Here is a 72089-nt window from a genome sequence, read left to right as displayed (position 1 = left end):
TATGGGAGTAACAGGACTGTTGTCTTGAACTGGAAGAAAACTGCGAGACAGGGCATCTGCCTTGGTATTCTTGGAACCTGGCCTGAAGGTGATAATGAATTTGAAACGAGTAAAAAATAAAGCCCAACGAGCCTGCCGGGCATTCAGTCGTTTAGCTGATTCAATGTATTGAAGATTTTTGTGATCAGTCAAAACTGAAATGATATGAGTCGCTCCCTCAAGCCAATGCCTCCACTCCTCGAAAGCCCATTTAATAGCCAGCAATTCCCGGTTACCAACATCGTAGTTGGATTCAGCAGAAGAGAATTTCCTGGACATAAAGGCACAAGGGTGTAATTCAAGGGAATCCGGATCCTTCTGAGATAGGATAGCCCCTACTCCAACCTCTGAGGCATCAACCTCAACAATGAAAGGCAATTCTGGGTTGGGGTGTCTGAGGACAGGGGCTGAGACAAAGGCTTGTTTTAAGGCCTGTGTTAGGGTCTCCTGCCCTGTGCTGCCACGTCGTCATGGCAACCGGGAGACAAGTGCTAGTGGAGTAACCTGAGCGCAGCTGATACTCCGGTTCGGGTCTTTTGCTGTGCAGTGCTTATAGGCTCTGTGCACGGCAGGGGATCCGGTGCTGGTTTTTGTGCTCACAGTCTGTGAGGTCTGAGTGGGGCGTGGACAGCACCTGCTTTATAAGGCCTCTTTTCAGAGTAAGCAGATGCTGCTGAATCTTTGTTGGTTAGTCAGTTCATGAAAGTTAGCCAGTACTGTGTAGCTTTGTATTTGTTTGTTGCTTACTGCAAATAGGCCTGGGGATTTGGTATTACACTCTGCCAATCCAGACCTAGCAGTAAGACTGGAGTCAGTCATTTAGCTTGCTGGAGTTCTGTTACTACTCTGTGAACTTAGCAAGTTTGCGGCTGTATTCTAAGACTTGCCTGTCTAATCCTGTCTCACTGTGCTAGGTGTCAGGGGTCAGTTTAGTGGCAGTAAGCTAAAACCTGTGCACTGCAAGTGAGAAATAGGATTGTGGAGACTCTCCTTGTGTCTATCATTCCATCTCTGACCAAGGAGTTTACTGCCACACCCGTTGGTAACCCTTTAGGGTTTTGCTGTTGCCCTTAGCAACAGCATTTCGGGTTCTCTACGTATTAAAACACAACATCTTGCTTTTTCTATCTGAGCAGTTCTAATACAAGGGAGATACCCAGTTCCTTAGCCTCTGGGCTTCTCTGTTCACTTTGTGTGTATTTTGTTACCCTATCACCTTCTGTGTACGTTATGTCATATTCCCCAGTTTGTCTGTGAGTCCATTTGTTTTGCATAACAGTTCAAACACCAGTACATTCCTGCAGACACTGGAGTGCATAACAGTTCTGACACCAGTACTTTCCTGCAGGCACTGGTGTGCATAACAGCCTGAAAAGATAGCTCGGCTTCACGTGACCAATTGGTAGGATCCGCTCCCTTCTTAGTCAGTGCCACAATGGGAGCAACTAGGTCAGAGAAAGAGTGAATAAATCTTCTATAGTAGTTCGCAAACCCTAAAAAGCGCTGAATTGCTTTTAAGTTGGTGGGTTGCGCCCAACTAAGGATGGCTTGGAGCTTCTTTGGTTCCATACGGAATCCCCGAGGGGAAATAATGTATCCTAAAAAGGATACCTCCGTGACATGAAATTCACACTTCTCCAGCTTGGCATATAGGTGATTTTCACGTAATTTTTTTAGAACCTGACGCACCTGGGTAACATGTTGTTCTACAGAGTCAGAATAAATCAAAATATCGTCTAAGTAGACTACAACGAATTTTCCAAGAAACTCACGGAGCACATCATTAATGAGATCCTGGAAAACTGCCGGAGCGTTGGACAGGCCGAATGGCATAACCAGATACTCATAGTGGCCTGACTGAGTACTGAACGCCGTTTTCCACTCATCCCCTGACTTGATTCTGATTAGGTTATATGCTCCTCTCAAGTCAATCTTGGAAAAAATCACAGCCGAGCGTAGCTGATCAAAGAGGACAGAAATCAGCGGCAGAGGGTAAGTATTCTTTACTGAGATTTTATTCAAGGCTCTAAAGTCAATGCAAGGTCTGAGTGATCCATCCTTCTTCTCCACGAAGAAGAAGCCTGCACTTAACGGGGATTTAGATGGCCTGATAAATCCTTTCCCCAGGCTTTCTTTAACGTACTCATTCATGGCCACAGTTTCAGGTCCGGACAATTTGGAGAGGCCTATCTGCATGGGCTCTTCTATGTCCACAGGAATGGAAAAAACACAAGGAGAAGACCCGACAGATGCTCCTTTTTCAACCCTCTCTGAGACGACGATCAATCTTCATAGAAAGCTCCATGAGTTTATCGAGAGTCTCAGGAGCGGGATACTGAAGGAGACTGTCTTTAATAGACTCAGATAAGCCGAGGCGAAACTGACTGCGCAGGGCTGGGTCATTCCATCCACAGTCGTTCGACCAACGGCGAAACTCCGTACAATACATCTCTGCGGGATTCCTACCCTGTCTGAGAGCACGCAACTGACTCTCAGCGGATGCCTCTCTATCAGGGTCGTCATACAATAGCCCTAAAGATCCCAGAAAGGCGTCTACAGACAATAAGGCCGGATCGTCTGTCTTTAAGCCAAAAGCCCAGGTCTGAGGATCCCCCTGTAGCAAAGAAATAATAATTCCTACCCGCTGAGATTCCGTACCTGAGGAGACTGGTTTTAAACGAAAATACAGTTTACAAGACACTTTAAAATTAAAAAACTGCTTTCTATCCCCAGAAAAACGGTCAGGCAGATGCATTTTTGGTTCAGGAATGACCCTCGGGGAAGTCCGTAACAGATCTTCCAGTGACTTCACCCGAAGGGACAAATCCTGAACCATCTGAGTTAGCTCTTGAATCTGACTAACTAAAAACTGGCCAGGATTTGGCCCAACACCGGAGGGATTCATGAGGCTGACTAATCTCCCAACAGAATAATGGAAAAAATTACTCCAGTAATTTTAAATTTTAGTCTGGCCGGTGATAATGTTATGATTCCCGTACTCCAGACCAGGGGAGATCTTTATGGCAGAGGTCTGAGTACAGGAAAGATATGCTGGAACCGGAGCAGGAAAGCCTAGTAACCCCTGGCGCCCTAACTCCGTTGTCTCGCCCGTGTTATCAGAAATCCCCTGAAAGACTATGGTTGCTTGAGCCCATGGCAGCCGCGTTCGAAGGGCGGATTATGTCTGCCCAACCCCGATGCCCCCTCAGGTCTTAATGGGAGACAAAGGGAAATCCGAGACAGGGTGATAACAAGGGGCCCTCTGACTAAGCAACCAGGCCAGGGGTTACAAGCTATCTAACTTTAACAAAAGTATGTGCGGACAAACCGCCAGGGAAAAGGACAACCAAAGATCCACTGATCCGTTACTCCTATCCAGCACCGCTGGATACCAGAGTGGATAAGTGGGGGCGGAATCCTCCGCAAAAGCTCCAGAAACTAAATACACAAAAAATAATAAATAGCAAGCGGACAAGCCGCAACACACGGCTACGCCGCGACTCACGAACACCACAGGATGTTAAAGGTGCTCGGTCGGACTCCAGGAAAGGATGACAAATTCCGAGTACAGGATCACTGAGGACAGGAACAACCGGGTAGAGCAGGACTGGAAACTCTCAGTAACTGACAAGCAAGCAGGAAGCTATCACCGGCGTCTGTGAGAAGTCCAAAGGGAGCTTATAACTGTGAGCTCCCCAATCAGGAGCCAGACTGGGTCATTACAAATAATGCCGTGCAGCTTTGCATACTGCACGGCCAGCACACCATTACACAATTAGAAAAGACCCAGCAACGGGGAACGCGGCCCGAACGTGGCGTCCCCGTTGCTAAGGTCTGAGCGGCTCCGTGCGCCCGGCGTTGCCAGGGAGCCGGCGGCTGTACGCGCCCGGCGTCCCTGGTTGCTAGGCGCCGGGCCGCACCGACGAGCGGACCCCGGCGCCTAACACACACAGCAGGGAGGGCGGGGGGGGGGGGGGGGGGTTGGACGGACACACAGCAGGGTGGGCGGGGGGGGGTTGGACGGACACATAGCAGGGAGGGTGGGGGGTTGGACGGGCACACAGCAGGGAGGGCGGAGGGGGGTTGGACGGACACACAGCAGGGAGGGCGGGTTGCACGGACACACAGCAGGGAGGGCGGGGGGGGGGGGGTTGGACGGACACACAGCAGGGAGGGCGGGGGGGGGGGGGTTGGACGGACACACAGCAGGGAGGGCGGGGGGGGGTTGGACGGACACACAGCAGGGAGGGCGGGGGGGGGGTTGGACGGACACACAGCAGGGCGGGGGGGTTGGACGGACATACAGCAGGGCGGGGGGGGGGGGTTGGACGGACACACAGCAGGGAGGGCGGGGGGGGTTATACGGACACACAGCAGGGTGGGCGGGGGGGTTGGACGGACACATGGCAGGGAGGGCGGGGGGTTGGACGGACACACAGCAGGGAGGGCGGGGGGGGTTGGACGGACACACAGCAGGGAGGGCGGGTTGGACGGACACACAGCAGGGAGGGCGGGGGGGGTTGGACGGACACACAGCAGGGAGGGCGGGTTGGACGGACACACAGCAGGGAGGGCGGGGGGGGGTTGGACGGACACACAGCAGGGAGGGCGGGGGGGGTGTTGGACGGACACACAGCTGGGAGGGCGGGGGGGGTTTGGACGGACACACAGCAGGGAGGACGGGGGGGGGTTTGGACGGACACACAGCAGGGAGGGCGGGGGGGGTTGGACGGACACACAGCAGGGAGGGCGGGGGGGGGGTTGGACGGACACACAGCAGGGAGGGCGCGCGGGGGGGGGGTGGACGGACACACAGCAGGGAGGGCGGGGGGGGGTTGGACGGACACACAGCAGGGAGGGCGGGGTGGTTGGACGGACACACAGCAGGGAGGGCGGGGGGGGGGTTGGACGGACACACAGCAGGGAGGGCGGGGGGGGGTTGGACGGACACACAGCAGGGAGGGCGGGGAGGGTTGGACGGACACACAGCAGGTAGGGCGGGGGGGTTGGACGGACACACAGCAGGGAGGGCGGGGGGTTGGACGGACACACAGCAGGGAGGGCGGGGGGGGGGGTTGGACGGACACAGCAGGGCAGGGGGGGGGTTGGACGGACACACAGCAGGGCGGGGGGGGTTGGACGGACACACAGCAGGGAGGGCGGGGGGGGGTTGGACAGACACACAGCAGGGTGGGCGGGGGGAGGGTTGGTCGGACACATAGCAGGGAGGGCGGGGGGTTGGACGGACACACAGCAGGGAGGGCGGGAGGGGGGTTGGACGGACACACAGCAGGGAGGGCGGGTTGGACGGACACACAGCAGGGAGGGCGGGGGGGGTGTTGGACGGACACACAGCAGGGAGGGCGGGGGGTTGGACGGACACACAGCAGGAGGGGGGGTGGGGGGGGGGTTGGATGGACACACAGCAGGGAGGGCGGGGGGGGGGGTTGGACGGACACACAGCAGGGAGGGCGGGGGGCGGGGTTGGACGGACACACAGCAGGGAGGGCGGGGGGGGGGGGTTGGACGGACACACAGCAGGGAGGGCGGGGGGGGTTGGACGGACACACAGCAGGGAGGGCGGGGGGGGGTTGGATGGACACACAGCAGGGAGGGCGGGGGGGGTTGGACGGACACACAGCAGGGAGGGCGGGGGGGGTTTAACGGACATGCAGCAGGGAGGGCGGGGGGCGGGTTGGACGGACACACAGCAGGGAGGGCGGGGGGGGGGGTTGGATGGACACACAGCAGGGAGGGCGGGGGGGTTGGACGGACACACAGCAGGGAGGGCGGGGGGGGTTGGACGGACACACAGCAGGGAGGGCGGGTTGGACGGACACACAGCAGGGAGGGCGGGGGGGGGGGTTGGACGGACACACAGCAGGGAGGGCGGGTTGGACGGACACACAGCAGGGAGGGCGGGGGGGGGGGTTGGACGGACACACAGCAGGGAGGGCGGGGGGGGGGGGTTGGACGGACACACAGCAGGGAGGGCGGGGGGGGTTGGACGGACACACAGCAGGGAGGGCGGGGGGTTTTTGGACGGACACACAGTAGGGAGGGCGGGGGGGGGGTTGGACGGACACACAGCAGGGAGGGCGGGGGGGGGTTGGACGGACATACAGCAGGGAGGGCGGGGGGGGGTTGTACGGACACACAGCAGGGAGGGCGTGGGGGGGGGTTGGACGGACACACAGCAGGGAGGGCGGGGGGGGGGGGGTTGGACGGACACACAGCAGGGAGGGCGGGGGGGGGGGGTTGGATGGACACACAGCAGGGAGGGCGGGGGGTTGGACGGACAAACAGCAGGGAGGGCGAGCGGGGGGTTTGGACGGACACACAGCAGGGTGGGGGGGGGGGTTGGACGGACACACGGCGGGGGGGGGGTTGGACGGACACACAGCAGGGAGGGCAGGGGGTTGGACGCACACACAGCAGGGAGGGCGGGGGGGGGTTGGACGGACACACAGCAGGGAGGGGGGGTTGGACGGACACATAGCAGGGAGGGCGGGGGGTTGGACGGACACACAGCAGGGAGGGCGGGGGGGGGGGTTGGACGGACACACAGCAGGGAGGGCGGGTTGGACGGACACACAGCAGGGAGGGCGGGGGGGGTGTTGGACGGACACTCAGCAGGGAGGGCAGGGTTGGACGGACACACAGCAGGGAGGGCGGGGGGGGGTTGGACGGACACACAGCAGGGAGGGCGGGGGGGGGGTTGGACGGACACACAGCAGGGAGGGCGGGGGGCGGGGTTGGACGGACACACAGCAGGAAGGGCGGGGGGGGGTTGGACGGACACACAGCAGGGAGGGCGGGGGGGGGTTGGACGGACACACAGCAGGGAGGGCGGGGGGGGGGGTTGGATGGACACACAGCAGGGAGGGCGGGGGGGGGTTGGACGGACACACAGCAAGGAGGGCGGGGGGGGGTTGGACGGACACGCAGCAGGGAGGGCGGGGGGCGGGTTGGACGGACACACAGCAGGGAGGGCGGGGGGGGGGTTGGATGGACACACAGCAGGGAGGGCGGGGGGTTGGACGGACACACAGCAGGGAGGGCGGGGGGGGGGGTTGGACGGACACACAGCAGGGAGTGCGGGTTGGACGGACACACAGCAGGGAGGGCGGGGGGGGGTTGGACGGACACACAGCAGGGAGGGCGGGTTGGACGGACACACAGCAGGGAGGGCGGGGGGGGGGTTGGACGGACACACAGCAGGGAGGGCAGGGGGGGGGTTGGACGGACACACAGCAGGGAGGGCGGGGGGGGTTGGATGGACACACAGCAGGGAGGGCGGGGGGGGGGGTTTGGACAGACACACAGCAGGGAGGGCGGGGGGGGGGTTGGACGGACACACAGCAGGGAGGGCGGGGGGGGGGTTGGACGGACACACAGCAGGGAGGGCTGGGGTTGGACGGACACACAGCAGGGAGGGCGGGGGGGGGGGTTGGACGGACACACAGCAGGGAGGGCGGGGGGGGTTGGATGGACACACAGCAGGGAGGGCGGGGGGGGTTTGGACGGACACACAGCAGGGAGGGCGGGGGGGGTTGGACGGACACACAGCAGGGAGGGCGGGGGGGGGGGTTGGACGGACACACAGCAGGGAGGGCTGGGGTTGGACGGACACACAGCAGGGAGGGCGGGGGGGGTTGTACGGACACACAGCAGGGAGGGCGGGGGGGGGGGGTTGGACGGACACACAGCAGGGAGGGCGGGGGGGGGTTGGACGGACACACAGCAGGGATGGCGGGGGGGGGTTGGATGGACACACAGCAGGGAGGGCGGGGGGTTGGACGGACAAACAGCAGGGAGGGCGGGCGGGGGGTTTGGACGGACACACAGCAGGGAGGGGGGGGGGTTGGACGGACACACGGCGGGGGGGGGGTTGGACGGACACACAGCAGGGAGGGCGGGGGGGGGGGTTGGACGGACACACAGCAGGGAGGGCGGGGGGGGGGTGGACGGACACACAGCAGGGAGGGCGGGGGGGGTTGGACGGACACACAGCAGTGAGGGTGGGGGGAGGGGGTTGGACGGACACACAGCAGGGTGGGCGGGGAGGGTTAGACGGACACACAGCAGAGAGGGCGGGGGGGGGACGACACAGCAGGGAGGGCGGGGGGGGGACGACACACAGCAGGGAGGGCGGGGGGGGGTTGGACGGACACACAGCAGTGAGGGTGGGGGGGGGACGACACAGCAGGGAGGGCGGGGGGGGGACGACACACAGCAGGGAGGGCGGGGGGGGTTGGACGGACACACAGCAGTGAGGGTGGGGGGAGGGGGTTGGACGGACACACAGCAGGGTGGGCGGGGAGGGTTAGACGGACTACACAGCAGGGAGGGCGGGGGGGGGACGACACACAGCAGGGAGGGCGGGGGGGGGACACACTGCAGGGGACGGGGACACACAGCAGGGGGGACACACTGCAGGGGGAGGGGGACACAGCAGCGGGGGGGGGACAGCAGCGGGGGGGACACAGCAGGGGGACACACAGCAGCGGGGGGGGACACAGCAGCGGGGACGGACGGACACAGCAGCGGGGGGGGACACAGCAGCGGGGGGGGGCACAGCAGCGGGGGGGGCACAGCAGCGGGGGACACAGCAGCGGGGGGGGGACACAGCAGCGGGGGGGGTCACAGCAGCGGGGGGGCACAGCAGCGGGGGGGGGGGGACACAGCAGCAGGGGGGACACAGCAGCAGGGGGGGGCACAGCAGCGGGGGACACAGCAGCGGGGGGACGACAAAGCAGCGGGGGGGGGGACACAGCAGCGGGGGGGGGCACTGCAGCGCGGGCGGCACTGCAGCGGGTGGGGACACACAGCTGGGATGGGGAGGGGGGACAGCAGGAGACATACAGTACTACGGGAGACGCCTCCTACTGCCAGCAGCACCCCGTCTGGAGCGACAGCAGCGGGCAGCCCACGGCACCACAGGCAGAGGAGACGCAGGCAGCCACCAGGGGCGGTCCGGCTGGCGGCCGCGCACAATGCGGGAGGGAGGGCGGACACGCGGGGAAAAGAAGCAGGGTACACAGTGACAATACTCACCCAGCGGTGTGCACTAGCTCCAGCGATCTCCTCCCGCTTCATGGACCTCAGTGACAGCCTCACACGCCGGGAACCGCTGGCTGTCCTCCTGCAGCTCCACGTGACTCCTTCCCTCTCTGTCTCCTCGTGCCCAACGGCCAGTGTATAGGCTACTACAGCTACTCACTGTACACCCCCTGCTGGCGGCCACTGCGCAGGCACAACAAATTGAAATGCCCTATCTCTATAATGGGGCATATTTCTCTTAATTAAAAAAAAACTATAACTTTCTGAAAAACCACAACCCCAAAAAGCACTACACTGGGGCATACTCTATCTAATAAAACAAACCCCAAGTCTTAATTCGTCCTCTATCCTGAGTTATGCCTTCCCAAAAATCTCCTCATTCACTCTATGGGAAAACCATGTCAAAAAGCCATACAGGAAGTCGCAGAAAAAAACTGACAGTTGAAACTTTAGGTTACTCCCAATTCCTCATTTTTTATTATTTTACCCTGAAATTTGGCATGCAGCACCGGGTGACGATTCTACGCGTCCATGCCAAATTTCAGCTCAGTACATCTAATCAATGTTGAGGTGTAGCCCCTCAAACACCATGCCCCCATCTCGGAAGTTCCCTATGGGAAAAATTCCGTTTGTTCGATTCAGCCTTAATATAAGGGCACGACCGTGCCCTTATAATATATATATATATACATACATTTGTAGGTATATGTAAGGGGAGTGTTATTGAAATTGTATATGTATGCTTCCCTCAGACCCCTCAGGGTTTCAAGATTATTATGAATTTGTACCCACTTACTATTCCTTGCTGTCGACATTTACTCAGTTTCTGTCGACCATAACGTTCCTGGTAGATCCACATAGGAAGCATCTCAGTACATGGTCATACACATTTGCAACACATTACTGTCACTAGGGACCTGATAGGTCTGGACAATTCACTTGCGTATAGGTTATATCTATATGTGTGTATATGTAGATATAAGTTATGTACGCATGGTTAGGATATATGTGTTTTATTGTGTATTACATGCTGTATATACATGAAAGCTGAAATAATGGTATTCCTATCATGTGCTGGTCGCTCTGTTGATTAAGCTCTAGATTGGCCGTGACGAGTTGGTTTCGATCCTCTCAGGGAGTCCGAATATTATTCTCTTCACAACGCGGAGAGAAAAATTATGACAGTCAACTCGTGGTCGACGCAGAGCCCGGTCGCAAAGGATCATACACAGGCAGCCAGGTGAAATTTTATTTATATACTTTGTCCTTATTTGCACTGTATGCACTTGAGGGAGTGTTGTATTCGGGTAGGCATCCAATAGACTTACCCTACCCAGAGTGGATAGGCTTGCCTATGTTTATTCTACATGATAACATTACAGCAGGCTGCCACGTGACAGCAGGAGGTGTGACCGTAAAATGCGGAGCATGTCTCCGGGAGATGCTGGTGGGAGGTATACAGCTGTTTGGTGTGGCCTCTGTTCAGTCGATCTCGGCGGATTCCACAGGTAAGTCTAACTTCGTGAGTTAGCCTCCTTCACAATGGTTGGTGACGCATTCTTTTGTGGGATGCAGTCGTTTTAACTGTTTCGATACCGTTCTTTTTTTCCTTTTTCTGTGCAGACAGTGGAAGGCATAAAGGTAAGTGTTCTGCAGCCTTGTTAGGTTCGCAGAAGTGGATATCGTTTCTGTTTCCACTACTTCCACCACTGGTCGCTGAGTCTATCTGGCTGGTCCCCACTCAGGTGACCACTTATCTACTAATTTTCAGTTAGTCCAGGAATAGACTAGGACCTGTGAGTTATTTATAGAAGCCAAAGGGGAACATTCTGAGTTACGGTTGTTTCCCCTTACTGTTTTTTTCTAATAGATCTTGCCATTCCCCTCTGGAAGGGGAGGTAGTACGCGACGCCATACAGAGGTGCGTCAGGTTCAGGACATTGTCTGGTTGTCCCTGTATAAAGGTGCAAATCGTTGTTTCTCGCTGACGGTTCTTCGACACAGGGATTGGCTGTTGTTCCCAACGACGCAGATGTCAAAAGGGGGTTTTAGAGTAGATACTGACCGGTTAAGGTTCGGTGTTTTTTCTGTGGAAAGAGGTTTAAGGATCCAGAGTTGAATCTGCTTTGAGGTGACACCTCATCATTATGTTCCATTAATAAGACAGATGGGTGCAGCCTAAGAGGTTTTTTTTTTCGGTCAGCAGGTCTAATACCAGAGTGGTTTTCATGGGACCAGTTGGAAATGTGGTCCGGGTCTCACCTGCGCATGCACCGGAATATAATCCAAACGGCCAGGACATTGCTCCTGTGGTGTCTGCTTGCTTCTTTCCTTCTAGAGGAATGAAGGTTCGGGATCCAGGTTTGGATCCTGGTGTCCGTGCATACAGATCTCCGAAGCTGGGGAGCAGTCCTTTGAAAGGGACGTATTTCCAGAGGATAAGGTCAAGTTGGGAAACTTGTCTGCTGTAAGCTTTCCGGAATTAAGTGCTATTTTCGACGAACGTATTCTTCGTGTTCTGCCGTGTTAGTTCTGCCAGTCGACTTGTCAGCAGTGGCGTAAGTAAGCCGCTATGGCGGAACAAGGAGCAAAGCGGCAATGGCAGAAGATGCACAGTTTGCAGTTGAGTGGGAAGTCTGGTAAACGCTGTTTCAGCAGTCTTCGTTCCGGAGGTAAACGACGGAGAAATAGATTTCCTCTGCTGACGCGATATCCAGCCGGGAAAAATTCAGTCATCATCAAGATGCTTTCCCAGACGTGACAAGTCCTTGAGGAGTGTCACAATTGGACATGTTGGCGTCTCGCCTCAACGAGAGGCCTCACTGAGAATGTTCCAGGTCAAGGGACACTCAAGATATAGCAGTGGACATCCTCGTGACTCCGTGGGTGTTTTAAATCGGTCTATGTGGCCTCTCAGCTTTCACTTTTCTGACAGTGGTAAGCGTAAGATAATTGAAGGTTCCGGTGATCCTCTTGAATCCGCTCTAGCCAGCGAGGGTTGGCTATCCAGTTCATGGTTTACTCATAGAAGATTACTGCCCTCTTCCTCTACGTGAGGTAATGTTACAACAAGATCAGGGCATGTATCAGGACTTGCTGCGTCTGACGGCGGGGCGGTTGAATGCCATATCCTAAGCCGAACGGGTGTTCCCAGTGAAGTCGTTTCCTCAATTCTTCAGACTAGGAAAGAACTAATGGCAAAGCGTTACCACCGTAGTTGGAGTAATTATGTATCTCAGTGGGTATCCAGGAAGGCTCCTATGGTCATGCTTATCCATGCTTTACAAGGTTGGTAGTTCTACCAAGAGTGGATTCTGGGTTTCACAGAAATCAGCCTATTTTGATGCCGGTGGTTACTTAGGCGTTAGCTGATTGAAATTCCCTCGATCTAGCCAGGGATTTGAGTATGTAGGTCGTCATTTTGGCTCAGTTTGGAGAAACAGAGGCTCTGTTTGTCTGGTAGGTTCCCAGTATGGATTGGGAGACTGCGTTATACAGTCTGTTACACGCTGAATCTGTGATGCGGTTTGTCATGTTCGTTCTACGGCTGAATTGCCATCACCGAAGTCGGTGGAGGTCCATTCTTTTGGGAAGATGGGTTTTTCTTGGGCGGATGCCCGAGGAGTCTCGGCGGTTCAACTTTGCCGAACGGAGTCTTGGTCAGGATCAAATGCTTTTGCTATGCTCTACAAGTTTGATACCCTGATTATTGGGGACCTTAGGTTTGCTTATTTGGTGCTGCAGAGTCGTCCACACTCTCCCGCCCGTTTTGGAGCTTTGGTATAAACCCCATGGTCCTTACGGAGTTCCCAGCATCCTCTAGTACATATGAGAAAATAGGATTTTAGTACCTACCGGTAAATCCTTTTCTCTAAGTCCGTAGAGGATGCTGGGCGCCCGTCCCAGTGCGTACTGTGTCTGCAGTTATTGCTTTTGGTTACACCCTGGTGGTGTGTCTTCTCTGTCTGGCGGTTGCTACCATTGTTCATGGCATGGCATGTGGGGTCTTATTTTTGCTTATGTGGACACACGGGTTGTGTTACATATTCTCTCAGCATGTGGTTGTGTTTTGTTCATGCCGTTGGCTGGTATTCTACCGAATGCCACGTTCTATGGTGTGTTTGAGGTGTGAGCTGGTATGACACTCACCGTGGTTATAACAATAAATTCTTTCCTCGAAGTTGTCCATCTCTCCTGGGCACCGTTTTCTAACTGAGGTCTGGAGGAGGGGCATAGAGGGAGGAGCCAGTTCACACCCAGTTTAAGTCTTTATAGTGTGCCCAAGCTCCTGCGGATCCATCTATACCCCATGGTCCTTACGGAGTCCCCAGCATCCTCTACGAACTAAGAGAAAAGGATTTACCGGTAGGTACTAAAATCCTATTTTCAGTGCTCTCAGGTATTCCAAAAGTACAAAAATATGATGTAATACCGATAAAGTGCAAGTGTAAGTTGTTTTATTTCTCCTCCTGTGCAAACCGGGCTTACACCAAGAAACAAATTGTGAAATTCATATTATAGCATATCCAGAACACGTGCACACAGCACATGAATTATGTATCGGAAAGGTGATAGAAAGCAAAAAAATCTGCGTCCCAGACAAAAAACAAAGTTAGTTGGTTTAACAAGTTCTTGTTTCCAAGTGAGTGCAAATCTCAGGAGAAAATCAGTGCGTACCAGATGAAAAGGTGTCACATGCCCATCTGTGGCCTCGCCGGTCTCACATTCAATACCAGGTTACATGAATAGTTGTAGTATGTAATATAAGGGAGTAAAAACTATATAGGGCAGTATCCAATTAGACGTGGTAAATTACCTCGCCCTGGGCTATCCAATTAGCCCCAATTCCAGTGCTTATCGCGGATTTGGTTTTCCCTGTCTTACGTAGGCGAAATCAAATCTGCAATAAGTGCATTTTTTAAAAACCCATCATTGCCTTGAAACACAGGTCTGCGGCTTTTCGGCAGGGCCACCTGCGGCCAGAGTGTAGAAACAAATCGACTACCCAACACTGATCACATGTTGCACCACCAGCAGAAAGCCCCATACACGGCCACAGAGGGAAGCCGTCCATCCACCGCTGCAGGGAAGAAGAGCGGTGTTGGAGTCAATAATTGTTGGAAGACCAGGAGGTGAGCCTCCGAAGTGGAAGGGGTACACGATGGAAGGTTCTCTGAGCCCAAGCTGGTTATGTTCCCTCCCCAGGCTGCAGCTGACTCCTGATAGGACCTATGCCCCAGGGAACGTCTATCCCAGAGACGTACCACTGGGCGCGGGTCCCTAGAGGAGGATAGACAGTCCGGTTCCCATGAGGTCACCCCAGTGAAGGGCACAGGTCTCCTGGCACAACTCACAGTGACCCTGCACCACACTGGAACATAGGTGGTCATTCCGAGTTGTTCGCTCGCTAGCAGTTTTTAGCAACCGTGCAAACGCTATGCCGCCTCCCACTGGGAGTGTATTTTAGCTTAGCAGAAGTGCGAACGAAAGGATCGCAGAGCGGCGGCAAAGTTTTATATGCAGTTTTACAGTAGCTCAATACCTACTCCACGCTTGCGATGACTTCAGACTGTTCAGTTCCTGTTTTGACGTCACAGACACGCCCTGCGTTCGCCCAGCCACGCCTGCCTTTTTCCTGGCACGCCTGCGGTTTTTTGAACACTCCCTGAAAACGGCCAGTTAACGCCCGCTTCATGTCAATCACTCTGAGGCCAGCAGTGCAACTGAAAAGCTTCGTTAGACCTTGTGTGAAACTACATAGTTCGGTGTAATAGTACGTTGCGTGTGTGCATTGTGCCGCACGCGCAGAAGTGCCGTTTTTTTGCCTCATCGCTGCACAGCGAACTAAGCAGCTAGCGAACAACTCGGAATGACCACCATAGTGATTCCAATTATCTGTAATTACTGGTTATACCAGTGCACAATGAGAACATTTAGTAAATAACAGTAAACATATAGACATACTACAATTTGTGTATTTTTATAGTGTATATGTACAATATTGCCTTCTTTTTACCCTTAGGTAAAGTTTATTTCTCATACTTCCTAGAGGATGCTGGGGATGACATCAAGACCATGGGGTATAGATGGGATCTGCAGGAGACATGGGCACTCTAAAGACTTTTCATTGGGTGTGAACTGGCTCCTCCCTCTATGCCCCTCCTCCAGACCTCAGTTTTAGAAATGTGCCCAGGCAGACTGGATGCACTCCAGGGGAGCTCTACTGAGTTTCTCTGAAAAGACTTATGTTCGGTTTTTATTTTCAGGGAGAACTGCTGGCATCAGACTCCCTGCTTCGTGGGACTGAGGGGACAGAAGCAGAACCAACTTCCTCAGAGTTTCATGGCTCTGCATCTGGCTGATAGGACACCATTAGCTCCTGAAGGGAACTGAAAGCTTGCCGTGTCTAGATGCTCACTCCCACAGCACGCCGTCACCCCCCTCACAGAGCCAGAAGACAGGTGAGTATAAGAAGAATGATCTATTATCAAGTAAGTGATGGCTGAGATGCGGCGCGGCTGGAGGGAGCGCAGCACGCCATTGCTGCCCACACACACAGGGTGCAGGGCGCGGGGGGGGGGGGGGGGGGGGGAAGGCACCCTGGGCAGCAAAATAAATACCTAAATCTGGCTAAAAGCGGGCATAAGTTGCCGCTGGCACAGCCCTACCCCTGCCAGTATAAATATTACACTGTATGAGTGTAAGGACGCGCCATTGCGGGGGCAGAGCTTCTTCCTCGGGCAGCCAGCACACTACTCAGCACCATTTTCTCTCCTCAGGCTGCAGAGAACACGCTGGTCCTCTCCTCCACTTCTGACAAGTACAGGGTGCTATTAAGGGGGGGCACAAAGCGATTGTGGTGCATTTGATAGTGTATATTACTATTTAAAAAGCGCTGTTAGGCTGTGGACATACTGTGTTCACAGGAAATACTGGCGCTGGGTTTGTGAACTGGCTGCACCTATCCTGTGTCCCTCTGACAGATTTAACTGTTCGTCTGTCCCCAAAATAAGTCCCAGTGTGTCTGTTGGTGTGCTGTACACATGTGAGGCATGTCTGAGGCAGGTAGTTCCTCCGCGGAGGAAGCCATTTTAGGAACACAGAGTTGTAATGTGGTGGCACTACCGGCACACCAAAAGCCTGCATGGGTGAAAGAGATACGTGACAGTATGCATCTGATTAACCGTAGATTATATAAGTCTGAATCTAAGGCTGCATGCTGGAGAAAATCTGTGGAAGATGTGACTTTTCAGGATGCCGTTATTCCTTATACGGGCGACCCCTCTGGGTCACATAAGAGACCATTTGCAAATGTTGTAAACACTGATATCGACACGGATTATGACTCTTGTGTCGACGATAGTGAATCCAGAGAGATAGATCATAAACTAGCAAAAAATATACAATATATGATTGTGGCTATAAGGGACGTGTTGGAGGTTACAGAAACCACTCCTGTACCTCAGGAGAAGGCTTATTTATGTAAGGAAAAGAAATCCAAAGTCAGTTCCCCCCTTCACATGAACTAAATGCTCTGTTTGCAGGGATGTGGGTGAATCCTGATAAAAGATTTTGTATTCCCAAAAGGGATCGCATAGCTTACCCTTTCCCGGCTGAGGACAGGAAAAAGTCGGAGTCACCCCCTGTGTTAGACAGTGCACTTTCCAGGTTGACAAAGAAGATAATGCTCCCTGCTCCTGGCACGGCTTCTCTTAAAGCGGTAGACTGCAAAATGGAAACGACATTGAAATCCATTTATGTTACCAATGGTGCACTGATCAGGCCCACTATTGCCTGCGCGTGGGTGAGTCGCGCTATTGAAAAATGGTCAGAAAGCGTGTCATCAGAAATAGACACGATTGATAAAGAAGAGATACTCCTTAAGTTAGGCAATATCAAGGACGCTGCCGCCTACATGCTGGAAGCAAAGAAGGATATTGGACTCTTGAGTTCACAGCCCGCTACCATGGCAGTATCGGCTAGGCTCTCTATTCATGTTCCCATTTATCCTCCTCACCAGGTTTATCTGAGATTCACCATTCAGGATTGCCATTACCAATTCCAGACGTTACCTTTTGGTCTCTCCACGGCGCCGAGAGTATTCACCAAGGTGATGGCGGAGATGATGGTTCTCCGTCAGAAAGGAGTCAATATAATTCCTTATCTGGACGACCTCCTGATAAAGGCGAGATCCAGGGAGCAGTTGTTACAAAACATATCACTCTCTCTGTCAATACTCCAACAACACGGGTGGATCATAAATTACCCAAAGTCACAGTTGGAACCGAAGACAAGGTTGTCTTTCCTCGGGATGATTCTGGACACAGAAGTTCAGAGAGTATTTCTTCCGCTGGAAAAGGTTCTGGAAATCCAGAAAATGGTAAATCCAATATTGAAACCATCAAGTGTGTCGATCCATCAGTGCATTCGGTTGTTGGGGAAGTTGGTGGCGGCCTACGAGGCCATACAGTTTGGCAGGTTCCATACCAGAGTATTCCAGTGGGACCTGTTGGACAAGTGGTCGTGGTCACACCTACACATGCACAGAAATATAATCCTGTCGTCAAAAACCAGGATTTTGCTCCTGTGGTGGTTACACAGCTCTCACCTACTAGAGGGACGCAGGTTCAGGATTCAGGGCTGGGTCCTGGTAGCCACGGATGCAAGTCTCCAAGGCTGGGGAGCAGTCTCTCAGGGAGAAAACTTCCATGGACGTTGGTCACAACAGGAAGCCTGCCTTCACATAAACGTTCTGGAGCTAAGAGCCATTTACAACGGCCTTCAACAAGCGGTACATCTTCAAGACCATCCCGTGCAGATCCAGGCGGACAATGGCCCTCATTCCGAGTTGATCGGTCGCAAGGCGATTTTAGCAGAGTTACACACGCTAAGCCGCCGCCTACTGGGAGTGAATCTTAGCTTCATAAAATTGCGACCGATGTATTCGCAATAATGCGATTACTAACTACTTAGCAGTTTCAGAGTAGCTCCAGACTTACTCTGCCTGTGCGATCATTTCAGTGCTTGTCGTTCCTGGTTGACGTCACAAACACACCCAGCGTTCGCCCAGGCACTCCCACCGTTTCCCCGGCCACTCCTGCGTTTTTTCCGGAAACGGTAGCGTTTTCAGTCACACGCCCCTGAAACGCCGTGTTTCCGCCCAGTAACACCCATTTCCTGTCAATCACATTACGTTCGCCGGAGCGAAGAAAAAGCCGTGAGTAAAAATACTTTCTTCATAGTAAAGTTACTTGGCGCAGTCGCAGTGCGAACATTGCGCATGCGTACTAAGCGGATTTTCACTGCGATGCGATGAAAAATACCGAGCGAACAACTCGGAATGAGGGCCAATGTAAAAGCAGTCGCATACATAAACTGGCAGGGCGGAACGAAAAGCAGAGCGGCAATGGCGGAGGCGACAAAAATCCTCCGCTGGGCAGAAAAACATCTACAAGCTCGGTCGGCAATATTCATTCCGGGAGTAGACAACTGGGAAGCAGACTTCCTCAGCAGGCACGATCTACATTCAGAAGAGTGGGGCCTTCACCAAGAAGACTTCGCAGAGGTGACAAGTCTTTGGGGAGTTCCTCAAATAGACATGATGTCGTCTCGTCTCAACAAGAAGCTTCAGAGATACTGTTCCAGGTCGAGAGACCCTCAGGCAGTAGCAGTGAATGCACGGGTGACCCAGTGGGTGTTTCCGTCAGTGTATGTCTTCCCTCCACTTCCGCTGATCCCAAAGTACTCAGGATCATAAGAAAAACAAGGGTACAAGAAATCTTCATAGCCCCAGACTGGCCAAGGAGGGCTTGGTACCCAGATCTTCAACAGTTACTCATAGGAGATCCTCTGCCTCTTCCTCCTCCAGAGGACCTGCTGCAACAGGGGCCGTGTGTGTACCAAGACTTACCGCGGCTACGTTTGATGGCATGGCTGTTGAGCACCGTATCCTAGCCAGGAAGGGTATTCCCGAGGAGGTCATCCCCACCCTTATTCAGGCCAGAAAGGGATAACGTCGAAACATTACCACCGTATTTGGAGAAAATATGTATCTTGGTGTGAATTCCAGAAAGCTCCTACAGAAGAGTTTCATTTAGGATGTTTTCTCCATTTTTTGCAGGATGGTGTGGAGGCGGGCCTCCGATTGGCATCAATCAAGGTCCAGATTTCGGCCTTGTCAGTGTTCTTCCAGAAACAACTGGCCTTTCTTCCAGAGGTTCAGACCTTTGTGAAAGGGTTTCTGCACATCCAGCCTCCATTTGTGCCTCCAGTGGCACCATGGGACCTTAACGTGGTATTGCAGTTCCTTCAATCGGATTGGTTTGAGCCTCTACAAAAGATAGAGTTGAAATTTCTCACTTACAAAGTGGTGATGCTTTTGGCTTTGGCATCCGCAAGGCGGGTGTCTGAATTGGGGGCCTTGTCTCACAAGAGCCCTTACCTGATCTTCCATGAAGATAGGGCAGAGTTGAGGACTCATCAACATTTTTTTCCGAAGGTGGTTTCATCTTTCCACATAAACCAACCTATTGTTGTGCCAGTGATTACTGACACATTCAAGGAGTCAAAATCTCTAGATGTGGTTAGAGCTTTGAAAATCTATGTTGCTAGAACGGCTCGTAAATGGAAAACAGAGACTCCATTTGTTCTGTATGATCACAACAAGATTGGCTGTCCTGCTTCCAAGCAGACTATTGCACATTGGATTAGAAATACGATTCAGCAAGCTCATACTATGGCTGGATTGCCGTTACCGACGTCGGTAAAGGCCCACTCCACTAGGTCTCGGCATTACAGCTTTGGCGAGCAGCTACTTGGTCAGGGTCAAGCACATTTGCTAGGTTCTACAAGTTTGACACCTTGGCCGATGAGGACCTCAAGTTTGGTCAATCGGTGCTGCATGGTCATCCGCACTCTCCCGCCTGTACTGGAGCTTTGATGTAGACCCCATGGTCTTGATGTTGTCCCCAGCATCTTCTAGGCTGTATAGGCTGTATGAGAAAATAGGATTTTGATAACCTACCGGTAAATCCTTTTCTCCTAGTCCGTAGAGGACGCTGGGTGCCCGTCCCAGTGCGTACTTTACCTGCAGTTTAGTTATTAGAGTTACACAAGTTGTGTTATCTTGGTTTCAGCATGTTGCTGCAATTGGTTCATGCCTGTTGGTGTGTGTTATGTTGAATGCCATGTGTGCGGCATGGTTGAGGGTGTGAGTTGGTAGATATCTCACCACTAGTTAAGTAATTCCTTTCCTCGAAATGTCAGTCTCCCTGGACACAGTTCCTACAACTGAGGTCTGGAGAAGGGGCATAGAGGGAGGAGCCAGTTCACACCCAATGAAAAGTCTTTAGAGTGCCCATGTCTCCTGCGGATCCCGTCTATACCCCACGGTCTTGATTTCGTCCCCAACATCCTCTACGGACTAGGAGAAAAGGATTTACTGGTAGGTATCAAAATCCTATTTTTCCTTACAGCACACACATGCGCCTGTATGGAGCAACAATTGAATTCCTTTGGAGATACAATTAAATTCCCCTTATATGTCATAACAATTCGAGCACATGTTATTTTATTCCTGCTAGCATAAACAATGTAACATATCGACATTTAACCTGAAAATCGACACATCCGACATCACCACGACATTAGGTTGAGGGTAGGACAGCTCCCATCCCTATCTGTAGAATCAAATAGTAGTGGCAGTACATGGTGTGGTCCCCCGGGCAGTGCCTGGTCCGGGGACTCGCACAGCAGCCACTTTTATTAGCGCCGGTGTCTGGCACCGCACTACAGTTAAGAAACTCCAAATAAACTACAGCTCCCAGAAGCCCTTGTTGCTGGAAGCTGTAAGTTATTTGGAGTTTCTTCACTTTAGTGCGGTGCAAGACATAGGTGCCAGCAACAGTGGATCCTGCCTGCTGTGCGAGTCTCTGGGCCAGGCACTGCCCAGGGGACCACACCAAATAATGCCACTACTATTTGATTCTACCCCCTGACCGTGGGTGGCAGCACCATCTGGCGCTATGCCAGGTACTGCTGTGTGGCCATAATGTGTAAGGGGCACTTCTACTGTGGACATAATTTGTAAGTGGCACTGCTACTGTGTGGGCATAATGCACGTCGGTGTAATGGTTAGCATTACTGCCTCACAGCACTGAGATCATGGGTTCAATTCCCATCATGGCCCTAAATGCTTGCATGGGTTTCCTCCGGGTACCCCGGTTTCCTCCCACAATCCAAAAATATACTGTTAACTGTCTCCCTACAAAATTAACCCTAGCATGAATGCGTGTGCATGTACATGTGGTAGGGAATATACATTGTAAGTTCAACTGGTGCAGGGACCGATGTGAATGGCCAAATATTCTCTGTAAAGTGCTGTAGAATATGTGTGCGCTATATAAATAACTGTTAATAAATAATGAATGTGTAAGGGGAACTACTACTGTGGGTATAATGTGTAAGGGGCACTACTACTGTGGGTATAATGTGTAAGGGGCACTACTACTGTGGGTATAATGTGTAAGGGGCACTACTACTGTGGGTATAATGTGTAAGGGGAATTACTACTGTGGGTATAATATGTAAGGAGAACTACTGTGGGTATAATGTGTAAGGGGAACTACTACTGTGGGTATAATGTGTAAGGGGAACTACTACTGTGGGTATAATGTGTAAGGGGAACTACTACTGTGGGTATAATGTGTAAGGGGAACTACTACTGTGGGTATAATGTGTAAGGGGAACTACTACTGTGGGTATAATGTGTAAGGAGAACTACTACTGTGGGTATAATGTGTAAGGGGAACTACTACTGTGGGTATAATGTGTAAGGGGCACTACTACTGTGTTGGCATAATGTGTAAGGGGCACTACTACTGTGGGTATAATGTGTAAGGAGAATACTACTGTGGGTATAATGTGTAAGGGGAACTACTGTGGGTATATTGTGTAAGGGGCACTACTACTGTGTGGGCATAATGTGTAAGGAGAACTACTACTGTGGGTATAATGTGTAAGGGGAACTACTACTGTGGGTATAATGTGTAAGGGGCACTACTTCTGTGTGGGCATAATGTGTAAGGGGCACTACTACTGTGTGGCATAATGTGTAAGGGGCACTACTTCTGTGTGGGCATAATGTGTAAGGGGCACTACTACTGTGTGGCATAATGTGTATAAGGGGTACTACTCGGTAGTGTAATGTGTATAAGGGACAATACTCTTTGGTGTAATTTGAATAAAGGGAATACAGGGACTGATTCAGAGATGGACGGAATTGTAGAGCCACACAAGCGGCTTTGCAATGCCATTAAAATGCAAATGCAGCAGGAGGTTTGTATATAAATAGACACCTCCTCCATTTCATTTGCGATCCGAGTACAGCGTCTGTAGACACTGCTTCTGATCGCCATCTCAACCATCAGTTGCAATGGTTGCAGGTTTGGCAAGGATGCGTAAGCTGAGGCTTACTCAGCCTGGCCGGTCTCTGACAGCTTGTGAGGCCAGGAAGTTAAGCCGCCCTGGCCTCGTTCCTCACGGAAAATGGAGGCGACACGCCCCCCCGTTTCCAGGAATGCTGGCCAGGAACCCCCACTCTCCGCTTCCCAAATGCTGCAGCTTGTCAATCAAGCTGCGTCTGGGAAGCATTGCGAGCGGACTCAAAGATGGAGGGTTGCACATGCGCAGAACACATCCTACGGATGCACAGTCTTCCCACCATCGGAGATGTACGTTAACCATCGGGTTAGCGTACATCTCTGAATAAGGCCCTCTGTGTGATGTGTAATGTGAATAAGAGACACTACTGTTTGGTGTAATGTGAGGGGCACTACTGTGTGTCATCATTGGAATTGGGGGTACTAATGTGTGGTCATGCCCCTTAACCAATAAAACCGTGCACGCCTTCCCTTTTTCAAATATGGATGGGGGGGGGGGTGCTTCGTCGCTGCCACATCTGCAAGTGTTTATGCACTTGCCGATTTCGGCACCCCGCTGGGTCCCGTCACTAGCGAGATCACTGGTTACACACACTGTTTAGTTTCAGAAAAGCCATGCCACCAAAAACAAAAAATTCAGTGTGGGCTGCAACTCCTCAGCTGCTAAGTAAAAGAAAGGCAAGATGTGAGGAGACGTCAGAGGAAGTACAAGCACGCTTGGCAGCTCAACAAGAGAGACAAGCAGCCACTCATGAGAGAGTCACTCAATGCAAGGCTAGCTCACCAATCTGCCATGGAGTCCAGTGGCAAACGCAGGATTTGCATGGGGGGGGTTCCAGAACTGGGCGGAGCCAATCACGGGGGTGGGGACTGAGGTGACCCAGTATATGCTGGGTCCGTAAAACGAGTGTGTCTGTGTGTGTGTGTGTGTGTGTATATATATATATATATATATATATATCTACACATATATATGCTTGTGCCATTATGCCACAGTTTACACTGCACCACTGGCTGTTGGAGTGATGCAGGTCGTTGATTAAGTGGATGCATTAAAATCATTTATACTAAAGTCCTGGAGTGCCATGTCCTGTCTTGGAGATTTGTTTGTTCTGACTCTTCTACATATATATATATATATATATATATATATATATATATACACACACATATATATATATATATATATATATATATATATATATTATAAGGGCACGGTCGTGCCCTTATATTAAGGCTGAATCGAACAAAAGGAATTCTCCCATAGGGAACTTCTGAGATGGGGGCATGGTGTTTGAGGGGCTACACCTCAAAACTGATTCGACGTACTGAGCTGAAATTTGGCATGGGAGCGTAGAATCGTCACCCGGTGCTGCATGCCAAATTTCAGGGCAAAATAATAAAAAATGAGGAATTGGGAGTAACCTAAAGTTCCAACTGTCAGTTTTTTTCTGCCACTCTCTCTGTGGCTTTTTGACACCATATTCCCATAGAGTGAATGAGGATTTTTTTGGGAAGGCATAACTCAGGATAGAGGACGAATTAAGACTTGGGGTTTGTTTTACTAAATAGAGTATGTCCCAGTGTAGTGCCTTTTGGGGTTAAGGTTTTTCAGGAAGTTACAGGTTTTTTTTAATTAAGTAAAATATGCCCCATTATACAGATAGGGCTTTTCAATTTGTTGCGGCTGCGCAGTGGCCGCCAGCAGGGGGTGTACAGAGAGTAGCTCTGGCAGTTGGGCACGAGGAGACAGAGTGGGAAGGAGTCACGTGGAGCTGCAGGAGGACAGCCAGCGGTTCCCGGCGCGTGAGTTCACTAAGGTCCATGAAGCGGGAGGAGATCGCCGGAGCTGCGTAGCACTGGGTGAGTTCTGTCAGGCAGCCCACCGCTGTGTACCCAGCTTCCACTTCTCCCCCGCTTGTCCGGCCACCCTCCCCTCCCGGCCGCCCGGCCGCCCGCCCGCCGGCCGGACCTTCCCTGGTTGCTGCCTGTGTCTCCTCCCCGCGTCTGTGGTGCGGCTGGCAGTAGGAGGCGTCTCGGGCAGCTGTGTCCGGCCACTCCTCCCTCCTTCTCCTCCTGCTGTGTCCGGCCCTCCCTCCCTGCAGTATGCGATATTTATCAAGGTCTCTATGGTCACCAGTCCTCCCCCCCCCGCCCTCCCTCCCTGCTGTGTGTCCGTCGCACCCCCCCCCTCGCCCTCCCTGCTGTGTGTCCGTCTCCCCCCCTCCCCTCGCCCTCCCTGCTGTGTGTCCGTCCCCCCCTCCCTCGCCCTCCCTGCTGTGTATCCGTCACCCCTCCCTCGCCCTCCCTGCAGTGTGTGTCCCCCCCCGCCCTCTCTGCTGTGTGTCCGTCCCCCCCCGCCCTCCCTGCAGTGTGTCCGTTAGTCCCCCCCTCCCTGCTGTGTGTCCGCCTGCCCTCCCTGCTATGTGTTGTCCGTCTGTCCGCCCTGCTGTGTGTCCTTCCATACCCCCCACCCTCCCTGCTGTGTGTCCCCCCCGCCGCCCTCCCTGCTGTGTGTCCCCCCCGCCCTACCTGCTGTGTGTCCCCCCCCCGCCCTCCCTGCTGTTTGTTCCCCCCCCCGCCCTCCCTGCTGTGTGTCCCGCCCTCCCTGCTGTGTGTCCCCCCCCCCGCCCTCCCTGCTGTGTGTCCGCCCCCCCCTGCCCTCCCTGCTGTGTGTCCGTCCGTCCCCCCGCCCTCCCTGCTGTGTGTCCAGCCACCCTCCCCTCCCGTGCTGTGTGTTCGGCCAACCCCCCTCCTCCCGCTGTGTCCGGCCACCCCCTCCCCTCCCTGCTGTGTGTACGGTCACCCCCCCCTCCCTGTTGTGTGTCGGGCCACCCGCCCTCCCCTACTGTGTGTCCGGCCACCCAGCCCTCCCTGCTTTGTGTCCGCCCCCCCCCCCCCCCTGCTGTGTGTCCGGCCACACCTCCTCCTCCCTTCCGTGTGTCCGGTCACCCTCCCCTCCCTGCTGTGTGTCCAGCCAGCCCCCCACCCCCCCGCCGTGTGTCCAGCCACCCTCCCCTGCTGTGTGTCCGGCCACCCCCCCCCCTCCTCTCTGCTGTGTCCGGCCACCCCTTACCCCCTCCCCTCCCTGCCGTGTGTCCCGTCACCCTCCCCTCCCTGCTGTGTGTCCAGCCACCCCCCCTCCTTGCTGTGTGTCCGGCCACCCTCCCCTCCCCTGCTGTGTGTCCGGCCACCCCCCCTCCTCTTGCTGTGTCCGGCCACCCCCTACCCCCTTCCCTCCCTGCCGTGTGTCCGGTCACCCTCCCCTCCCTGCTGTGTGTCCAGCCACCCCCCCCTCCTCCTCCCTGCTGTGTGTCCGGCCACCCCCTACCCCCTTCCCTCCCTGCCGTGTGTCCGGTCACCCTCCCCTCCCTGCTGTGTGTCCAGCCACCCCACCCCCATCCTCCTCCTCCCTGCTGTGTGTCCGGCTGCCCCCCCCTCCCACCCGCTGTATGTCCGCCCCCCCCCCTCCCTGCTGTGTGTCCGCCCCCCCCCCTCCCTGCTGTGTGTCCGGCCACCCCCCTCCCTGCTGTGTGTCCGGCCACCTTCCCCAGACACGCAGCGCCTGACACACACAGACATGCAGCGCCTGACACACGCACATGCAGCGCCTGACACACGCATATGCAGCGCCTGACACACACGCACACACGCAGCACCTGACACACACGCAGCACCTGACACACACACACAGACGCAGCACCTGACACTCACACGGACCTGACACACACTCACACGCAGCACCTGACACACACACAGACACACATCGCTTGACACACACAGACACGCAGTGCCTGACACACACAGACACGCAGCGCCTGACACACACAGACACGCAGCGCCTGACACACACACACTCACGCACCTGACACACACTTACTCACGCACCTGACACACACACTCACGCACCTGACACACACACACACTCACGCACCTGACACACACGCAGCACCTGACACACACGCACACGCAGCACCTGACACACACGCACACGCAGCACCTGACACACACGCACACGCAGCACCTGACACACACACTCACACGCACCTGACACTCACACTCATGCACCTGACACACGCACTCACACGCAGCATCTGACACACACGCAGACACGCAGCACCTGACACACACACACGCAGCACCTGACACACAAACACGCAGACATGCAGCACCTGACACACAAACGAAGACACGCAGCACCTGACACACACACACACACGCAGACACCTGACACACACACACGCGCAGACACGCAGCACCTGACACACACACACGCAGCACCTGACACACACACACAGCACCTGACACACACACACACACACTCAGCACCTGACACACAGACATGCAGCACCTGACACACACACACACACGCAGCACCTGACACACACGCAGACAGGCAGCACCTGACACACACACACACGCAGCTCCTGACACAGAGACGCAGCACCTAACACAGACACGCAGCACCTGACACACACACACACACACACACACACACACACACACGCAGCACCTGAAACACACACAGCACCTGACACACACACACACACACACACACGCAGCACCTGACACAGACATGCAGTGCCTGACACACACACACACACGCAGCACCTGACACACACACGCAGACACGCAGCACCTGAAACACACACGCAGCACCTGACACAGACACGCAGCATCTGACACACACACGCAGACACGCAGCACCTAACACAGACACGCAGCACCTGACACACACACACATATGCAGCACCTGACACACACACACTCACACACAGCACCTGACACACACACACACACACGCAGCACCTGACACACAGACATGCAGCGCCTGACACACACACGCAGACATGCCGCACCTGACACACCCATGCAGCACCTGACACACACACACACACACATGCAGCACCTGAGACACCCACACACACAGACATGCAGCACCTGACACACCCACACACACACACACACAGCACATGACACACATACATACATGTGGCATTTAACGCACACACGCACAGCACCTGACACACAATCATATACACTCAGAGCACCTAACACACATACACTCGCAGCACCTCACACACACTTGTATACACACGCAGCACCTGCCACTCACACATATATACACATGCAGCACCTGCCACTCCCACATACATGAACAGCACCTAACACACACATATATACATGCAGCACCTGACACACACATACACGCGCAGCACCTGACAGTCACACACATACAGATGCGACACAAACACATACACGCTCAACACCTGACACCCACGTGGCAGCTGACGCATACAAATGCAGCACCTGAGATACACACATATACACGTGCAGCACCTGAGACACACACATACACGTACAGCACCTGACACACACACACACACACGTATGTACTCGCGCAGCTCCAGGCACACACATACGTACGTACACACGTGGAATTTAACACACACACACATACACGTGCGGCACCTGACACACACGTACGTATGCACATGCGTGGCTCCTGACACACACACATGTATGCACACGCGTGGCTCCTGACACACACACACACACACACACACACACACACATGCATGCGCGTGGCTCCTGACACACACACATGTACGAACACGCGCTGCTCCTGACACACACACGTATGTACGTATACGCACGGCACCTGACACCTACACGTATGTACGTATACGCACGGCTCCTGACACCCACACGCATGTACACGCGCGGCTCCTGGCACACACACACGTACACGCGCAGCAACTGACACACGCGTGTACGTACACACATGCACAGCACCTGACATACACACATGTAGCTACGCGCCACCTGACACACACACACGTACACGCACGACACCTGACACACACGTACGTACACGCACGGCACTGACACGTACGTACGCGCACGGCACCTGACACATACTAGTGATGAGTGGGTTCGGTTCGTCGGAATCCGAACCCCCCGAACTTCACCCATTTTACACGGGTCCGAGGCAGGTTCGAACCTTCCCGCCTTGCTCGGCTAGCCCGAGCGCGCACGAACGTCATCATCCCGCTGTCGGATTCTCGCAAGATTCGGATGTCTGCATTTGTGGACATGGGACCCCTTTCAGTCCGTCTGGTCCGGGTGTTCGGTTTGTTGTTTTGCCAAGTACGTGGATTTAATCTGGAACCTGGATCAGGTGAGTATAATTATCTTTTATTTTCAGGTACCCGTGGATTCTACTTGGAGAAGAGGACCGACTGCTTCGTGTCAACATAGGTAAGTATGTGTGTGTCGGCAGGTGTGAAATAAAGTTATACTTTCACGGTGTCTGTGTCCTGTTTTTAGTTGGGTATTTTTTTCCCAGTAGAACTACAGGTACCAGCGGGCCCGTTTTTCTCCTGCATGCTGGTACTTGTGGTTCTCCAAGTACCAGCTTGCGGGGAGGCTTGCTGGGACTTGTAGTACTACTAGAAAAAACAATATTCTTTAAATTTTCTCAAGGCTATCAGCCTCACATCCGCAGCCCTTGGATGGGGGGGACAGCCTCGGGCTTCACCCCTGGCCCTTGGGTGGCTGGGGGGGGGACCCCTTGATTGAAGGGGTCCCCACTCCACCAGGGTACTCCGGCCAGGGGTGACTAGTTGGATATTTAATGCCACGGCCGCAGGGTACTGTATAAAAGTGACCCACGGCTGTGGCATTATCTGTCCAGCTAGTGGAGCCCGATGCTGGTGTAAAAAATACGGGGGACCCCTACTCTCTTTGTCCCCCGTATTTTTTGCACCAGCACCAGGCGCAGAGCCCGGTGCTGGTTTTAAAAATACGGGGGATCCCCTGTCTGTTTTCCCCCCGGATTTTTAGAACCAGGACCGGCTCGAAGAGCCCAAGGCTGGTTATGCTTTGGAGGGGGGACCCACGCAATTTTTTTTCTGGGTTTTTCACATTCCATTTAAAAAATAAATAATATTTTTAAAAATATATAAATAATACTTGTGCCTCCAAAAAAGACAAACCAAGTACCTAATCCCTTCTAATATAAATAGATATGCTATTACCAAAAAAAAAAAAACTGCAAAAAAAAACATGTTTTTAATTTTTTTTTATTAGATTCCGCCAGCAAAGTGTTGCGGATTGAAAATGACGAATTTACTGTTTAAAAGCACTGTTGTCGAATTTACAAACTTCAATTGAATATACTTTTGTCGAATTGCCGCATTTGTACCATTGCAGAAAAGTCGAATTTGTCAAATGTCGAATTTTAAAGTCGAATTTTGAAAGCCTGTAAGAATAGGCCCCGCCCCCTTCTTCACATCAGCCGTCCCCTTCTACCCCTGTACCTTGCTCTCTCCTGTCTATGCTCTCTCCCGTCTGTAGGACTAGGCCCCGCCCCCTTCTTACCCTCCTGTGACTGCTCTCTCCTGACAAGTGGACCAGGCCTGCCCCCTACACGCTGCTGGTGTCTTCATTGTTACTTGGTCTGGAGCTCCGTTGGGGAGAGAACTCACGTGAGCTCATTAAGAATGAGGAACTGGGATGTTTTAATTTTATTGTGAGTAGTGTAGTGTGGTGATGTAGTATGTTGTATGGGGGGTATAGTGTAATTATGAAGTGCAGCATATGGGAGGGCTGTAGCATAGTGATGTAGTGTGGCATATGGGGGGTGGTAGCGCATAGGCGTGCGTACAGGGGGTGCCTGGTGCGCACAGGCACTCCCTAATGTCCAGCACCGCTGCACGCCACGCTTGCTGTAGCACAGTGATCGCTGAGTGTGTGATCGGTGGAGCCTAGCCTGCAGCTCATTTCCGTACCTCCCACCACCGCTGCACCCGCCCCCCCTCTGCCTGCTGCTAATACTATGCTGAGTGCATTCATCGGCGGCCTCACTGGGGGGACTGGCGTCACCTTGCAATGTGACGTGGTGATGTCCGCCCATGCTCTCCTCCCGCCCACCTGTGCTTTCCTCCTGCTGCGGTCTCTCAGTCCTATTGTGCCACGGCCGCCACACCACTGGGGACTGGGAGCCGCTGGCAGACACATTCTGCTGAGACTTACTTGTCAGTGCGGGTTCCGGACGGCGGGTGGGAGGGCAGACGGGGAGCAGGTGTCACAAGGAGTGTGTGGGTAACTAATTCACAATACTTCCGCTCAACGTGGCACTGCTGGTCCTTCATCTCCCATGTCTCTTCACCAGGTGGCGGGCGGCCCGGAAATTAAGTGATGTGTTGTGCAGCAGTCAGTGTGAAGTGACTGTGAGTAACACTGGTGGTGCTGATGATGCTGCTGCAGAATCGGGAAGAAATTAATTCATAAATATAATGTACTCTATCAGTGTATTATACATACATAAACATGTACATACGTGTATTTGTGTATACATGTATATGCATGTATATACATGAGTGTGTGTGCATATATTATAAGGGCACGGTCGTGCCCTTATATTAAGGCTGGACCGTGCCCTTATATTAAGGCTGAATCGAACAAACGGAATTCTCCCATAGGGAACTTCTGAGATGGGGGCATGGTGTTTGAGTGGCTACACCTCAAAACTGATTGGACGTACTGAGCTGAAATTTGGCATGGACGCGTAGAATCGTCACCCGCTGCTGCATGCCAAATTTCAGGGCAAAATAATAAAAAATGAGGAATTGGGAGTAAGCTAAATTTCCAACTGTCAGTTTTTTTCTGCCACTCCCTCTGTGGCTTTTTGACAACGTTTTCCCATAGAGTGAATGAGGATTTTTTTGGGAAGGCATAACTCAGGATAGAGGACGAATTAAGACTTGGGGTTTGTTTTACTAGATAGAGTATGCCCCAGTGTAGTGCCTTTTGGGGTTTTGGTTTTTCAGAAAGTTATAGGGTTTTTTTAATTAAGAGAAATATGCCCCATTATAGAGATAGGGCATTTCAATTTGTTGCGCCTGCGCAGTGACCGCCAGCAGGGGGTGTACAGAGAGTAGCTCTGGCAGTTGGGCACGAGGAGACAGAGAGGGATGGAGTCACGTGGAGCTGCAGGAGGACAGCCAGCGGTTCCCGGCGTGTGAGTTCACTGAGGTCCATGAAGCGGGAGGAGATCGCCGGAGCTGCGTAGCACTGGGTGAGTTCTGTCAGGCAGCCCACCGCTGTGTACCCAGCTTCCACTTCTCCCCCGCGTGTCCGGCCACCCTCCCCTCCCTCCCGCTGTGTGCCCGGCCGCCCGCCGGACCTTCCCTGGTGGCTGCCTGCGTCTCCTCCACGCGTCTGTGGTGCGGCTGGCAGTAGGAGGCGTCTCGGGCAGCTGTGTCCGGCCATTCCTCCCGCTGTGTCCGGCCCTCCCTCCCTGCAGTATGCGGTATTTATCAAGGTCTCTATGGTCACCAGTCACCCCCCCCTCTCTCGCCCTCCCTGCTGTGTGTCCGTCTCACCCCCCGCACTCCCTCCCTGCTGTGTGTCCGTCGCCCCCCCCTTGCCCTCCCTGCTGTGTGTCCCCGCCCTCCCTGCAGTGTGTGTCCCCCCCGCCCTCCTTACAGTGTCCCCCCCTGCAGTGTCCCCCCCCCGCCCTCCTTGCAGTGTGTCCGTTCGTCCCCCCCTCCCTGCTGTGTGTCCATCCGCCCCCCCTGCCCTCCATGCTATGTGTCTGTCTGTCCGTCCCCCCGCCCTGCTGTGTGTCCTTCCATACCCCCCCGCCCTCCCTGCTGTGTGTGTCCCCCCGCCGCCCTCCCTGCTGTGTAAACCCCCTCACCCTCCCTGCTGTGTGTCCGGCCACCCTCCCCTCCTCCTGCTGTGTCCGTCCACCCCCCCCCTCCTCCCGCTGTGTCCGTCCGTCCCCCCGCCCTCCCTGCTGTGTGTCCAGCCACCCTCCCGTCCCGTGCTGTGTGTTCGGCCACCCCCCCTCCTCCCGCTGTGTCCGGCCACCCTCCCGCCTCCCTGCTGTGTGTCCGTCCCCCCCCCTCACCCTCCCTGCTGTGTGTCCGTCCCCCCCCCCCTCGCCCTCCATGCTGTGTCCCCGCCCCCGCCCTCCCTGCAGTGTGTCTGTTCGTCCCCCCCTCCTTGCTGTGTGTCCGTCCGCCCCTCCCTGCTATGTGTTTGTCCGTCCCCCCGCCCTGCTGTGTGTCCTTCCATACCCCCCCGCCCTCCCTGCTGTGTGTCCCCCCCGCCGCCCTCCCTGCTGTGTAAACCCCCTCGCCCCCCCTGCTGTGTCCCCCGTCCCCCCTCTGCTGTGTGTCCGGCCACCCTCCCCTCCTCCCGCTGTGTCCGGCCACCCCCCCTCCTCCTCCCTGCTGTGTGTCCGTTACACACACAGACACGTAGCGCCTGACACACACACACTCACGCACCTGACACACACACACACACTCACGCACCTGACACACGCACACGCAGCACCTGACACACACGCACACGCAGCACCTGACACACACGCACATGCAGCACCTGACACACACACTCACACGCACCTGACACTCACACTCACGCACCTGACACACGCACTCACACGCAGCACCTGACACACACGCAGCACCTGACACACAAACACGCAGACATGCAGCACCTGACACATGCACACACGCAGCACCTGACACATGCAGCACCTGACACACACGCAGCACCTGACACACACACACACAGCACCTGACACACACACACACACGCAGCACCTGACACACAGACATGCAGCGCCTGACACACACACACACACACATGCAGCACCTGACACACGCAGCACCTGACACACACACACACGCAGCTCCTGACACACACACGCAGCACCTGACACAGACACGCAGCACCTGACACACACACACGCAGCACCTGACACACACACACGCAGCACCTGACACACACACACACACAGCACCTGACACACACACACACGCAGCACCTGACACACAGACATGCAGCGCCTGACACACACACACATGCAGCACCTGACACACACGCAGACACGCAGCACCTGACACACACACACGCAGCTCCTGACACACACACGCAGACACGCAGCACCTGACACAGACACGCAGCACCTGACACACACACACACACAGCACCTGACACACACACACGCAGCACCTGACACACAGACATGCAGCACCTGACACACACACACACGCAGCACCTGACGCAGACATGCAGCACCTGACACACACACGCAGACACGCAGCACCTGACACACACACACACGCAGCTCCTGACACACACACGCAGACATGCAGCACCTGACACAGACACGCAGCACCTGACACACACACACACACAGCACCTGACACACACGCATCACCTGACACACAGACATGCAGCACCTGACACACACACACATGCAGCACCTGACGCAGACACGCAGCACCTGACACACACACGCAGACACGCAGCACCTGACACACACACGCAGACACGCAGCACCTGACACACACACGCAGACACGCAGCAAATGACACAGACACGCAGCACCTGACACACACACACATACGCAGCACCTGACACAGACACACAGCACCTGACACACACACACACGCAGCACCTGACACACAGACATGCAGCACCTGACACACACACGCAGACATTCAGCACCTGATACACACATGCAGCACCTGACACACCCACACACACAGACATGCAGCACCTGACACACCCACACACACACGCAGCACCTGACACACATACATACATGTGGCATTTAACGCACACACGCACAGCACCTGACACACAATCATATACACTCAGAGCACCTAACACACACATACACTCGCAGCACCTCACACACACTCGTATACACACGCAGCACCTGCCACTCACACATATATACACATGCAGCACCTGCCACTCCCACATACATGAACAGCACCTAACACACACATATATACATGCAGCACCTGACACACACATACACGCGCAGCACCTGACAGTCACACACATACAGATGCGACACAAACACATACACGCTCAACACCTGACACCCACGTGGCAGCTGACGCATACAAATGCAGCACCTGAGATACACACATATACACGTGCAGCACCTGAGACACACACATACACGTACAGCACCTGACACACACACACACGTATGTACTCGCGCAGCTCCAGGCACACACATACGTACGTACACACGCAGAATTTAACACACACACACATACACGTGCGGCACCTGACACACACATACACGCGCAGCACCTGACAGTCACACACATACAGATGCGACACAAACACATACACGCTCAACACCTGACACCCACGTGGCAGCTGACGCATACAAATGCAGCACCTGAGATACACACATATACACGTGCAGCACCTGAGACACACACACACACACACACGTATGTACTCGCGCAGCTCCAGGCACACACATACGTACGTACACACGCGGAATTTAACACACACACACACACATACACGTGCGGCACCTGACACACACGTACGTATGCACATGGGTGGCTCCTGACACACACACATGTATGCACACGCGTGGCTCCTGACACACACACATGTACGAACATGCGCGGCTCCTGACACACACACGTATGTATGTATACGCACGGCACCTGACACCTACACGTATGTACGTATACGCACGGCTCCTGACACCCACACGCATGTACACGCGTGGCTCCTGGCACACACACACACACGTACGTACACGCGCGGCACCTGACACACGCCTGAACGTACACACATGCACAGCACCTGACATACACACATGTAGGTACGCGCCACCTGACACACACACGTACACGCACGACACCTGACACACACGTACGTACACGCACGGCACTGACACGTATGTACGCGCACGGCACCTGACACTCACGTACATACTAGTGATGAGTGGGTTCGGTTCGTCGGAATCCGAACCCCCCGAACTTCACCCATTTTACACGGGTCCGAGGCAGGTTCGAACCTTCCCGCCTTGCTCGGCTAGCCCGAGCGCGCACGAACGTCCTCATCCCGCTGTCGGATTCTCACGATATTCGGATGTCTGCATTCGTGGAAAGGGGTCCCATGTCCCAGCACCTGACACAGACATACGTATTCATGCGCAGCACCAGACATACACTTGTACACACGCGGAGCACCTGATACTCACACACATATACACCCGCAACACCTGACACACACCCACGTGCGGCAGCTGACGCATACACACGCACCATCAGACACACTCATATATACACGCAGCACCTGACACACACATACACACACACACACAGGACCTGACACACATACACAGGCAGCACCTGACACACACACATATACACGCGCAGCACCTGACACCACGCACTCACACGTACAAGCAATGCATTTCACGCCTACCTCCAGCCTCAGTCACAGTCTGCTGCCGCCTACCCCCCTCCCTGCATCAGCTGCAAAGGCAGCAAAATATTTTGACCAAAGTCTAAAGGCCCATACACATTAAACGATGTCGCTCTGTGAGCGACATCGTCTAATGTTTCCCCCTCCCGGGCCGGCCGGCGGCCGACTGTACACACTGAGCGATATGACCGCTCATATCACTCAGTGACGTCACGCCCCCGCCAGCCCTGCATGAAGGTCGTGGACGACAGTCCACATCCTTCATGCATGCCCTACCGCCAGCGACGATTGTTGCTGACCCGCGGGGCAGCGCATCGTTCGTCGCTGGTGGCATATACACTTAACGATAAAACGAGCGACGTCGCTCAAGGAGGGGGAAAATGAGCGACGTCGCTCATTAAATCGTTAAGTGTGTACGGACCTTAAACAATTCGGTTTGGTAAATAAAATTATTTTGCACAGAACAGTGATGTTATACGAAAATTTTCATTAAACATTTAAAAAATCAAATGTTTATTTTTACAGTGAAATTTTACATTTCTGAATAAAAACAAATAAATTTAAAAAAAGCGATGAAATTCCATAGACAAAAAACCTTACGGTTTCACATGTCCCATTAAGGCTTCTTAGACATGATCGAAATTTCAGAAACCTGTTGTAACTCTTCCACTCAAACTCCAAAAAGCAATGAAATTCCGATCATTAAGGCTGACGCCTTAATGGACGTGTTCCTTGCGCAATACAGATATGGTATGCCATCACAGCCTGTGGGTAAGTGCAGATTCAGCACTCTCACAGAGTGAGATTGCTGTCACTCACACAATGGTGGAGCTGCTAATTCACAGATTTGTGTGCTCATTGGAATACACACATGCAGTCTATGCAACTGAAGGTCTGAGCAGTTTTGGGGTCATCACCCGCGCTCAGCGCACGGTCAAGGTTTCCGCCCCACGAGAAGGGGCAGACAGTGGGAAAGGATCTTCAAAAGCGAAGTCAAAAAAGAGCAACAAAACTTAGTATTCAACCTCTCGAGCCGAGATTTAACATCATGCGAATTGGAGATCTTGAATAAAGGACTCTCCTTTGTCCCGTCCTGTGACATGGACATGTTACAATGGAAAATTGATGCATACAAGTTTAATAGGAATCTGAGATTGAAAGAATTTTTCCAAGGAAAGCCTCAGACGACTTCTGACCCAGATCCCATACCTCTGTCGATCAAACCTCGATCCAAATTTGATCCTTATACAACCAATGCTTCTCTGAAATGCTTTCAGAGGAATTTGGATATACCTACTGCCAGACCTGATGCGCCCACAGCACCCAATATGTCCAAAGAAGAATATGAGACACTCGTGAATCTGAGCAAGGATCGGAGCATTATCATCCGCCCGGCAGACAAGGGGGGCGGGATTGTTGTTCAGGACATTGGTCAATACCGTGATGAGATATACAGGCAGTTGGGTGATGCATTGGTATATAGGGAATTGAATAATGATCCTACTTTGTTGTTTAATAAGGAATTGGACAGGGTGTTATCACAGGCGGTTAGTGAGAGTATAATTACTACTCAAGTCAAAAATGCGCTTATACAGGAATTTCCTGTGGCGCCTGTGCTATACACCCTGCCCAAAATCCACAAGGATGCTGTACGGCCCCCTGGTCGGCCGATTATTGCCGCCAGGGATTCCATTTACTACAAAGTATCTAAGTATCTGGACAGGTTTTTTCAACCTGTCATCCAAGTTCAGAATACATATCTGAAAGATACTACTGCTTTACTTCATAGGTTACAAACCTTGCCAAATCCATTACCGAGCTGTTTCCTTTGTACTGTAGACGTTGTGAATTTGTACACAAGTATTCCGCATGATGGTGGTCTACAGGCAGCAGAAAGATTACTTTCCCAGAGTTCAGCATATCAGGGCCCAGACGTTGCATTTTTTGTACAATTGTTAGGGTTGACTCTTAAGAGGAATAACTTTTTATTTGATAACCGTTGGTATATACAACTGCAAGGCTGTGCCATGGGGTCCTGTGTGGCCCCGGCATTCGCCAATTGTTACATGTTTGATGTCGAACGTGAAATTTTCTTTACAGATCAAAGTATTTCTTCAAAAATGTTGTTATTTCTGAGGTATATTGATGACCTGTTGATCATATGGTCTGGTAGTGAGGTTGAGTTTCATGATCTTATGCTCATGGCCAATAACAATAACAATTATATCAAATTCACCTACACTATTAGTAATAAACAGGTGAATTATCTGGATGTGTTCATCCAGTTAGATCCAGATGGTCTCCATACCTCATTATACAAAAAACCCACCGATAGAAATAATGTCTTACATTTTTCTAGCCAACATCCCATTAGTACCAAAAAAGGTCTTCCATTCTCACAGTTTCTTAGAGTGCATAGAATTTCGGATAATTTGATGACAACCGAAAGGGACATAGATGCCATGATTCGTCAGTTTGTGGCCAGAGGATACAAGTTTGATGAATTAATACGCATCAAACAGAAAGTATTGGCCATCCCTAGAGAGCAGGCCCTGGTATCTACTATCAAAAATTCTAAATTAAATAAGAAAATCCCATTTGTACAGAAATTTCACAACCAAAGTGCCGATACTGTAAGACACACAAAAAGGTTGTGGCCTTTAGTGAAAAGTGATCCTGACCTGAAGGTCTTTCATGAGACCGAGGTCATGCCTAGTTTTTCACGGAACAGAAACTTAAAAGATTGGCTTATAAAAAATGACATCTCAGGGTTTACCAGAGTTCCTGCTTCTATGCACTTTTTGAGCCGTCGTCCTGGGTGCTACCGATGTACGGGTTGCACCACCTGTAGTTTCCTGGAAAGTGGGGATTCGTTTTCACACCCACATTCAGGGAAACGTTTCTCTATCCGTCAGGTTTTGACATGCTCTAGTACGCATGTCATATACTTCATTCGCTGCCCATGTGGTCTTCTCTATATAAGGAAGACCACAAGACAGTTTAAAGAACGCATGAATATGCATAGGTCATCGATACGTAAAGCAGTGGAAGGCCTGGTGGTGCCACAAGAACAACCAGTGGCACGCCACTTTAGGATCTTTAAACATGGGTTGACTACATTACGCTACAAAATTATTGATCAGGCCCCAAAAAATATTAGAGGAGGTGACAGAGATCGTGCTCTGTTACAGAGGGAAGTGAAATGGATCCATCGATTAGATACTGTGGCCCCTCGTGGCCTGAATGAATCATTAGGCCTTAATTGCTTCCTTTGAAGTATTTTCCCTAATTGTTGTTTTGAACTCTGGGTGTGTGTACATCTGCTGCCTTAGTGTAATGTTGTTTTTTTATATTATTTATCAATCAGTCCATTCAGTGTCCCAAGTTTTGATATTGTCTTGATTAGACATGATCCATTATATTGCTCTGTGTCAATTTTCCCTGTGGTTACATTGTTTTTATTATGTATGGGCTTCCGCATTTTTTGCCTCCCCCCTGGTTGCTGGGCAACGGGACGCCGGGCGGCGTTGATCACACAGAGGTGGGGTGAGGGTCACATGACGCTTAGTGTTCCGGGTCCGTAACCAGGTTCAGGAGGAGGGGCGGAGGACTCTCATTGGTGGTTGGGTGCACTGACGCTAACCCGCCTTCCTGTGTTGCCGGGTAACGAGAAGCCGGGCTGACGTGATGACGTGCGGGCGGACGCCGGCGGCGGCAAACGTCACCGGAAGACGCTGGGCACTCGGAGCCCGGCGACATGGCGAGAAGGCGTGGATATCACTTTGGGTGAGTTATAAAACTGTTGATTTTGTTGTTGTATTTATCTGATCCTGATGACGATTTTGCAATAAAATCGAAACGTTGATCTACCTGATCTGTTCATTCCATTTCATATAAGAAGACCCGTGAGTGCCACCTGCTTTGAAAGTGATATATATATATATATATATATATATACACACACACATACAGTACACATATATTTACACATGTATATATATATATATCGTGTGTGTGTGTGTGTGTGTGTGTGTGTGTGTGTGTGTGTGTGTGTGTGTGTGTTTATATGTATGTATGTATATACATGTGTATATATGTAGGCACATGGATATATATGTACTATAATTAAAATAAAGTAAACTTTTATTGCACTTACAAGTGCCACCAGGAAGACAGCAGGCTGCAGAGGACGCTAGACAGTCATTAATAATACTCATGCAGCTAAAAAAAAGCTAGTGGAGGGGGGTTTCTGGGTATTCGGAAACCCCCCCTGGGTCTGCCACTGGAGTCCCCAGCTGCAAGACAAGCGCATCTGTCAATCAAGGCTGTACAAAGTACTACATCCAGATCCATGGAGTCCCCAGCTGCAAGACCAATACGACAATCTGCTAATGCTGCAAGAATTGCAGTTCTCAGATTTAAACCATGGCAAGACTTTATACACGCTGCATCTCACATAATGCCAATATCCAGTATGAGATGCACCCTAAGCAAAGGCGGAACTCCGGGAGGCAACGGCTTCTGTACTGAAAGGGCACCTCGCCTCTGTTGCCTCTAGGTCCGTGCCGGCCATAAGTCAGACTGTAAGCTTGTCGGCCACGAGGTTCCTCCGGTGCTCACCCCTTGTGCGCAGCTGCAGTGGCTGCAGGAGTTGGAAGAGAAGCTGCCGCTGCTGCGGGGGAAAGGAGACCCACACGTGCGAGGCATCGCATACGCGCATGAAGGAGGGGTTTCTGTGTACCTAGAAACCCCCCCTGCCCGCCGATCTATTGCCGCAGCTGACCGAGTGGAGCTCGGCTGAAATAGCTGGCTGAATCTGGAGCAGAGGGAGCGGCAGCGTGCAGCTTCTCTCCTGCAGTTACTTCCTATGGGGCTATAACTTTGGGAGCTGTGCGATACGCACACTCTCTGCCTCTGTGCTGGTCTGCAGGTAAGGCGGCGCTCGCACTGTGTATTGCGCATGCAGTGGTACAGGGCCTGGGGCAGGTTGCTGGTGTGTGTGTGTGTGTGTGTGTGTGTGTGTGTGTGTGTGTGTAGGGGGGGGGGTGTCTATTATAAATGAAGGAGGCAGCTTATATTTGCTAGGAGATGGAGGGGGATGGGTGACTAAGTATGTATATGTGCAGCCTATATTTGCTGTGATGGGAGTGCTGGGGGAGGGGTTTGTTGGGAGGTATTTAATAAGTTACTGCAGCGGCCAATATTTGCTGGGGTGTGGGGCTATAATGATTGCAGCAGCCTGTATTTTCTGTAATGCATATGTGTGTGGGGGGCATCTACATGTGTGCTATATATAGTGTGTGTGTGTGTGTGTGTGTGTGTGTGTGTGTGTGTGTGTGTGTGTATATATGTATATATATATATATATATATATATATATATATATATATGTAAAGATAAAAATAGTGAAGTGGCCAGAATACTTGTGTGAGCACAAGTCCAGCACAGACAACAGGTGCCCTGAAGTCCTTTTTTCGGCTCCAAAAACCCAGGATCCTTGGGTGTAAATTCCTAGTAAAAACAAAGAGAGAAAGGGGGCGCTCCATAGTGCATAAAAGTTTTATTTAGTAAGCAAATAAAAGACTGCAACTCCGGTCAGAAAGAACTCGTACCAGAGAAATACACACTGTGGGCTGGTTACCACATGACATTATATGTTACCATCCAGGCAATACTCGTCCCGCAGACCAGCGTCTCTCAGGGGGCAGACCACGTGAATCGCAAGCCAATGGATGATTGTCAGCTACACTCTGTCCCTCCGAGGCCCATCACAGAGACTTCATAAGAGCCAAGCTCTTACCGGTTTCTAATATATATATATATATATATATATATATTTCTCTGGCTGGGTCCACAGGATAACATTGGGATATTGTCGAGCGACAGCGAAAATGGCACCAACACGGTCACAAGCTTTCTGGCCTCCCAGGATGTATTGGGGCCTCCACTATATAGTCCCGCCCACTGACTCAGTCAGATCAGTTTTTTGCTTGGTCGGCAGGAAGCCGCATGGTCACAGGGCTGCTGTGAAAGCAGTCTAAAGCTTTTATTATTTTATTATTTTATTTTAAGACACACTATATTTTTAGAGCGACTTATCTTAACAGCGTCTCAAACGCATACTAGAAAGAGTCGCTCCAACAACTCCCCACCGGGTCGGAACAACGCTTACCTTCGGGTATCAGTGCTGTCTCGATGGGCGTCTGTGTCGGATGTTCTAGCAGGTCCAGCAGACGTAACCAGGCTGTGGCCGGAGCATGGGGAGACAGTGAGTATATGGACTTCCTCTTATTAGAGGGGTCAGGACACAGCTACACTGATTTGGAGGAGACTACAAACAGTGTGTTGATGCGCCGAACATCTCGAGTGTGACAGCACTATGCTCCGGGGATCATAGGCGCCAGGACTAGGTGAGGCCGCGATCCTGGGAGTTTAAGTCAACAGGGGGATTCAGACGCTCTCCTGGCCGCCCCTCCTCCGAGTTTATGGCCAGTTCCTGCGTGTCTCTCGTTTCATGAACTGAATGACCTCACTTCCGGCTCAGGCGCTACCACGAGGGTACTCTGTCGCAGCTTAGACGCTGCGGTTGTGTACACTGGATATAAACCCACCCAGACCGAGTCGCAGGCCTTAGTGTCTGCATACACGTGGAAGTCACTCAGCGTCCTTGTCCGTTGGTGAGCGTCCGTGTCCGTTATCAGTTATCAAGTGTGGCAGTGTACACCAGTTGCATCTGAATCCACTCAGCGTCTTAGCTTGGATATGGAAGTGTGGTGAGTCTCCCTGTATCCCGCTCTCCGGAGGAGGGGTATACAGTACTAAAAATTCTCTCTACTTCTTAGTATGCATTGTTAATTTTTAGTACATATTGCACATGAGACCTGTATATTACTGTGTTTTCTGCATGCTATGTTAAAAAAAAGAGCCAGTTAAAACAGAAGTACAATTTTCCTACTTATGTAGAAGTTGTTATGGAGGCTGTATTCTCATATGACAATGTCTAATGCTTTAACATGTGACTGACTGCTAGTATGTGTGCTGACTTTTCTGTGTAATGTCAGTCCTGTTCTGTTTCTCAAATCAGGTGCACTGTGGTCAGATTGATCTCACCTCTATATACTGACATATAGGGTGTTTTTCAGTCACAAAATCGTGTAGTCAATTACAGATTATTACCATGTCTGTGAGCGTCAAAAGTGATGAGGAGAATTTGTCAAGCACTCCTACAGCCCTAACATGCTTATCTTGTAAGTCAGGGGTAATTGATATGAATCAATTAGTCACTTATGAGGGTTTGTGTGCAAACTGTTTCGCTTTTCAGCGAACTAAAAAACAGGAGGTGGTTCAACCACCAACAGAGCCACCATGGAATATGTTCGCAAAGACTTTATCTTCTATAGCGGACAAGTTAACTACAGTAGCACCACCTCAAGCGTTAGGTTACACTATGAACCCATACATGCAGCTCCCTTCCTATGGTTTGGTTCCAGTAGCCTCTACAAGCAACCAATGGGCAGTTAAGACTAAGACAGATACGTCTGTGTGGCAGACTACACAAAATGATACATCGGATGATGATGATGATGATGATGAGACAATAGATTCAACTCTGTATGATGATCAGTCGCAGAGTTTTAGTTCAGATGATGTAGCTGAACTTATTAATGCTGTGAAGACTGTTCTCTCGTTGGAAGAACCAGCCAAGACAGTGTTAAAATCTAAAGCACCTGTATTTAAACTAACAAAGTCAGTGAAAGCTGAATTCCCAGCGTCAGATGAGTTGACAGAAATGATGGATGAGTCTTGGGCAGCGCCCAGTAAAAAGTATAAGATTCCTAAGAGATGGGATTCTTATTATCCATTTCCTGCTGTGGATTGTTCGAAGAGAGAAGTTCCTCCAAAATTAGATGCACATGTTCTGCGACTCGTGCATAAATCTGCTTTACCACTGTCATCTACCTCATTTAATGATGTCACAGACAGAAGGGTATAGAGCCTGTTGAAAAATATTTTTTCTCTAGTAGGAGCAGTGGTAAGACCTGCTATGGCTTCGGCCTGGGTAGCAAAGGCAATGGGCGAATGGATAGAGGAACTAGAGAATAGCATCTCTTCTCCTACTGGGGAGCAAGAGTATCGGTTTTGCCGTTTAAGACAATCTGCCCAGTATTTGGAAGAAGCAGCAATTGACGTAGGTACAGTTGCTTCTAAAGCTTCAGCCTTGACAGTAGTTGCTCGCAGAGCAATTTGGCTACGTACCTGGAAGGCAGATGCGGAATCCAAGAAAGAATTGGAAGCATTGCCTTTTGTAGGTAATATATTATTTGGAAAACCTTTTTCGGATATCCTAGAATCAGAGGATGAGTCGAAAAAGGTCAGATTTCTGGCTACCTATAACCAAGGGTTTAAAATTTCGCTCTTTTCGTTGGCAAAGCAAAGCGAAAGCAAAAGAGGAGCCTAAACAACCCCAGTTTAAATCCAGGGGTAGGAAGCAGTGGGCTAGCAAAAAGCCAGCTTCCAAACCTGAACAGAAACCCTCAGCCTGAAGAGACGTGCCTCCGCCTGGAGGATTCCAGGGTTGGGGGACGACTCCTTCATTTTGCACACATATGGCAGCAATCAACAGCAGATGCCTGGGTGCAGAAGGTAGTATCTCAGGGGTATGGGTTCCCATTCAGGAGGCAGCCTCCTCAAAGATTTTTTTGCACCAGCCCATCTCGTATAGAGTCAAAGGCCAATGCCCTGCAAGAAGCAGTCCAGAAATTACTGCAGTCAGGTGTGATTGTCCCAGTACCTCCATCACAAAAGGGACAGGGGTTTTACTCCATTCTATTTCTAATCCAGAAACCAAATGGGTCATATCGACCAATTCTAAATCTAAAAATGTTGAACAACTACATATGGATCCCGAAGTTCCACATGGAGACGTTACGCTCCATAATGTTGGCTATGGAACCGGGAGATTACATGGTATCTCTGGATGTACGGGATGCTTACCTACATGCTCCTATAGCACTATCACATCAGTGTTACCTCAGGTTTGGCATCCTCAAGTAACATTTCCAGTTCCAAGCTCTGCCCTTCGGGCTAGCTACAGCACCCAGGGTGTTTACCAAGATCATGGTGGTTATGGCAGCTTGTCTGCGCAAACAAGGGATAAGAATATTCCCATACCTAGATGACCTGTTAATCTTAGCACAGTCGCAAGATTTACTGTTGAGCCATCTCCAACAGACGATAGTTTGTTTACAGAGACACGGGCGGCTCATAAATTGGGAAAAGTCGTCCCTGAATCCGTCACAGCGAATGGTTCATTTGGGAGCCATATTGGATTCAGACCTACAGAGAGTTCTCTTACCAGAGAAAAAGATAATCAAGGTGCAGGTCATGGCTCAGGAAGCATTGCAAGCCCAGACAATGTCAGTCCATGCAGTAATGCGACTGTTGGGTCTGATGGTATCAACCTTCGACATGGTGGAATATGCGCAATTCCACTCCAGACCGTTGCAGCACCTTATTTGAACGAAATGGAATGGAAATCATCAAACGGTAAAGAAGCAAATGATAAAGATTCCACTAGATGTAAAAAGGTCTCTAGCTTGGTGGCTACAGACAGACCATTTAAACAAGGGGAGACCCTTTTGGATAAAGGAGTGGCAAGTCCTGACAACAGATGCCAGCCTGCAAGGCTGGGGGGCGGTACTCGGAAGACTATGGTTCCAGGAAAAATGGACCACAAGGGAAAGTCGCCTGACGATAAATCTGTTAGAAATAAGAGCCATTTACTTGGCTCTGGTTCAGGCAAAGGACAATCTACAAGGAAGACCAGTCCAGATCCGCTCAGACAATGCGACAGCAGTAGGATACCTCAATCATCAAGGAGGAACTCACAGCAAGAGATGTTATGATTCCAGCACTCCTGGTCGGAGGAGATCTTATGGCAAGGACCGGAGCACTGGAACGGAATGCTGGGGACGGGAGTAGGAAAGAATAATAGCCCCTGGCGCCCTAACTCTGTTGTCTCACCCGTGCTGTCAGAAATCCCTTGCGAGACTATGGTTTCTTGAGCCCTTGGCAGCCGCGTTTGAAGGGCGGATATGTCTGCCCAACTCCTATGCCCCCCGGTCTTAGTGAGAGACAAAGGGAAAATCCGAGACAGGATGATAACAAGAGGCCCTCTAACTAAACAAACAGGCTAGGGGCTACGAGCTAACTAAAAAACCTAAAGTATGTGCGGAAAAACCGCCAGGGAAAAGGACAACCAAAATCCACTTGTCCAATACTCCTACCCGGCACCGACGAATACCAGAGTGGACCTGTGGAAGCGGAACCCTCCGCAAATGCTCCAAACACAAATATAAAGGGTAAAGCGGCCGAGTCGCTACACACGGCAGAGCCGCGACTCACGAACACCACTGGATGTTAAACGGTGATCAGTCAGGACTCCAGGGACGAGATGATAACTCCCGAGTACAGGACTTCAGAGGACTGGAATGACCGGATACAGCAGGACTGGAAACAGACTCTCAGCAAACAAAGGCAGCATGCAGGAAGCTATTACCGGCGTCTGTAAGAAGCCCTGGGAGTGTATTTAACCAGGAGTCCTCCAATCAACTGCAACAAGGACTGATTAGAATAAATGCCGTGCAGCTGCCTTGCTACACGGCCAGAGAGCAGGTGAACCTATTACTTCAAAAAACCCAGCAACGGGGAACGCGGTCCGCCAGTGACGTCCCCGTTGCTAGGGTCCGTGCGGCTCAGCGCGCCCGGCGTCTAGCATTGCTAGGGAGCCGGCGGCTGTACGCGCATGGCGTCTCTAGTTGCTAGGTGCCGGGCCGCGCAAACAAGCGAACCCCGGCGCCAAACAAGAGATTGATGGAGGAAGTAACTCCCATTCTAAAATGGGCAGAACTCCATCTCCCGGCAATGTCAGCAGTATTTGTACTGGGTGTACTAAACTGGGAAGCGGACTTTCTCAGTTGGCACACCATTCAGGAAACCGAATGGGCACTACACCCTGAAGTGTTTCAGACACTGGTGTACAGATGGGGTCTACCGGAGATAGACCTTGTGGCGTCTCGTCTAAACAACAAGGTTCCGAGGTACGGATCAAGAACGAGGGACCCAGGAGCGTTCCTGGTAGACGCACTGTCAGTAGAATGGAGGTTTCAGCTGGCATATCTGTTCCCTCCACTATCTCTGTTACCCAGAGTTGTGAGAAAGATAAAACAGGCAAAAGGAGCAATCATTCTAATAGCTCCAGCTTGGCCAAGAAGGCATTGGTACACAGATCTGTGGAGAATGTCTGTGGAAGCACAGATACTGCTCCCTCAACGTCCAGATCTGCTAATGCAGGGTACTTTCTGTCACAGTCATCTGGATCGCCTGTCTTTGATGGCGTGGCTGTTGAAACCTCTATCCTAGAGGCTAAAGGATTTTCGAAACAAGTAATCCAAACTATGCATAGAGCAAGAAAGCCTTCTTCGGCCCGTGTGTATCATAGAATATGGCAAGCCTATATTCATTGGTGTACTGGAAAAAATGTCAATCCGAGATCTTTTAAAGTAGCTAGGATTTTGGAATTCCTTCAGGCAGGATTGGATAAGGGGTTGAAAGCTGCTTCCTTGAGGGTTCAAGTCTCAGCGTTAACTGTATGGTTTCAGCAGAAAATTGCTGATTTACAGGATGTACGTACGTTTTTACAAGGAGTGGTACTGTTATGCACACCAGTGCCTGCAGGAATGTACTGGTGTTTGAACGGTTATGCACACCAGTGCCTGCAGGAATGTACTGGTGTCTGAACAGAGAGGGATGCAAAACAAATGAACTCACAGACAGACTGGGAAATATGACATAACGTACACAGATGGTGATAGGGTAACAAAACCAACACAGAGTGAACAGAGAAGCCCAGAGGCTAAGAAACTGGGTGTCTCCCTAGTATTAGAAATGCTCAGATGGAAAAAGCAAGATGTAGTGTTTTAATACGTAGAGAACCCAAAATGCTGTTGCTAAGGGCAACAGCAAACCCTAAAGGGTTACCAACGGGTGTGGCAGTAAACTCCTTGGTCAGAGATGGAATAATAGACACAAGGAGAGTCTCCACAATCCTTATTCTCACTTGCAGGGCCCAGGTTCAGCTTACTGCCACTAAACTGACACATGGACGCCCTGCACAGTGAGAGAGAATTAAGCAGGCAGGTCTGAAAGTACAGCCCCAAACCTGCTGGGTTCACAGAATAGCAAAAGAACCTCAGCAGGCTAAATGACTGACTCCAGTCTTACTGCTAGGTCTGGATTGGCAGAGTGTAGTACCAAATTCCCAGGCCTATTTGCAGTAAGCAACAAACAAATACAAAGCTACACAGTACTGGCTAACTTTCAGGAACTGACTAACCAACAAAGATTCAGCAGCATCTGCTTAACATGAGAAGAGGCCTTATAAAGCAGGTGCTGTCCACGCCCCCCTCAGACCTCACAGACTGTGAGCACAAAAACCAGCACCGGATCCCCTGCCTGTAACCACTGCACAGCAAAAGACCCGAACCGGAGTATCAGCTGCGCTCAGGTTACTCCGCTGGCACTTGTCTCCCGGTTGCCATGACGACGTGGCAGCACAGGGCAGGAGACCCTAACAGTACCCCCCTCTGACGAGGGGTCAAAGAACCCCTACCACCGGGTTTATCGGGGAACTGCGAGAAGAAAGAGCGTATCAGTCTGGGGGCATGAAGATCACAACTGCGCACCCACGACCGCTCCTCCGGGCCATACCCCTTCCAGTGCACCAAAAATGACAGCCGACCCCGAACCATCTTGGAGTCAAGAATCCTTTCAACAACAAACTCCCTCTGGCCACGTATCAGAAGAGGGGAAGGTCTTCCTCTGGAAGAAGGATTACTTATCGCCCGTTTTAAAGGGGAACAATGAAATGTTTTATTGATACCCAAAGAACGGGGCAGATCTAACTGAAATGCCACCGGATTGATAACCCTGGTGATCTTATAAGGGCCGATGAACCGGGGGCCTAACTTATGAGATGGCTGTCTCAACTTCAAATTCTTGGTAGACAACCAGACGAAGTCTCCTAATTTGAAGCTGCAGGGTCTTTTGCGCTTATCAAAAACCCTTTTGGTCACTAATGACACAGACACAGGGCTTTCTTCACTTTCCTCCAAATACCTCTAAGGACCGAAACGACAGAGGAACCACCAGGCGTGGAGTCCAGGGGGTCAAAAGAATTTGCCTTAGGATGATGCCCATACACACAAAGGAAGGGAGAGATCCCTGTAGCAGAGTGAGCCGCGTTGTTATAGGCAAACTCCGCCATTGACAGATGAGCCACCCAGTCAGTCTGACACTTGGAGACATAACACCTGAGGAACTGCTCCAAGGACTGGTTCACCCTTTCAGTCTGCCCATTAGACTGCGGATGGTAGCCTGACGACAAGCTGACAGAAATCTGGAGATCGGAACAAAATGCCCTCCAGAATTTGGCCACAAACTGGGATCCGCGGTCAGAGACCACATCTAGTGGCAACCCGTGGAGACGCACAACATGCAGCATAAATAATTCAGACAGGCGTCTGGCCGATGGCAGCCCAACCAGTGGAACGAAGTGCGACATCTTCGAAAACCTGTCAACGACAACCCAGATGGCTGTCATCCCCGAGGATTTGGGCAAGTCCACAACAAAATCCATTGAAATGTGGGTCCATGGCTTAGATGGAATAGAGAGTGGATGTAATGGGCCAACAGGAACCCCTCTAGGAGTCTTATTTCGGGCACAGATGTCACATGCCCGAACCCACTGATCCACATCCTTAGCCACCGAGGGCCACCACACCGCCCTAGATAGCAACTCCCGAGTTCTGGCAATACCCGGGTGACCTGCCGACTTCTTGGCATGGAATTCCAGGAACACTCGCTGTCTTAACCTAGGAGGCACAAACAAAAGACCTACCGGAAGGTCTGGAGGAGCCTGCTCCTGTGCTCTAAGGACTAATGACAAGAGGTCCTGGGTAATGCCCACTTTAATACATGATGGGGACACAATGGGCAACGGCTCCTCGGTGGTCTCCTGGATTGGAGCAAAACTCCACAAGAGCGCATCAGCCTTGATGTTTTTTGACCTAGGGCGATATGTTATCAAAAAATTAAAGCGAGCAAAAAACAAAGCCCATCGTGCCTGCCTGGCATTGAGACGCTTCGCTGACTCTAAATATGCCAAATTCTTATGGTCGGTGAGAATTGAGACCACAAACCTAGCACCCTCAAGCCAGTGTCTCCACTCCTCGAGTGCATCCTTAATAGCCAACAATTCCCGGTTACCCACGTCATAATTCATCTCGGCAGGCGAAAATTTACGGGAAAAGTAAGCACAGGGATGAAGGCGATTATCAGACACTCCCATCTGAGAGAGCACTGCCCCAATACCCATCTCAGAGGCATCCACCTCCACCACAAAAGGACGCTCTGGATCTGAGTGTCGCAGCACCTTGGCCGAGACAAATGCCCTTTTGAGACGGGCAAAAGCCGCTTTGGCCTCACGAGACCAGTGAGCAACATCCGCCCCTTTCTTAGTGAGTGCCACCAAGGGCGCCACTATAGACGAAAATCCAGCGATAAATCGTCTATAAAAATTTGCAAAGCACAGGAAACGCTGTAGCGCCTTCAAACTAGTGGGCTGCACCCAATCCAGGACCGCCTGTACCTTGGAACCCTCCATTTGGAAACCTTCTGGGGAGATAATATATCCTAGAAATGCGATTTGCTGAACTTCAAATTCGCACTTCTCCAGCTTCGCCCCAAGCCGGTGGTCTCTGAGTTTCTGGAGGACTAAGCGCACATGCTTCCGATGTTCCTCCAGGGAATGGGAGAAGATTAGGATGTCATCTAAGTATACAACTAAGAATCTATCCAAATATTCCCTGAGCACATCGTTCATGAAATCCTGGAAGAATGCCGGGGCATTACAGAGCACAAAAGGCATCACCAAATATTCATAATGCCCTGAGTGGGTATTAAAGGCAGTCTTCCATTCATCCCCCTCTCTTATTCGGATTAGATTGTACGCACCGCGTAGGTCAATCTTAGAAAAAATGGTGGCAGTACGAAGCTGGTCAAACAAGACCGAAATGAGAGGCAGTGGGTATGAGTTTTTAATCGTGATACGGTTCAATTCCCTGAAGTCGATGCAGGGTCGCAATGAACCGTCCTTTTTACCCACGAAGAAGAACCCCGACCCAACTGGAGACTGTGAAGGTCTGATAAAACCTTTAGCCAAGTTCTCCTGAATGTACTCTGCCATAGCCTGAGTCTCAGGACGTGACAGGGAGTACAACCTGCTCTTGGGAAGCTTAGCATTCGGCAACAAATCAATGGCACAGTCATAGGGGCGATGGGGAGGTAGTACCTCTGCAACTTTTTTGGAGAACACGTCCGCAAAATCTGCATAACACCCTGGCAATCCTGGCAAACTTAGCTGCGAGAGCCTGACTGGAAGGCTCAAGCAACTCCTGAAACAATAAGTACCCCAACTAAGAATCTCCCCAGAGACCCAGTCAAATTGAGGATTGTGGGCCCTTAACCAGGGTAACCCCAACACCAATGGGGCAAAAGTACAGACAGTCACATAAAAGGACAATTTTTCAGAGTGTGTGGCTCCAATAAACAAAGAAATCTGGCTAGTGCAAGAGGTAATTTTACCCTGGGATAATGGTTCCCCGTTTAACCCACAAATCTCAATTTCCGACGCCAAGGGTACTAAGGAAACAGAGTGTTTCAGGGCGAATTGGCGGTGCATAAAAACCCAGTCGGCCCCACTGTCCACAAAGGCCACAGTCTTGACAGTTTGACCGAGGATCTTCAAGGTCACCGGAATGATAAAAGTCTTCTTGGGAAATTCTGACTTCTGGCCTGACAGGATATTTCCCATCACCCTCAGGCCCTGAAGTTTTCCGGCTTTTCTGGGCATGATACTACCACATGACCCTTATTCCCACAGTACAAACACAACCCCTGCTGTCTCCTCCGCGTCTTCTCACGCGAGGAGAGGCGGGTAGCCCCAATCTGAATAGGCTCCTCGGAAAATTCCTCAGAGTCTGAGGTTCCCTTGGGAAAGAAGGAAATCTCGGTCTCCCTTTCAAGCCTACGCTCTCTCAGCCGTCTATCCACCCGGATGGATAACTGCATGAGCTGATCCAAGCTATCAGGCAAGGGATATTTTACCAGTTGGTCTTTTATCTGGTTAGAAAGACCTCTTCGGTACTGGTGTCTCAGGGCTGGGTCATTCCACTGGGTATCATGGGCCAACCTCTGAAACTCCGTACAGTAAACCTCAACTGGCCTTCGCCCTTGCTTAAGGATCGAAATCTGAGCCTCGGCTGAGGCCGTCTTGTCAGGGTCATCATACAACATGCCCAGTGCCGTAAAAAAAGCATCAACACTTTTAAGCGACGGACAGTCAGGCTGCAACCCATATGCCCAGACCTGTGGGTCTCCTTGTAGCAAGGAAATCACTATGCCCACCCGCTGAATCTCTGACCCAGAAGACTGAGGCCTAAGCTGGAAATATAACTTGCAGCTCTCCTTGAAACAAAAGAACTGCGAGCGATATCTAGAAAAACGATCCGGAAGATTTACTTTCGGCTCCTTAACCCCTGAAGGTGCTGCTGCTGCGGGAGCTCCGCCAGCGGCCTGGGAGGTGTGCATTCCAATGGACAAATCACTAAATTGACGAGTCAGGACCTGCACCTGATCGACCACCCGTTGCAACGTATCTTGACGGGTACGCTCCATATTCCCACAAAATTTCAACAGGAGTATTGGGCTGCTGAATATGTTATGCACACCAGTGCCTGCAGGAATGTACTGGTGTTTGAACGGTTATGCACACCAGTGCCTGCAGGAATGTACTGGTGTCTGAACAGAGAGGGATGCAAAACAAATGAACTCACAGACAGACTGGGAAATATGACATAACGTACACAGATGGTGATAGGGTAACAAAACCAACACAGAGTGAACAGAGAAGCCCAGAGGCTAAGAAACTGGGTGTCTCCCTAGTATTAGAAATGCTCAGATGGAAAAAGCAAGATGTTGTGTTTTAATACGTAGAGAACCCAAAATGCTGTTGCTAAGGGTAACAGCAAAACCCTAAAGGGTTACCAACGGGTGTGGCAGTAAACTCCTTGGTCAGAGATGGAATAATAGACACAAGGAGAGTCTCCACAATCCTTATTCTCACTTGCAGGGCCCAGGTTCAGCTTACTGCCACTAAACTGACACATGGACGCCCTGCACAGTGAGAGAGGATTAAGCAGGCAGGTCTGAAAGTACAGACCCAAACCTGCTGGGTTCACAGAATAGCAAAAGAACCTCAGCAGGCTAAATGACTGACTCCAGTCTTACTGCTAGGTCTGGATTGGCAGAGTGTAGTACCAAATCCCCAGGCCTATTTGCAGTAAGCAACAACAAATACAAAGCTACACAGTACTGGCTAACTTTCAGGAACTGACTAACCAACAAAGATTCAGCAGCATCTGCTTAACATGAGAAGAGGCCTTATAAAGCAGGTGCTGTCCACGCCCCCCTCAGACCTCACAGACTGTGAGCACAAAAACCAGCACCGGATCCCCTGCCTGTAACCACTGCACAGCAAAAGACCCGAACCGGAGTATCAGCTGCGCTCAGGTTACTCCGCTAGCACTTGTCTCCCGGTTGCCATGACGACGTGGCAGCACAGGGCAGGAGACCCTAACAGGTACATATTCAACCTCCATTTGTTCCTCCTGCAGCTACCTGGGATTTGAATTTAGTTCTTAAATTTCTCCTGGGTCCTTTGTTTGAACCACTTGAGAGAGCAGATCTTAAGTGGTTAACGGTTAAAGTTATTTTTTTACTGGCAATGGCGTCAGCAAGAAGAGTGTCAGATTTAGGAGCATTATCATGTAAGTCTCCTTTCCTAAGTTTTTATGCAGACAGAGCAGTTCTCAGAACGAGATCTAGCTATCTTCCAAAGGTAGTATCAAAGTTTCACCTGAATGAAGAGATTGTAGTCCCAGCTTTTCAGGTATCGGTACTATCTGCGGGAGAAGCGTCGCTGGATGTGGTCCGGGCTTTCAGAATCTACATAGATCGTACTAGTGCCATCAGGAAAACAGATTCTGTCTTCATCCTCTACGGATTCCATAGGAGAGGTTGGCCTGCTAGTAAACAGACTCTGGCGAGATGGCTCCGAATGGTAATATCAGAAGCTTATTCTCATGCAGATCTCCCTATTCCGGCTAATGTCTCTGCACACTCTACACATAAAGTAGGTCCTTCTTGGGCAGCACAATAGGGTGCTTCAGCAGAACAGAAATGTAGGGCAGCCACATGGTCTTCCATAAATACATTCATTCGACATTATGCCTTGGATACTTTTGCCTCTCACGACGCAGACTTCGGGCGAAAGGTCCTCCTGTGCAATCAGGAGCGTCCCCACCTCTAAAATGGCTTTGGGAATCCCAATGTTATCCTGTGGATAATCCTGTGGACCCAGCCAGAGAAATATACGTTATGGTAAGAACTTACCGTTGATAACGTGATTTCTCTTGCGATTCAAATGGTCTCCCCTCTGAGAGACGGCAGCCGTTGGCGCCTGAACAGAGCCACAATTGAATAGCTCCATTGGGCGCCATCTGCTGGCTGCCGGCGCTAACAACATTTGAATTCTCCCTTTGGATATTTATTAAAGGCAAAGTCGAATAAAAAACTGAATCCTGTTCAAAATCGAATACCAGCAAAACATCTGTACTTTTACGTAGCTGAATAAAATGAAACATAAATTGAAGACAAAAACAAAATAAAAGCGTCACCCACACTTCAAACAAAGTATTTATACCTACAATGATACATATAAAAGCTAAGCCTAATTGGAATTAGATTATGCTTATCTTTTAGATGTATCATTGTAGGTATAAATACTTTGTTTAGCACCACCTCCTCATGCCTTGATAAAGATACCAGGAGTATTGAAACACGTTGACAAGGAAGTTGGGGGCAGGAATCCTGATTCTCACCGGCTGCATCCAGGGACGCCTGTTTTTACACGCTTATACTCATTTGCTTATGCTAAATATACCATTCGACCGAGTGAGAGTCTAGTACTACTGCCTCTGTTCATGTCATTTTATTGTTTTGCATATTAAATTACTGTATTACGCTATTTTGGACCACTTTCTTCTTTTTGAGGACGTGTGGACTGTGAATCCTTTTGTGGGTTAAACCCTCTCACTACACATGCTGTCTTGTCTACTTTCTGTGTAGACCTGTCTATATGGTAGGAGTCCTTATCACTTTGATATTGTATTATCTGAAGAAAACCATATTGCCCTATGAGGTGTGTTCTCTCTTTTCTGTGAGGAAAACCTTGGAAACAGAGGAATCCATGTCTGGATTTTTTTTTACATCTGATTAAGTGACTTCAGTGGGTCATTCAATATTTAAGCACCGAGGAACTCCATATTGGTGATATTGTTTGTGAACGCAGATTGGCGATTTTAGCTTCTAAACATCCTATTCCCTAAACCTTCATTATGATGCATAGAAAAGATGATGATGCTATGGCGATGTTTTTGCAATTGTCTAATAGCAATGCCACTCGCATTGCTTACCTTCACGCAGCGTGACTGACAGTCAGGCACCATTTGTCTGTGTTAATGGGGGAGTGGTGGCAAAAATGCAGGCACGTTACAGATGTTTTTGGAGCTTGTCGCTGGGGTCGCTTGCAAATCCATACTCAAGCAGTGCGACTCCGGTATCTCTTTCAGGCTGCCATGCTGTGCGTCCACTGATTTATCTCCTTCAGTGGTGACTTTATATCTACTATGTCACACCTCCAGGGTGGGTTTTTAAATGAATTACCTGCTCATTGCCAGGGGTTTCATGTGCTGGGTGCCATGCTCGTTGCCAGGGGTTTCAAGTGCTCAGTGTCATGCTCATTGCAGGGGGTTTCATGCTCTGGGATCCATGCTTACTGCCAAGGGTAATGCTCATTGCCAAGGGGGTGTATATTTGCTGGCGAAAAGTGAGTAGCAAAAGTATGTGAACCTTTGCTCTCAGTATCTGGTATGTCCCCTTGTGCAGCAATGACTGCATGTAAACGTTTCCAGTAATTGTTGATTAGTCCTGAACATCAGCTTGGAGGACAAAACAGCTTCAACTCCATTATGTTGATGGGTTTCCTCCCATGATCTGCTCATTTTGTTATGATTCCTGTACTCCAGACCGGAGAAGATCTTATGACAGGGATCTGAGTACAGGAACAATATACTGGTTGTGGGAGCTGGAGAGCCTAGTAACCCCTGGCGCCCTAACTCCGTTGTCTCGCCCGTGTTATCAGAAATCCCCTGCGAGACTATGGTTGCTTGAGCACATGGCAGCCGCGTTCGAAGGGCGGATTATGTCTGCCCAACCCCGATGCCCCCGCAGGTCTTAATGGGAGACAAGGGGAAGTCCGAGACAGGGTGATAACAAGGGGCCCTCTGACTAAACAACCAGGCCAGGGGTTACAAGCTAACTAACAAATTCAAAAGGTATGTGCGGACAAGCCGCCAGGGAAAAGGACAACCAAAGATCCACTGATCCGACACTCCTATCCAGCACCGCCGGACACCAGAGTGGATCTTGTGGAAGCGGAATCCTCCGCAAAAGCTCCAGAACACAATAAAGCAAAATAATAAACAGTAGCGGACAAGCCGCAACACACGGCAGCGCCGCGACTCACGAACGCCACCAGATGTTAAGGTGCTCGGTCAGACTCCAGGAACAGATGGTAACTTCCGAGTACAGGATCACTGAGAACAGGAACAATCGAATAGACCGGGACTGGGAACTCTCTCTGCAGCAGACACAGGCAAACAGGAAGCTATCACCGGCGTCTGTGAGGAGTCCTGGGAGTGCTTATATTTGAGAGCCCTCCAATCCTGATCCAGACAGGGTGATTACATAATGATGCCGTGCAGCTGCATGCTGCACGGCCAAAACACACAAGCACTGATTTAATTAAGACCCAGCAACAGGGAACGCGGTCTGACCGTGGCGTCCCTGTTGCTAGGGTCTGAGCGGCTCCGTGCGCCCGGCGTCTAGGCGTTGCCAGGGAGCCGGCGGCTGAACGCGCCCGGCGTCCCTGGTTGCTAGGCGCCGGGCCGCATGGCCGAGCGGACCCCGGCGCCTAACAGTACCCCCCCCTTGAGGAGGGGTCAAGGAACCCCTAAATCCGGGTTTCTGAGGAAATTCTTGAAAAAATGCCCTTTTGAGCCTTGGGGCATGAAGGTCCTCATCTAGGACCCACGACCTTTCCTCAGGACCATAACCTCTCCAATGCACCAAAAAATAAAGCCGACCCCGGGACAACTTGGAATCGAGAACCTTCTCAACCAAGAACTCCTGCTGACCCTGTACATTAACTGGTGATCTCCCCTGAGATTTCTTACGAGGAAATCTGCTAGAAGAAACATATGGTTTGAGCAAAGAGCAATGGAAGGTATTTCCGATCCGTAAAGTTTTTGGTAACTGTAACCGGAAAGCAACTGGATTGACTTTTTTGATAATGAGAAATGGTCCAATAAATCTAGGACCCAATCTGGCTGAGGTTTGTCGAAGTTTGATATTGCGAGTCGACAACCACACCCTGTCTCCTACTTTAAAAGTGCACGGCCGCCGGAGCCTGTCAGAAATTTTTTTTTCCCTGAAAGCTGCTTTTCTGAGAGCCAGGTGCACTTTTTTCCAAATAAGTTTAAGATGAGAGGTCAGGGCCAGAGAGGAGACAGAGGAATGTTGAAAAAATGAATTAGCTCTGGGGTGGAAACCAAAAACTGCAAAAAATGGGGACACATTGGTGGAGGAATGACAGGCATTATTATAAGCAAACTCCGCCAATGGAAGAAACTCAGACCAGTCATTTTGGAGTTTGGCCGAGTACAAACGCAAATATTGTTTTAGGGATTGGTTCACTCGCTCAGTCTGTCCATTGGATTGTGGATGATAACCGGAGGTTAATGATAATTTCATCTTTAACGAAGCACAAAAAGACTTCCAAAATTGTGCAATGAATTGTGGACCCCTGTCAGAAACAATATCAGTGGGTAACCCATGGAGTCTGAAAACATGACGGAGGAACAAGACTGCCAATCCCTGGGCAGATGGCAATCGGGGAAGAGCAATAAAATGGGCCATCTTACTAAAACGGTCCACTACCACCCATATGACTCGGCATCCAGCTGACAGAGGGAGATCCACCACAAAATTTATGGAGATATGCGACCATGGCCTAAGAGGAACATTCAAGGGCATAAGTTGACCAATAGGCAAAGAACGGGGAACTTTATGCTGTGCACAGACCTGACACGAAAAACAAACTCTTTAATGTCTTTAGAAAGACCAGGCCACCACACTGAGCGGGATACCAATTCCAAAGTTTTAGCGACTCCCAGATGCCCTGCAACTTTGCTATCATGAAATTCCTCCAAAACAGTTGCTCTCAAAAACTCAGGAACAAAAAGACGACCAGCAGGAGTATTTCCCGGAGCTTGATGTTGAAGCAGCTTCAATTGGGAAAAAACATCCTGTGTGAGACCTGCCTGAATGAATGAAGGCGGAAGTATGGGAGTAACAGGACTGTTGTCTTGAACGGGAAGAAAACTGCGTGAGAGGGCATCTGCCTTGGTATTCTTGGAACCAGGTCTGAAGGTGATAATGAATTTGAAACGAGTAAAAAATAAAGCCCAACGAGCCTGTCGGGCATTCAGTCGCTTAGCTGATTCAATGTATTGAAGATTTTTGTGATCAGTCAAAACTGAAATGGTATGGGTCGCTCCTTCAAGCCAATGTCTCCACTCCTCAAAAGCCCATTTAATAGCCAGCAACTCCCGGTTACCAACATCGTAGTTGGATTCTGCAGATGAGAATTTCCTGGACATAAAGGCACAAGGATGTAACTCAAGGGAATCTGGATCCTTCTGAGAAAGGATAGCCCCTACTCCAACCTCCGAGGCATCAACCTCAACAATGAAAGGCAATTCTGGGTTGGGATGTCTAAGGACAGGTGCTGAGACAAAGGCTTGTTTCAAGGCCTGAAAAGATACTTTAGCTTCACATGACCAATTGGTAGGATCTGCTCCCTTCTTAGTAAGTGCCACAATGGGAGCAACTAGGTCAGAGAAAGAGTGAATAAACCTTCTATAGTAGTTTGCAAACCCTAAAAAGCGCTGAATTGCTTTTAAGTTGGTGGGTTGCGCCCAACTAAGGATGGCTTGGAGCTTCTTTGGTTCCATTCGGAATCCCCGAGGGGAAATAATGTACCCTAAAAAGGATACCTCCGTGACATGAAATTCACATTTCTCCAGCTTGGCATATAAGTGATTTTCACGTAATTTCTTTAGCACCTGACGCACCTGGGTAACATGTTGTTCTACAGAGTCAGAATATATCAAAATGTCGTCTAAATAGACCACGACGAATCTTCCCAGAAACTCACGGAGCACATCATTAATGAGATCCTGAAAAACTGCCGGAGCGTTAGATAGGCCGAATGGCATGACCAGATACTCATAGTGGCCTGACTGAGTACTGAATGCCGTTTTCCACTCATCCCCTGACCTGATTCTAATGAGGTTATATGCTCCTCTCAGGTCAATCTTAGAAAAAATAACAGCCGAACGTAGCTGATCAAAGAGGACAGAGATCAGCGGCAGGGGGTAAGTATTCTTTACTGAGATCTTATTCAGCGCTCTAAAGTCAATGCAGGGTCTGAGGGAACCATCCTTCTTCTCTACGAAGAAGAAACCTGCACTTAAAGGGGATTTAGATGGCCTGATAAACCCTTTCTCAAGACTTTCTTTCACATACTCATTCATGGCCACAGTTTCAGGACCAGACAATGCATATAACCTTCCTTTAGGCAACGTGGCACCAGGAATTAACTCTATGGTACAATCATAAGGCCTATGGGGAGGCAAAATATCCGCATTGCCCTTGGAAAACACATCCAAAAAATCCTGGTATTCTCCAGGAATATGTGCGGACCCGGCAGCAGCTACTCGGATAGGAAGCGTAATACATTCTTTATCACAGATGGTACCCCATTGTAGGATCTCCCCAGACTGCCAATCTATGATGGGATTATGAAAGGCCAGCCAAGGGTGACCCAGAACCACAGGAACTGCTGGACAATGGGTAAGAAAAAACTCAATCTTTTCAGAATGCAGAGCTCCCACCGAGAGCAAAACAGGAGGTGTACATAGAGAAATAACCCCATTGGATAAGGGACTCCCATCTAAACCATGCATGGTGATACACCTACCTAAGGTTAGCTGAGGAATACCTAAGGCCTTGGCCCATGTTAAGTCCATAAAGTTTCCTGCAGCTCCACTGTCCACAAAAGCAGAGACCGAGGAACAGAGGCTGTCATAAGAAACTTTAGCAGGAACCAACAGTGAATTATTTGAGGAGATGAGCTGTAGACCAAAGTGAACCCCCTCACTATTCACTTGGTCAGGAAGTTTCCCGACTTGTTTGGACAACTACGGGCAAAATGTCCCTTACCTCCGCAGTATAAACACAGACCAGAATTTTGCCTCCTGGTTCTTTCTTCCGGAGACAATTTGGAGAGACCAATCTGCATAGGCTCCTCCATGTCTACAGGAACGGAAGGAACACAGGGAAAAGAAACTACAGATGCCCCTTTTTCAGCCCTCCGCTCTCTGAGCCGACGATCTATTTTAATAGAGAGTTCCATGAGTTTATCAAGGGTCTCAGGAGCGGGATACTGAAGGAGACTGTCTTTTATAGATTCAGATAAGCCGAGGCGAAACTGACTGCGCAGGGCAGGGTCATTCCAGCCACAGTCGTTCGACCAACGGCGAAACTCCGTACAATAATTCTCTACAGGATTCCTACCCTGTCTAAGAGCACGCAACTGACTTTCTGCGGACGCCTCTCTATCAGGGTCGTCATACAATAGCCCTAAAGATTTTAAAAAGGCGTCTACAGACGATAAGGCCGGATCGTCTGTCTTTAAACCAAAAGCCCAGGTCTGAGGATCCCCCTGAAGCAGAGAAATTACAATTCCAACCCGCTGAGCCTCCGTACCTGAGGAGACTGGTCTTAACCGAAAATAAAGTTTACAAGACTCTTTAAAATTAAAAAACTGTTTTCTATCCCCAGAAAAACGGTCAGGCAGATGCATTTTTGGTTCAGGGATGACCCTCGGGGAAGTCCGTAACAGATCTTCCTGTGAGCTCACCCGGAGGGACAGATCCTGAACCATCTGAGTAAGTTCTTGAATCTGACTAACTAGAAACTGGCCAGGATTTGGCCCAACACCGGTGGGATTCATGAGGCCGACAAAATTCTCCCAACAGAATAAGTGAAAAAATTAACTCTTGTTAAAATTTTTTCTTTTGTCGGGCCGGTGATAATGTTATGATTCCTGTACTCCAGACCGGAGAAGATCTTATGACAGGGATCTGAGTACAGGAACAATATACTGGTTGTGGGAGCTGGAGAGCCTAGTAACCCCTGGCGCCCTAACTCCGTTGTCTCGCCCGTGTTATCAGAAATCCCCTGCGAGACTATGGTTGCTTGAGCCCATGGCAGCCGCGTTCGAAGGGCGGATTATGTCTGCCCAACCCCGATGCCCCCGCAGGTCTTAATGGGAGACAAGGGGAAGTCCGAGACAGGGTGATAACAAGGGGCCCTCTGACTAAACAACCAGGCCAGGGGTTACAAGCTAACTAACAAATTCAAAAGGTATGTGCGGACAAGCCGCCAGGGAAAAGGACAACCAAAGATCCACTGATCCGACACTCCTATCCAGCACCGCCGGACACCAGAGTGGATCTTGTGGAAGCGGAATCCTCCGCAAAAGCTCCAGAACACAATAAAGCAAAATAATAAACAGTAGCGGACAAGCCGCAACACACGGCAGCGCCGCGACTCACGAACGCCACCAGATGTTAAGGTGCTCGGTCAGACTCCAGGAACAGATGGTAACTTCCGAGTACAGGATCACTGAGAACAGGAACAATCGAATAGACCGGGACTGGGAACTCTCTCTGCAGCAGACACAGGCAAACAGGAAGCTATCACCGGCGTCTGTGAGGAGTCCTGGGAGTGCTTATATTTGAGAGCCCTCCAATCCTGATCCAGACAGGGTGATTACATAATGATGCCGTGCAGCTGCATGCTGCACGGCCAAAACACACAAGCACTGATTTAATTAAGACCCAGCAACAGGGAACGCGGTCTGACCGTGGCGTCCCTGTTGCTAGGGTCTGAGCGGCTCCGTGCGCCCGGCGTCTAGGCGTTGCCAGGGAGCCGGCGGCTGAACGCGCCCGGCGTCCCTGGTTGCTAGGCGCCGGGCCGCACGGCCGAGCGGACCCCGGCGCCTAACACATTTCAGGTCCTTCTACAACATTTTGGTTGGATTAAGATCAGGACTTTGACTTGACCATTCCAAAACTTTACATTTACTCTTCTTTAACCATTCTTTGGTCAAATGACTTGTGCGCTTTGGGTCGTTGTCTTTCTGAATGACCCACGTTCTCTTGAGATGCAGCTCACGGACAGTTGTCCTGACATTTTCCATTTAAATATTCTTGTATAATTCAGAATTCAATGTCCCATCAATGATGGTCATTCTGGGCCAGATGCAACAAAGCAGGCCCAAACCATGATACCACCATTACCGTGTTTCACCTCAGGCCACTTGCAAAGGTGCTCTGGGTTAGTAGTCCAGGACCAATTCAAATTATTTATGGTCAATGTAATAGGCAAAACCAGTGCTGTTTCCTTCCAGTCATAAAATATGTGTACAAAACAAAACCGAATCCTGTCACTCACCACAAATCTGAACCCAAGGATGACATATATAAATATTTAATTTAAAATGTTTTCTGAAATTCTCCATAGAAAACTTAGGGGTGCCGTGAAAAAAATATATGATACTCTCAGGTGCCGTGATTCAAAAGAGTTTGGAAAACTAGGATTTTGGTACTTACCAGATATATCCTTTTTTTTTAATCTATAGGGGGCACTGGAGTACTCCTGGGATATGGACGGGCTTTAGCAGGACAGGCACTGAATATTTAAATTTAGTAACTCTCCTCCCCTCCATACTCCCATAGTACCTCAGTTTTTTACTGAGCCGAACAGGAGTAATAGAGAAGATGAACCATGGAGAATTACAAATAACATTATAACATAACGGACAACAATAAAGTTGACACCTAATGTAACTGACAACTAAACAGTTGACACCATAACCAATATAACCTGAACATTTGAACAAGTCGGTGAGAATGTGTTACCATAAGATCCACTTGTCAGGAATCGGCGCTCTGCTACGTCTCACCTACCAGCGCGCTGGTGTGCAGGCCTCCGGAGGTCATGGCCCCAGTCGCGGCTGCATGTGTGTGTGGACCGCAAGCGTCATCTTCCGCATTGCTGATTACCTCTGAGTCCGGTCCTGTGTGCTTTCTGCTGTGTGCTGGAGTCCTGCCTGTGTGGTCGTTGCCATGACTCCTGCACTCAGCTGATCCTGGTGCGCAATCCTGCACTGTGTCTCCACCCAGAGTTCAGTGACCAATCACTGCAGAGCCATGGGTATAACTCCCAGTCCGTGGCTCACTCACATTGCCTCAGACAACGAGTCACATTCAGTGTGCCTTGTTCTCCGGACTCCTGTGTTCCTGTTTCCAGTGATTCCCCGTGGTTACCTCCTGTCATCTCATCTCACTTCAGCTCTCCTGTTTTCTGCAGACTTCCTTCACAGTCAGTTACCAGCTCATCAAGCAGTAGAGACTCTCCTCAGGTGATTCATTCATTACTACCTGTGCACTGCTAATTGCATACCATCTGTGCATCTCTGCAAATCATATCATCTCATTGCATAGAGACTGTCTCCTGCTTGGGCCTAGTGTGGCCATAAAGACTTTGTTATACAGAGACTGTGTGCTTTTCAAGTTTTACCGGAGTTCTGTTTATTTCATTTTGCATTCAGCATCAAGTCACTTTATATTTCTGTTGCAAGAGACTTTTCAGTTGTTTTGGATTCAATTACCAATCACTGTTTCTTTATTGCCTGGTTTCAGTTTTGTCATTCACTGCTATACCATCTACTCTGTGAACCCTGTGTAATAAACATCAGCGCTTATGCGCCGGACTTTCATATTGCCTCCCCACTTTGTTTATCACACCAACACTGACCCACTAGTGCTCCCGCCGGGGACAGACAAAACCCAGAGACCTGACAGTTTGTCTGAGGCCAATGGACCCGGACGGTGGTCAGAGTGTGGGGTCAGGGACACTCCAGGGCTTAGTGTCACGACTAGATGGTCAAGAGGCTGCGCAGCAGCAGATTATGCAAATTCTGCAAGGAATGTCTTCTCGCCTGGATACTCTGCAACAGTCATTTCCAACTTCAGTTTCATCAGTGTCTGCTCCTGTTCCTAGTTCCACAGTTTCTAACTCTCCAGTTGCTCCTGTACCAATGTCTCGCATCCATCTACCTACTCCAAGTAAATTTGATGGTAATGCTAAGATGTGTCGTGGATTTTTGAATCAATGTGAGGTTCATTTTGAATTGCAACCACAGAACTTTCCAACACCTAGAACAAAGGTTGCTTATATTGTTTCTCTTTTAGCCGGCTCTGCCCTGGACTGGGTCTCTCCGCTGTGGGAGCGAGCAGATGCTTTGTTATACAACTATACAGAGTTTGTTGCCACATTCCGACGCATCTTTGACGAACCTGGGCGTACGACCTCTGCTTCTTCAGACCTCCTTCAGATCCGCCAGGGAACACGTACTGTGGGTCAGTACGTTATCCAGTTCCAGACATTGGCATCAGAGGTGAAGTGGAACAACCAGGCATTGGTTGCCGCCTTCTGGCATGGTCTCTCTGACCGCATAAAGGATGAGTTGACTACCCGAGACTTACCAGAGCAACTGGAAGCTCTAATTTCCCTATGTGTCAAGTTGGATCTACGTTTACGCGAGCGAGCCTGTGAACGCTCTCGAGGTGATCTTCGCAAGCACCGAGCTATGCCTCCTGTACAGTCTCTACCTATTATTGCTGATGAACCCATGCAGGTAAACAAGTCTCGTTTAACACCTGAGGAGCGGTCCAGAAGATTAAAGGAAAGACTGTGTCTCTATTGTGCTGCTGCTGGTCATCTGATTGGTTCCTGTCCTGCTCGGTCGGGAAACGCCAGGTCCTAACTTGTAGAGGAGGAGTCAAGTTAGGGACCTTGAATAAAGCTCCTTCTTTTCAAGACCTTACATTACCTGTCACTTTGGAGATGCCAGATGGACTCCAGTCTCTGTCCGCCTTAGTGGATTGTGGTGCTGCTGGTAATTTTATCACACAAGCTGCAGTGGATAGACTTCATCTCCCAGTGTCTAAACTGTGTCCTCCAGTATATCTCACTGCCGTGGACGGAAGCCGCATTCCTGCAGGTTCCATCATTCAGCGAACCAAGCCAGTGGTTCTGGGAGTAGGCTTCCTGCATTCCGAGCTTATTGAGTTCCTGGTTATACCTAAAGCTGGCTATGAGATCGTACTGGGTATGCCTTGGCTTCAATTGCACAATCCGCAATTTGACTGGTCTACATTACAGTTAACGGCATGGAGTTCCTCTTGTCATCAGTCATGTCTGGCTCAAGTACTTCCAATCAAGTCTTCAAGTGTAAAGTCTCAGTCTGGCCTTCCGGAGGCCTATCAGGAATTCACTGACGTCTTCAGTGAGAAAGCAGCGGATGTCTTGCCTCCCCACCGAGAGTGGGATTGTCCCATTGATTTGATTCCAGGGAGCAAGCCGCCTAGAGGGCGTACATACCCTCTTTCTGTTCCAGAGACTCAAGCAATGAGTGTATACATTAAAGAAAATTTACAAAAAGGGTTCATCCGTCCATCCTCTTCCCCAGCTGGTGCTGGATTCTTCTTCGTCAAGAAGAAAGATGGAGGACTTCGTCCCTGTATCGATTATCGGGGTTTGAATGACATCACGATCAAAAATAGCTACCCGTTACCTCTCATCACAGAGTTGTTCGACAGAGTTAGAGGTGCGTCCATCTTCACGAAACTGGATCTTCGCGGGGCCTATAATCTTATCAGGATTGGAAGTGGTGATGAGTGGAAAACCGCCTTCAATACTCGTGACGGCCACTATGAATATCTAGTGATGCCCTTCGGCTTGAGTAACGCCCCGGCCGTGTTTCAAAACTTTGTCAACGAAATATTCAGAGATCTCCTGTATAAATGTGTGGTAGTTTACCTCGATGACATCTTGATATTCTCTCGTGATTTAGTTTCTCATCGCCAACAAGTAAAAGAGGTTCTTCGACGTCTTCGACAGAATCATCTGTATGGCAAGCTGTCCAAATGCACATTTGAAGCTTCTTCAATACCTTTCTTGGGATACATTACTTCTGGAACAGATCTTCAAATAGACCCAGCGAAACTGGAAGCTATAGAGAGCTGGGCTCTGCCAACAACACTCAAGTCAGTTCAACGTTTCATAGGCTTTGCTAATTACTACAGAAAGTTTATTAAAGGCTTCTCTACGTTAATAGCTCCAATCACCTGCCTTACCCGGAAAGGGGGGAATCCTTCCCAATGGTCTGACGCTGCACTGTCTGCTTTTCATAAAATAAAACAAGCTTTTATTTCAGCTCCTGTGTTACAACAGCCGGATGTCAACAAGGCCTTCATCCTGGAAGTAGATGCCTCAACGGTTGGCGTGGGCGCAGTCCTGTCCCAGGTGGGCGTTGATGGTAAGACTCACCCCTGTGGGTTTTTCTCTCGTAGGTTCTCACCCGCTGAAATTAACTATACCATCGGTGACCAGGAGCTGTTGGCAATCAAATTGGCCCTTGAAGAATGGAGGTATCTACTGGAGGGCACGAGATTCCCTATTACCATCTACACGGATCACAAGAACCTTCTTTACCTGAAAGCAGCGCAGTGCCTGAATCCTCGGCAAGCAAGGTGGGCCCTATTCTTTTCCCGTTTTGACTTTAAGTTAATGTTTAGACCTGGCTCACAAAATGTTAAAGCAGATGCCTTGTCTCGCTCTATGAGCTCAAATGAGGAATCCTCAGAACAAGCTGCTCGACCAGTATTAAATCCTGTGGTTTTCGCAACTACAGGGGTGTCGCAAGTTCTACCTCCAGGCAAGATGTTTGTCTCTCCAGAGCTTCGTTCAAATCTCCTGTCCTGGGCTCATACGTCCAAATTTAATGGTCACCCTGGGGTTTTCAAGACGTTTAAGTTCCTGTCCCAAACGTATTGGTGGCCTCAAATGAAAAAAGATATTCAAGAATTTATAGCTGCATGTCCCAAATGTGCTCAGCATAAAGTTTCTCGTCAGGCTCCCGCAGGCCAATTGTTACCCAATTCCATTCCCAGGCGCCCTTGGTCTCACTTATCGATGGACTTTATTTCTGATCTCCCTCCATCCAAAGGGTATGACACCATCTGGGTAGTAGTCGATAGGTTCTCAAAAATGGCGCACTTCATTCCACTCATGGGGTTACCCTCTGCTCCAAAATTGGCATAGTTGTTTTGTCATGAAATATTTAGGTTACATGGACTTCCAACAGAAATTATATCTGACCGAGGTGTACAGTTTGTGGCTAAGTTCTGGAGGGCTCTCTGTTCTGCGCTACAAGTAAAGCTGAAATTCTCTAAGGCCTATCACCCTCAAACAAATGGGTAGACAGAGAGGGTAAATCAAGAGCTAGAGACCTATTTGAGACTGTATATCTCTTCTTCACAGGATGACTGGGTAGAATTATTGCCTTGGGCAGAGTTTGCTCATAATTTTCGTTATCATACCTCTACAGATACAACTCCTTTTTTCGCAGTTTACGGACAGCATCCTAGAGTACCTGATTTCCAAGAGTTACCCGTCATAGATGTGCCTGCGGCTGCTTCTGCTCTTCAGCGGTTCGCTCAAATTTGGAAGAAGATTCATTTATCTCTTAAAAAAGTTTCTCAACGGTACAAAATGTTTGCTGATCGAAAGAGACGAGCGGTTCCTAGTTTAAAACCGGGCGACAAAGTCTGGTTATCTACCCGAAATCTCCGTCTCAGAGTTCCATCCATGAAATTCGCTCCACGGTTTATTGGGCCATTCCCGGTGGAAAGTGTTATTAATCCGGTGGCTTATAAGTTAAAACTGCCTACTTTTTTGAAAATTCCCAACTCATTCCATATTTCTCTCCTCAGACCACTAATTCTCAATCGTTTCCAGAGAACGCTTCCAGCAGCTCCAAAGGTACAAACTCATCGGGGTGTGGAATACGAGGTGAAAAAGATCTTAGACTCTCGACAGCGTTATGGTCATTTGCAATACCTGATTGACTGGTCTGGATATGGTCCTGAAGAGAGGAGTTGGGTAAACGCCACGGATGTCCATGCTCCACGGTTGGTTCAAGCCTTCCACAGACTCTTTCCTGCCAAGCCTCGTGGGTGTTCGGTGCCCACCCATAAAGGAGGGGGTACTGTCACGAATCGGCGCTCTGCTACGTCTCACCTACCAGCGCGCTGGTGTGCAGGCCTCCGGAGGTCATGGCCCCAGTCGCGGCTGCATGTGTGTGTGGACCGCAAGCGTCATCTTCCGCATTGCTGATTACCTCTGAGTCCGGTCCTGTGTGCTTTCTGCTGTGTGCTGGAGTCCTGCCTGTGTGGTCGTTGCCATGACTCCTGCACTCAGCTGATCCTGGTGTGCAATCCAGCACTGTGTCTCCACCCAGAGTTCAGTGACCAATCACTGCAGAGCCATGGGTATAACTCCCAGTCCGTGGCTCACTCACATTGCCTCAGACAACGAGTCACATTCAGTGTGCCTTGTTCTCCGGACTCCTGTGTTCCTGTTTCCAGTGATTCCCCGTGGTTACCTCCTGTCATCTCATCTCACTTCAGCTCTCCTGTTTTCTGCAGACTTCCTTCACAGTCAGTTACCAGCTCATCAAGCAGTAGAGACTCTCCTCAGGTGATTCATTCATTACTACCTGTGCACTGCTAATTGCATACCATCTGTGCATCTCTGCAAATCATATCATCTCATTGCATAGAGACTGTCTCCTGCTTGGGCCTAGTGTGGCCATAAAGACTTTGTTATACAGAGACTGTGCTTTTCAAGTTTTACCGGAGTTCTGTTTATTTCATTTTGCATTCAGCATCAAGTCACTTTATATTTCTGTTGCAAGAGACTTTTCAGTTGTTTTGGATTCAATTACCAATCACTGTTTCTTTATTGCCTGGTTTCAGTTTTGTCATTCACTGCTATACCATCTACTCTGTGAACCCTGTGTAATAAACATCAGCGCTTATGCGCCGGACTTTCATATTGCCTCCCCACTTTGTTTATCACACCAACACTGACCCACTAGTGCTCCCGCCGGGGACAGACAAAACCCAGAGACCTGACACACTGAACTTACCACAAGACAGGTAAAACTGCTCTGGGTGGGCATCCAGTGCCCCCTATGAATTCAAAGAAAAGGATTTATCTGGAAAGTACCAAAATCCTATTTTCTTTTTCATAGGGGTCACTGGAGTACTCTTGGGATGTACCAAAGTTTCCCCCTTGGGCGGTAGAGCTGTTTGACACCTGTAACACTAGGCGGCCAAAGCTAGAAGCTGATGCCACAAACGTATCAATCATGTAAAAGCGTCAAACGTGTGCACTGATGACCAAGTAGCCGCATGGCAAAGCTGCGTCATAGAAGCCCCACGACCTGCTGCTTATGAAGTTCCCACAGAACGTGTGGAATGAGCTGTAACTGATGTAGGTGGCTGTAGCCTAGCATGAAGGTAAGCCTGATGTATGGTCAGTTTAATCCATCTGGATAAGGTCTGCTTGGAAGCTGGCCAACCCATCTTGACAGCATCATAGAGAACAATGTATCTGTCTTACGAACTGTAGACGTTCAGGCTACTTATACGCGTAGTGTGGGTACCATATCCAAAGTTCCTGAATCTTCTGATAATACAGGAACTACTATTGGTTGATTGATGTGAAAAGATGACACTACCCTTTGCAGGAAAGCAGGATTCGTCCGAAGTTCCGCTCTGTCATCATGAAACACCAAATACGGTGGCTTGCATGACAAGGCACCCAAATCTGAAAAATGCTTTGCCGAAGCTAAGGCTAGGAGAAAAATTGTTTTCCAAGTGAGAAACTTAACATCCACTTGTTGTAAGGGTTCAAAATATGAAGACTGTAAAAAAACTAAAACCATATTCAAGTCCCATGGCGCTGCAGGTGGTATAAATGGAGGTTGTACTCTGAGGACACCTTGCAGAAAGGTGTGTACAGTCGGCAAAAGTGCCAAACGCCTTTGAAAGTGAACTGACAAAACAGAGACCCGCACCTTTAGTGTAGATAACCGTAGTCCTCCATCCAACCCTGTCTGTAAAAATAACAAAAGACAGGATAACCAGAAAGATGATGTCGGAAACGTCCGAGCTTCACACCAACCTATATAGGCACGCCAAATCCTGTGATAATGAGCTGCCGTAACTGGCTTCCTAGAACGTAACTTGGTTGGTATAACCAATTACGGCATGCCCCCTCTTCTTAAGAGGGCGGTCTCAACAGCCACCCCGTAAAATGCAGCTGCGCTAAATCGGGGTACAGGAACGGACCCTGTAGTAACAGGTACGGACGTAGCGGGAGCAGGCAAGGATCATCTGCGAGTAGTCCTTGGATATCCGAGAACCATGCTCTACGAGGCCAATGAGGCGCCACTAGTATGACTGTGGTGGACTCTCGTTTGATCCATTTTAGCAACAGAGGAAGCAGCAGTAATGGTGGAAGCAGATACACAAGGCTGTACGTCCAAGCGATCGTGAGAGCATCCACTGGCACTGCCTTTGGATCTCGCATTCTAGACACAAACTGGGGTGTTTGGTGATTGTAGTGAGATGCCATCAGGTCCACTTGTGGGTAACCCCACCTCTGGACCAACATGTGAAACACTTCTGGATTTAATGCCCATTCTCATGGATGAAAATCCCGATGGCTGAGATAATCCGCCTCCCAGTTGTCCACTCCCGGAATGAACACTGCCGACAATATCACTTGGTGAAGCTCGGGCCAATTGAGGATTCGAGCTACTTCCCGCATGGCCATGCGGCCTCTCGTCCCTCCTTGTTTGTTGATGTACGCGACTGCTGTCGCATTGTCTGACTGCACCTGGACAGTCTGAGACCGAAGCATGTGCACTGCTTGGCACAGCATTGTCACGATCCGGGTATCTGGACGCCATTTCTTACCCATCAGATGCCTCCTAAGGCTGGCTCAGCGCTCCAGGACCGGATCCCATCTGTTATCCTGATGTGCACATTCCCGCATCCTCTCCTGTCTCTCTGGACGCTGTCACAGTAACGCCTTATACATCTGGCACGGCGTCTCCCGCGGCCTCAGCCGCCGTCCCTGAGCTTCTGCATTCAGAGTGGCGATTACGTCAGCCGCGGCCTCCGCTGTGTCCGCGTGGTTGGATGTGCACCTGTCAGCCTGGCGTCTCCTGTCTCCGGTGGCCGGCGCCGCCATTACTGTTTTCCAGACCACATGGATTACAAACCAAACTTCCCTCCAAGTGTCTGCATGGGCGCAGCCATCTTGGATTCTGTCAGCTGATCATTTCTACCAATCTGTTGTCAGTATTATTAATTTGCATAATTGCCTAGCCAATGCCTTCCTTGCTGCAGGTATAAATAGGTTGTGCCTGAGCAAGGAAGGCGTCAGTGCTTTGGTTGTCAAACCTAGTTCCAGTTTGTCTCTCTCCTGTGGTTGTCTTCCAGGTTCCAGCTCCTGTCTCCAGACTTCTGCTATAGAGACCCGCACCAGCATTCCATCTGTGGTGTAGCCTGACTCTCCGATCCATTCTGGACTCACCTGTTTCCAGCTACAACATCACCTGCTTCCAGCCCAGCTTCCAGCAGAGTACAGCTTCTCTTAAAGGGCCGGTGTCCTTTCTACAGTTTACCAATCTCCACCGGTATTATTATTTCTCCGCTCTCAAATTCTACATTTCATCCATATTGCATCGCTCTCAAGCTTCATTTATTATTTAACTGGTTCCAGCCAGTATCCACTCCGTGCCAACACCTGTCTGGTTCTAACCAGTACCCACAGCAGCATTTTATTTACAGCAGTCCAGCTTTCCCTGGAACACCAGCTGGTACGACCCTGGGCTTTCTTCATTGCTACAGTTGAGCCTGGTAA

This window comes from Pseudophryne corroboree, chromosome 4 (assembly GCF_028390025.1).
Source record: "Pseudophryne corroboree isolate aPseCor3 chromosome 4, aPseCor3.hap2, whole genome shotgun sequence".
Lineage (NCBI taxonomy): Eukaryota > Metazoa > Chordata > Amphibia > Anura > Myobatrachidae > Pseudophryne > Pseudophryne corroboree.
The sequence above is the reverse complement of the archived record's forward strand: the minus strand, read 5'-3'. Positions refer to the sequence as shown.